This window comes from Triticum urartu, chromosome 4 (genome assembly GCF_003073215.2).
Source record: "Triticum urartu cultivar G1812 chromosome 4, Tu2.1, whole genome shotgun sequence".
Taxonomy (NCBI): Eukaryota; Viridiplantae; Streptophyta; class Magnoliopsida; order Poales; family Poaceae; genus Triticum; species Triticum urartu.
The window spans coordinates 53,796,535-53,850,495 of record NC_053025.1 but is presented as its reverse complement, the minus strand read 5'-3'; the positions used below and the strand labels follow the sequence as shown (position 1 = coordinate 53,850,495).

The window sequence follows — 53,961 nt, the reverse complement described above, 5'->3', positions numbered from 1 at the left end:
TATATGGGCCTTATTGGGCCTTAGTGGAAAGGAGGGGAAAGGAGCAAGGGAGGGGGCGCCCCCCCCCAAGCCCAATCCGAATTGGGAGGGGGGCGGCCCCCCCTTTCCTTCCTCCCTCCTTCCTCTTCCTTCCCTCTCCTACTCCTAATAGGAAAAAGGGGAGTCCTGCTCCCTGTGGGAGTTGGACTCCCCCCTAGGGTGCGCCACCCTCCTTGGCCATCCCCCTCCTCCACTCCTTTATAAATGGGGGTAGGGGGCACCCCATAGACACAACAATTGACCATTGATCATAAGTCATACTGCTTACCAGCATGTCATACTTTGGTTCGGCGGTATTGTTGGATGAAGCGGCCCGGATCGATATTACGCGTACGCTTACGCGAGACTAGTTCTACCGACGTGCTTTGCACACAGGTGGCTGGCGGGTGTCAGTTTCTCCAACTTTAGTTGAATCGAGTGTGGCTACGCCTGGTCCTTGAGAAGGTTAAAACAGCACCAACTTGACAAACTATCGTTGTGGTTTTGATGCGTAGGTAAGAACGGTTCTTGCTAAGACCATAGAAGCCACGTAAAACTTGCAACAACAAAGTAGAGGACGTCTAACTTGTTTTTGCAGGGCATGTTGTGATGTGATATGGTCAAGACATGATGCTAAATTTTATTGTATGAGATGATCATGTTTTGTAACCGAGTTATCGGCAACTGGCAGGAGCCATATGGTTGTCGCTTTATTGTATGCAATGCAATCGCGTTGTAATGCTTTACTTTATCACTAAGCGGTAGCGATAGTCGTGGAAGCATAAGATTGGCGAGACGACAACGATGCTACGATGGAGATCAAGGTGTCGCGCCGGTGACGATGGTGATCATGACGATGCTTCGGAGATGGAGATCACAAGCACAAGATGATGATGGCCATATCATATCACTTATATTGATTGCATGTGATGTTTATCTTTTATGCATCTTATCTTGCTTTGATTGATGGTAGCATTATAAGATGATCTCTCACTAAATTTCAAGATAAAAGTGTTCTCCCTGAGTATGCATCGTTCCCAAAGTTCATCGTGCCCAGACACCACGTGATGATCGGGTGTGATAAGCTCTACGTCCATCTATAATGGGTGCAAGCCAGTTTTGCACATGCAGAATACTCAGGTTAAACTTGACGAGCCTAGCATATGCAGATATGGCCTCGGAACACTGGAGACCGAAAGGTCGAGCGTGAATCATATAGTAGATATGATCAACATATTGATGTTCACCATTGAAAGCTACTCCATTTCACGTGATGATCGGTTATGGTTTAGTTGATTTGGATCATGTGATCCTTAGATGATTAGAGGGATGTCTATCTAAGTGGGAGTTCTTAAGTAATATGATTAATTGAACTTTAATTTATCATGAACTTAGTCCTGGTAGTATTAGCATATCTATGTTGTAGATCAATAGCTCGCGATGTTGCTCCCCGTTTAATTTTTATATGTTCCTAGAGAAAACTAAGTTGAAAAATGTTAGTAGCAATGATGCGGATTGGATCCGTGATCTGAGGTTTATCCTCATTGTTGCACAGAAGAATTATGTCCTTGATGCACCGCTAGGTGACTGACCTATTGCAGGAGCAGATGCAGATGTTGTGAACGTTTGGCTAGCTCAATATGATGACTACTTGATAGTTTAATGCACCATGCTTAAACGGCTTAGAATCGGGACTTCAAAGATGTTTTGAACATCATGGACCATATGAGATGTTCCAGGAGTTGAAGTTAATATTTCAAGTAAATACCCGAGTTGAGAGATATGAAGTCTCCAACAAATTCTATAGCTAAAAGATGGAGGAGAATAGCTCAAGCAGTGAGCATGTGCTCAGATTGTCTGGGTACTACAATCGCTTGAATCAAGTGGGAGTTAATCTTCCAGATAAAATAGTGATTGACAGAATTCTCTAGTCACCATCACCAAGTTAGTAGAACTTCATGATGAACTATACTATGCAAGGGATGACGAAAACGGTTCCCGAACTTTTCATGATGACGAAATCAATGAAGGTAGAAATCAAGAAAGAGTATCAAGTGTTGACGATTAACAAGACCACTAGTTTCAAGAAAAGGGCAAAGGGAAAGAAAGGGAACTTCAAGAAGAACGGCAAGCAAGTTGCTGCTCAAGTGAAGAAGCCCAAGTCTGGTCCTAAGCCTGAGACTAAGTGCTTCTACTACAAAGGAATTGGTCACTGGAAGCGGAACTGCCCCAAGTATTTGGCGGATAAGAAGGATGGCAAAGTGAACAAAGGTATATTTGATATACAGATTATTGATGTGTATTTTACTAGTTTTCATAGCAACCCCTCGGTATTTGATACTGGTTCAGTTGCTAAGAGTAGTAACTCGAAACGAGAGTTGCAAAATGAACATAGACTAGTTAAGGGTGAAGTGACGATGTGTGTTGGAAGTGGTTCCAAGATTGATATGATCATCATCGCACACTCCCTATACTTTTGGGATTAGTGTTGAACCTAAATAAGTGTTATTTGGTGTTTGCGTTGAGCATGAATATGATTTGATCATGTTTATTGCAATACAGTTATTCATTTAAGTAAGAGAATAAATTGTTGTTCTGTTTACATGAATAAAACCTTATATGGTTACACACCCAATGAAAATGGTTTGTTGGATCTCGATCGTAGTGATACACATATTCATAATATTGAAACCAAAAGATGCAAAGTTAATAATGATGGTGCAACTTATTTGTGGCACTGCCATTTAGGTCATATTGGTGTAAAGTGCATGAAGAAAATCCATGCTGATGGGCTTTTGGAATCACTTGATTATGAATCAGTTGATGCTTGCGAACCATGCCTCATGGGCAAGATGACTAAGACTCCGTTCTCCAGAACAATGGATTGAGCAACAGATTTGTTGGAAATCATACATACTGATGTATGTGGTCCGATGAATATTGAGGCTCGTGGCAGGTATCATTATTTTCTGATCTTCACAGATGACTTAAGCAGATATGGGTATATCTACTTAATGAAACATAAGTGTGAAACGTTTGAAAAGTTCAAAGAATTTCAGAGTGAAGTAGAAAATCATCGTAACAAGAAAATAAAATTCCTACGATCTGATCATGGAGGAGAATATTTGAGTTACGAGTTTGGTGTACATTTGAAAAATTGTGGAATAGTTTCGCAACTCACGCCACCCGGAACACCACAGCGTAATGGTGTGTCCGAATGTCGTAATCGTACTTTACTAGATATGGTGCGATCTAGGATGTCTCTTACTGATTTACCGCTATCAATTTGGGGATACGCTCTAGAGACGGCCGCATTCACGTTAAATAGGGCACCATCAAAATCCGTTGAGACGACGCCTTATGAACTGTGGTTTGGCAAGAAACCAAAGTTGTCGTTTCTGAAAGTTTGGGGCTGCGATGCTTATGTGAAAAAGCTTCGACCTGATAAGCTCGAACCCAAATCGGAGAAATGTGTCTTCATAGGATATCCAAAGGAAACTATTGGATACACCTTCTATCACAGATCCGAAGGCAAGACTTTTGTTGCTAAGTTCGGAAACTTTCTGGAGAAGGAGTTTCTCTCGAAAGAAGTGAGTGGGAGGAAAGTAGAACTTGACGAGGTAACTATACCTACTCCCTTATTGGAAAGTAGTGCATCACAGAAAACTGTTTCAGTGACACCTACACCAGTTAGTGAGGAAGCTAATGATGATGATCATGAAACTTCAGAACAAGATACTACTGAACCTCGTAGATCAACCAGAGTGAGATCCGGGCCAGAGTGGTATGGTAATCCTGTTCTGGAAGTCATGCTACTAGATCATGATGAACCTACGAACTATGAAGAAGCGATGGTGAGCCCAGATTCCGCAAAATGGCTTGAAGCCATGAAATCTGAGATGGGATCCATGTATGAGAACAAAGTATGGACTTTGGTTGACTTGCCCGATGATCGGCAAGCAATTGAGAATAAATGGATCTTCAATAAGAAGACTAACACTGACGGTAATATTACTGTCTACAAAGCTCGACTTGTCGCAAAAGGCTTTCGGCAAGTTCAAGGGATTGACTACGATGAGACCTTCTCACCCGTAGCGATGCTTAAGTCTGTCCGAATCATGTTAGCAATTGCTGCATTTTATGATTATGAAATTTGGTAGATGGATGTCAAAACTGCATTCCTGAATGGATTTCTGGAAGAAGAGTTGTATATGATGCAACCAGAAGGTTTTGTCGATCCAAAGGGAGCTGACAAAGTGTGCAAGCTCCAGCGATCCATTTATGGACTGGTGCAAGCCTCTCGGAGTTGGAATAAACGTTTTGATAGTGTGATCAAAGCATTTGGTTTTATACAGACTTTTGGATAAGCCTGTATTTACAAGAAAGTGAGTGGGAGCTTTGTAGCATTTCTGATATTATATGTGGATGACATATTACTAATCGGAAATGATATAGAATTTCTGAATAGCATAAAGGGATACTTGAATAAAAGTTTTTCAATGAAAGACCTCGGTGAAGCTGCTTACATATTAGGCATTAAGATCTATAGAGATAGATCAAGACGCTTAATTGGACTTTCACAAACCACATACCTTGACAAGGTTTTGAAGAAGTTCAAAATGGATCAAGCAAAGAAAGGATTCTTGCCTGTGTTACAAGGTGTGAAATTGAGTAAGACTCAATGCCCGACCACTGCAGAAGATAGAGAGAATATGAAAGATGTTCCCTATGCATCAGCGATAGGATCTATCATGTATGCAATGCTGTGTACCAGACCTGATGTGTGCCTTGCTATAAGTCTAGTAGGGAGGTACCAAAGTAATCCAGGAGTGGATCACTGGACAGCGGTCAAGAACATCCTGAAATACCTGAAAAGGACTAAGGATATGCTTCTCGTATATGGAGGTGACAAAGAGCTCGTCGTAAAAGGTTACGTTGATGCAAGCTTTGACACTGATCTGGATGATTCTAAATCGCAAACCGGATACGTGTTTACATTAAACGGTGGGGCTGTAAGTTGGTGCAGTTCTAAACAAAGCGTTGTAGCGGGATCTACATGTGAAGCGGAGTACATAGCTGCTTCGGAAGCAGCAAATGAAGGAGTCTGGATGAAGGAGTTCATATCCGATCTAGGTGTCATACCTAGTGCATCGGGTCCAATGAAAATCTTCTGTGACAATACTGGTGCAATTGCCTTGGCAAAGGAATCCAGATTTCACAAGAGAACCAAGCACATCAAGAGACGCTTCAATTCCATCCGGGATCTAGTCCAGGTGGGAGACATAGAGATTTGCAAGATACATACGGATCTGAATATTGCAGACCCGTTGACTAAGCCTCTTCCACGAGCAAAACATGATCAGCACCAAGGCTCCATGGGTGTTAGAATCATTACAGTGTAATCTAGATTATTGACTCTAGTGCAAGTGGGAGACTGAAGGAAATATGCCCTAGAGGCAATAATTAAGTTATTATTTATTTCCTTATAATCATGATAAATGTTTATTATTCATGCTAGCATTGTATTAACCGGAAACATAATACATGTGTGAATACATAGACAAACAAAGTGTCCCTAGTATGCCTCTACTTGACTAGCTCGTTAATCAAAGATGGTTATGTTTCCTAACCATAAACAATGAGTTGTTATTTGATTAACGGGATCACATCATTAAGTGAATGATCTGATTGACATGACCCATTCCATTAGCTTAGCACCCGGTCGTTTAGTGTGTTGCTATTGCTTTCTTCATGACTTATACATGTTCCTATAACTATGAGATTATGCAACTCCCGTTTACCGGAGGAACACTTTGGGTACTACCAAACGTCACAACGTAACTGGGTGATTATAAAGGAGTACTACAGGTGTCTCCAAAGGTACATGTTGGGTTGGCGTATTTCGAGATTAGGTTTTGTCACTCCGATTATCGGAGAGGTATCTCTGGGCCCTCTCGGTAATGCACATCACTTAAGCCTTGCAAGCATTGCAACTAAATGAGTTAGTTGCGGATGATGTATTACAGAACGAGTAAAGAGACTTGCCGGCAACGAGATTGATCTAGGTATGGGATACCGACGATCGAATCTCGGGCAAGTAACATACCGATGACAAAGGGCCAATATGGGCATCCAGGTCCCGCTATTGGTTATTGACCGGAGACATGTCTCGGTCATGTCTACATTGTTCTCGAACCCGTAGGGTCCGCACGCTTAAGGTTACGATGACAGTTATATTATGAGTTTATGCATTTTGATGTACCGAAGGTTGTTCGGAGTCCCGGATGTGATCACGGACATGACGAGGAGTCTCGAAATGGTCGAGAAGTAAAGATTGATATATTGGAAGCCTATATTTGGACATCGGAATCGTTCCGGGTGAAATCGGCATTTTTCCGGAGTACCGGGGGGTTACCGGAACCCCCCCGGGGGTTTATTGGGCCTACATGGGCCTTGAGGAAGAAGAGAGAAGGAGGCAAGAGGTGGCCGCGCGCCCCTCCCCTTCCTAGTCCGAATAGGACAAGGGAAGGGGGCGCCCCCCCCCCCTTTCCTTCCTCTCTTCCACCTCTTTCCCCTCTCTCCTTGTCCAACTAGGAGTCCTACTCCCGATGGGACTAGGACTCCCCCTTGGCGCGCCCACCTTGGCCGGCCGCCCCCTCTCCCTGGCTCCTTTATATACTGAGGCAAGGGGCACCCCAGATAGACACAAGTTGATCCACGTGATCTATTCCTTAGCCGTGTGCGGCGCCCCCAGCCACCATAGTCCTTGATAATATTGTAGTGGAGTTTAGGCGAAGCCCTGCTGCAGTAGTACATCAAGATCGTCACCACGCCGTCGTGCTGACGGAACTCTTCCCCGACACTTTGCTGGATCGGAGTCCGGGGATCGTCATCGAGCTGAACGTGTGCTCGAACTCGGAGGTGCCGTAGTTTCGGTGCTTGATCGGTCGGATCGTGAAGACGTACGACTACAACAACCAAACGCTTCCGTTGTCGATCTACTAGGTATGTAGATCACACTCCCCCCTCGTTGCTATGCATCACATGATCTTGCGTGTGTGTAGGAAATTTTTTGAAATTACTACGAAACCCAACAGCTCGACCTTTCGGTCTCCGTGTTCCGAGGCCATATCTGTATATGCTTGGCTCGTCAAGTATAACCTGAGTATTCCGCGTGTGCAACTATTTTGCACCCGTTGTATTTGAACATAGAGCCTATCACACCCGATCATCACGTGGTGTCTCAGCACGAAGAACTTTCACAACGGTGCATACTCAGGAAGAACACTTCTTGATAATTAGTGAGAGATCATCTTATAATGCTACCGTCAATCAAAGCAAGATAAGATGCATAAAAGATAAACATCACATGCAATCAATATAAGTGATATGATATGGCCATCATCATCTTGTGCTTGTGATCTCCATCTTCAAAGCACCGTCGTGATCATCATCGTCACCGGCGCGACACCTTGATCTCCATCGTAGCATCGTTGTCGTCTCGCCAATCTTATGCTTCCACGACTATCGCTACCGCTTAGTGATAAAGTAAAGCATTACAGCGCGATTGCATTGCTACAATAAAGCGACAACCATATGGCTCCTGCCAGTTGCCGATAACTCGGTTACAAAACATGATCATCTCATACAATAAAATTTAGCATCATGTCTTGACCATATCACATCACAACATGCCCTGCAAAAACAAGTTAGACGTCCTCTACTTTGTTGTTGCAAGTTTTACGTGGCTGCTACGGGCTTAAGCAAGAACCAATCTTACCTACGCATCAAAACCACAACGATAGTTTGTCAAGTTGGTGCTGTTTTAACCTTCGCAAGGACCGGGCGTAGCCACACTCGGTTCAACTAAAGTTGGAGAAACTGTCACCCGCAAGCCACCTATGTGCAAAGCACGTCGGGAGAACCGGTCTCGCGTAAGCGTACGCGTAATGTCGGTCTGGGCCGCTTCGTCCAACAATACCGCCGAACCAAAGTATGACATGCTGGTAAGCAGTATGACTTATATCGCCCACAACTCACTTGTGTTCTACTCGTGCAAATAACATCAACATATAAAACCTAGGCTCGGATGCCACTGTTGGGTTTCGTAGTAATTTCAAAAAATTTCCTACGCACACGCAAGATCATGGTGATGCATAGCAACGAGAGGGGGAGAGTGTGATCTACGTACACTTGTAGATCGACAACGGAAGCGTTAACTTGGTTGATGTAGTCGTACGTCTCCACGGCCCGACCGATCAAGCACCGAAACTACGGCACCTCCGAGTTCTAGCACACGTTCAGCTCGATGACGATCCCTGGACTCCGATCCAGCAAAGTGTCGGGGAAGAGTTCCGTCAGCACGACAGCGTGGTGACGATCTTGATGTACTACCGTCGGAGGGTTTCGCCTAAGCACCGCTACAATATTATCGAGGACTATGGTGGAAGGGGGCACCGCACACGGCCAAGAATATGATCACGTGGATCAACTTGTGTGTCAAGGGGTGCCCCCTGCCCCCGTATATAAAGGATCAAGGGGAGGAGGCCGGCCGGCCCTCTATGGCGCGCCAAGGAGGAGTCCTCCTCCTAGTAGGAGTAGGACTCCTACTAGGAGGGGGAAAGAAGTGGGGAGGGAGAGGGAAAGGGGGGCGCCGCCCCCCCTCTCCTAGTCCAATTCGGACCAGGGGGGGAGGAGGCGCGCGGCCCACCTCTGGCAGCCCCTCTCTCTCTCTCCACTAAGGCCCATATGGCCCATTACTTCTCCGGGGGGGTTCCGGTAACCCTCCGGCTCTCCGGTTTTCTCCGAAATCACCCGGAACACTTCCGGTGTCCGAATATAGCCGTCCAATATATCAATCTTTATGTCTCGACCATTTCGAGACTCCTCGTCATGTCCGTGATCACATCCGGGACTCCGAACTATCTTCGGTACATCAAAACTCATAAACTCATAATATAACTGTCATTGAAACCTTAAGCGTGCGGACCCTACGGATTCGAGAACAATGTAGACATGACCGAGATACGTCTCTGGTCAATAACCAATAGCGGAACCTGGATGCTCATATTGGCTCCCACATATTCTACGAAGATCTTTATCGGTCAGACCGCATAACAACATACGTTGTTCCCTTTGTCATCGGTATGTTACTTGCCCGAGATTTGATCGTCGGTATCTCAATACCTAGTTCAATCTCGTTACCGGCAAGTCTCTTTACTCATTACGTAATACATCATCTCGCAACCAACTCATTAGTTGCAATGCTTGCAAGGCTTATGTGATGTGCATTACCGAGAGGGCCCAGAGGTACCTCTCCGACAATCGGAGTGACAAATCCTAATTTCGAAATACGCCAACCCAACATGTACCTTTGGAGACACCTGTAGAGCACCTTTATAATCACCCATTTACGTTGTGGCGTTTGGTAGCACACAAAGTGTTCCTCCGGCAAACGGGAGTTGCATAATCTCATAGTCATAGGAACATGTATAAGTCATGAAGAAAGCAATAGCAACATACTAAACGATCGGGTGCTAAGCTAATGGAATGGGTCATGTCAATCAGATCATTCACCTAATGATGTGATCCCGTTAATCAAATAACAACTCCTTGTTCATGGTTAGGAAACATAACCATCTTTGATTAACGAGCTAGTCAAGTAGAGGTATACTAGTGACACTCTGTTTGTCTATGTATTCACACATGTATTATGTTTCTGGTTAATACAATTCTAGCATGAATAATAAACATTTATCATGATATAAGGAAATAAATAATAACTTTATTATTGCCTCTAGGGCATATTTCCTTCATTATCCCTTTCATACTTATAGTTGTGTTAGTGCGGGTACCCTTGGTAATGAGACTTGCTAAGTATCACCATACTCACCTTTGCCACAATAACAACAGGCATAGATGCATCTTACAGGTATGGTGATGGACGACGTTTGCTTGGTCGCCTTTCAAACAACGGTTTGGGCAGGGTTTTGGGCGCCATTTGCTTTACCTTGAGCCTTCTTAAGGAAATTTGCATTCTTACATGTATAAGGTTTATTCATTTCCATTGTATGAGTTAGATTTCGGTCATAAGGCCCTCGTTGTATGATATATTGTATATGACTTATTCTTGTTGTACGCGGAATACTTTTTAATTTGTGTTGTGATATCAACTCTTCCACATGGCGGGCACGTTTTGGCGTGTTCGTCATGTGAAGCTTTAGTGGTATTGGATTGATACTATGCGGAAGCTGGTGGAGCCGGCTAGATTTGCGTAGTGTCAGTCCTGGGCACTACATCCGTGAGTCGGTGTGGGTGAGAGGAAGCGAGGCTACGCCACAACTAGGGGAGGGCACGCGGCTACAAGCTGGCAGTAGTGTTGCGTGACGTTGCGCGAGGGTGAAAATGGGAGGTAGGAGGTGGCTATCGAACGACAGAAACAACCTATGGAACGGTTCCAGGAGTGAACATTCTGGTCCTAGGTCGGTTGCCCGACGACTATTATTGTCCTGATGAGAACGAACATAATGACGTTGGCAAGATTATTTGGGGAAGATGGGGCACCTGAAATGCAATGGGGGACATGGAAAGTGAGGAGGATTCATAGGTTTAATTAGTTCAAACTAGGTATGCTAACTTTATGGTGGAACCAACTCACGAGAGTTCCAAGTCGCATTGGTGCTTGTATTTTATTTCCAAGCTTTCCTGCAATTTTGGTTTAGTGGAAAGAGGTGTTTCCATCAATTACGATGTGCATGTGATCACTTTATCAATCTGAAGATATTGTGTCGGTTCAGTCTCTCTCGAAAGTGTTCATAGGGATTGGACTGTATGCGTGTATTAAAAAAAATGAGTGTATGCGAGCGTCTTCGATTGTAATGTGTTAAAAACATGATTCTACTACAAATGTACCTAAATTTTTTAGGCATGGCAGGTCAAACTCCCGAGATGGCAAATTATACTCCTTAGTAATTTTCTTAGCAAGCACATGGCAAATCCTTACCGTGTTCAGTTTTTTGCCAGGAATTGCCGTGATTGCTAAGAAAATTGTCATCCTCGCAACAACATATAATCTACTTAAAAATGTTCGATTTGCCGTGTCTAAAATCTGATGTCTGATTTTCAAGCACTCCAACTTGAATTTCAAAGAAAAATTAAGCAAAACTGAACCACGCAGAATGGCTGCTGCTACTATGTCGGTTCGAAGCACGAGGGAGGGCCCACGCGACGCCGATCAGCCGGATCTGCCGTCGACCAGCCAAGTCGGTTCCTCCCTCCTCTCCCGATCCATATAACCAACCAACGCCTCCCTCCTCCAGATCAAATCAATCCCATCAGATCTCAATTCTTCCTCCCCAGCCTAGCCCGCTCCCTCGATCCCCCCAAAACCCTAGCGCGCTGACCGCCATGGCGACGCAGACGGAGCCCGCTGCGCCGCCGCGCCGCCTCCTCGGCCCTCCCGTCATCCGCGCCGCCCGCCCCTCGCCCGGCCCCGCCGACGTCGCCGCGCCCGCGTCGCACCCCTTCCTCGACCTCCTCGACGCGGCCTTCAACGCGCCGTCCGCCGCGGAGGCCAAGGCCGCGCTCAAGCCGCGGAGGGCGCTCACGGAGAACTGCTCCGCCACGTACGCCAACTCGGGCAACCCCTGCCTCGACCTCTTCTTCCAGGTGGTGCCCGACACGCCGCCCGAGCGCGTGCGCGCGCTGCTCGCCGCGGCGTGGGCGCACGACGCGCTCACGGCGCTCAAGCTCGCCTGCAACCTCCGCGGCGTCCGCGGCACCGGCAAGTCGGACAAGGAGGGCTTCTACGCGGCCGCACTCTGGCTGCACGACAACCACCCGCGCACGCTCGCCTGCAACGTCGCCGCGCTCGCCGAGTTCGGCTACCTCAAGGACTTCCCCGAGCTGCTCTTCCGCCTCATCCACGGCCCCGACGTGCGCAAGGTCGCCAGGGAGGGCGCCGCCGCCGACAAGGTGAGGAGGAAGGAGAAGGACTTCGCCAAGCAGCGGGAGGCCTTGCGGGCTAGCCTGGCCAGCCGCAAGCGCGCCCGCGAGCTGGCCCCTGTGCCGCCCAAGGCCACCTTCGGCGACTTCCTCTCCGCCGCCCTCTCCAAGGCCGGCAGGAAGCCCATGGAGGTGGAGACCGTCCCTGTGTCTGTCACGGTCCAGGAGCCGGCCGAGCAGAAGCCCGAGGAGATGGAGGTGGACGTGGACCAGAAGAAGAAGCCCCGGCGGATGTCCAAGAAGGTCCGGAAGGTGGCCAAGCTCGCCGTGCAGTCGCTGGAGACGTACTACGGCGACAGCGCGTACAGCTTCCTGTTCGAGGCCGTCGCGGACTTCTTCGCCGCCCTCCTCGCTTCGGACCTCGAGCAGCTGGCCGCAGGTGGCAAGAAGAGGAAGATCGGCCTCGCCGCGAAGTGGTGCCCCACGCCGGGCTCGTCCTTCGACCGCACCACGCTGCTCTGCGAGGCCATCGCCCGTCGCCTCTTCCCGCGCGACTCGGACCCCGAGTACGCCCAGCTCACGGACGAGCACTACACGTACCGCGCCCTCCACCGCCTCCGCCGCGAGGTGCTCGTGCCGCTGCGCAAAGTGCTGGAACTCCCGGAGGTGTACATGAGCGCCCAGCGGTGGTCGGAGCTCCCCTACACCCGCGTGGCCTCGGTGGCCATGCGGCGGTACAAGTTCCTCTTCAAGAAGCACGACGAGGAGCGCTTCGACAAGTACCTGGAGGACGTGGAGGCCGGCAAGGCCAAGATCTCGGCGGGCGCGCTCCTGCCGCACGAGATCGCCGCGTCCGCCTTAAGTGGCGTGGAGGACGACGTGTCGGAGCTGCAGTGGCGCCGCATGGTAGACGACCTGCGCTCCAAGGGGGCGCTGAGCAACTGCATCTCCGTCTGCGACGTGTCCGGCAGCATGCACGGCACCCCGATGCATGTGTGCATCGCGCTGGGCGTGCTCACATCGGAGCTCAGCGAGGAGCCCTGGGCAGGCAAGGTGATCACCTTCAGCGAGAGGCCCGAGATCCACCTGATCAAGGGCAAGACCCTTCGGGAGAAGATGAGTTTCGTGGAGAGTATGCAGTGGGACATGAACACCAACTTCCAGGCGGTGTTCGACCAGATCCTCTCCACTGCGGTGGAGGCCCGGCTGGCGCCCGAGAAGATGATCAGGACCATTTTCGTGTACAGCGACATGGAGTTCGACCAGGCGTCGGCGACCGGCGGGTACTATGCTCGCAGCAGGTCGTGGGACACGGACTACGAGGTGATCTGCAAGAAGTTCAGGGCTGCCGGGTATGGCGACGTGGTGCCCCAGATCATCTTCTGGAACCTGCGTGACTCGAAGTCGACGCCGGTGACGTCGACCCAGCCTGGGGTGGCCATGGTGAGCGGCTTCTCCAAGAACTTGCTCAAGATCTTCCTGAAGAACGACGGCGTGGTGAACCCCGAGGCCATCATGATGGAGGCCATCGCCGGCGAGGAGTACCAGAAGCTGGAGGTGTTCGATTAGATCGATTGTCAGTTGTCATGAGCTTAGTCTGATCAGTTCTTTTCAGAATTGGCAGCTGGTGTTGATTCTCAGAATTCGAACCAAATCCATGCCTGCAAATGCAATAGGTTTCCGTCGTTGAACATTATGGTTGTGCTGGTAGGATGATTGGCATGGTTTAGCTTTATCCAGTTTTAGTGATGAATCGTCCTTGATTTGGAGTGCATGAATGAACTTCTGTATTCCGGACAGTGTACTGTTCGTGGTATGATGATTGGACTGGAAGAACGGATTTCTAGTGCTTAATACTGTACGTCCACTGACATATACTGTAGGTAGTTGTATTGCTGATCCAACATCATGCTTCTTTGCTCCTGCATGCCATGGCAGCTTGCTGCTGTTAATTTGCCAGTTCATTTGGATAGCGTATATATACTGCTGAAATACAATTGTTGTGGTGTTCCTGCCCTTTACCAGTTATCTCGGTTTAGTTTGTCGTGGTGTTTTGATTAGCTTCTGTTGAACATGTTGCTTTAGTTGGTACTAGGATAGGAATGTAGTGAGTCTCTTTGATTAGTGTCGTAGGTATGAACTGAATTCAGTTCAGGGCCAGTTTACCTTGAAATTCTCTGTTTCTGCAGGACAAGAGTGCAGGAAACAGAGAATGAATAAAATGGCTTTGAATGGGGAATTGCTCAATTCCTACTACTTCACAGAAAATACATTATTCATAGCCTTAAATCCTTGATTTTTTTTTCATGGGTGGTACTACATCATATAACTAAAAATTGAGTTAGAACATGAACTAACATAAGTTGTTTCTAATTTTTTTTGGAGTTACTGTGTTAGTTGATTTTAACTGTAGTCAGTTGCTTCACAATCAAATGGTGATTGCACCCAGTTGTGGTAGTGGCAATTTTACCTACCTAAGAGCATCTCTAGCCAATCCCCTAAAAAGTAGAGGAGTAAACCACCGAGTTAGCTTTAGCCTTTAGACCTCCTTTGGTTTGTAAGAATTTTGTGGGAATCTCGTAGGATAGGATTTCTATAGACAAAATTTCTTTAGAGCCCTTTCTATCCTCTATATTTCATAGGAAAATAAACGTTAGTCTAGACTCAATGGAAAAATCATATGATGTTAACCAAAGGGCATCTTCTTTCATATTTCTATTCATAGTATTTCAGATGCATGTCATCTTATTTCCTATGACTTTTCTATTGCTATGATTTTCCTATCATATGAACCAACAAAGGAGGCCTTAGTGGAGTAATTTACTCCACTAGTTTTGGCCGGACCTAACCGATTCCCTAAATACAGGGGAGTAAAACTTACAATTGGCTTATGCATTTTGTCAAACACTTGGTACACGTCTCCGCGACGAGCGGCAACAATGTTGACCACACATATTTAACTATTTCACTCATATTCTACAGGTAGATGAAATTTCTTTACACTTAAAAAATTACGTTAGTACTCATTCCGCTCCAAATTACTTATTTTAGATTTATCTAGAGACAGATGTATAATTTGGGACGGAGGTTGTACTAAGTATTGAAATTTCTTCTATATAATATCATAACACATCTCGTTTCATTGTTGGTTGGCGGAAATAAAGGACTTGCATTCTAGGATGCTAACAAATTAGTTGGCCTTGCTTGTGCTTCTTGTGTACCAACATATTGCCTCGTCTGTTTGCTATTCACGTCTTAAGTGTTCTGTGTAATATTCGTTTATTGCCTCCTGGATTATGCATTCAAACACTGCAAAACCAACAAACTAAATTTCAAAAGTAGATAATAATTCTGGAGCATGCTTTTACTGAAGTGTAATCAGTTGCCTGTAGATTGTACCATAAGCCGTAAGGGAATCATCGAGGAAAATTATCAGAAGTTTAAGAAACTCATCTCAGGTTCTTTACAAAACATGCAATTCATAAGCCTATGATTACCCAAAACTTCATTCTTACAGCCTCTGGACTTGGCATGGACCATGCAGTCATGTTCCAGAAAAGGTAACAAAAAAACGGCCAACATTGGCATGATTTGACATTTCTATTCACCTATGGTGTCGGGCCCACACGTGGACCGTGCCATCCTTATTTCCTGCAGATATCTCGGTTGTCTTCTCAACTTGGCGGTCAGCCCCGATAGGGCCTCTGCAACTGTTTGTGTTATTTGGGGTTCACCGGATTTGAGCAAGAAGATCAGTTTGGTCCTCATAGATTTCAGCAAGCTTTTTACCATTGCAAATGTTGGTTACATTGATTAGTCCATCTCCGAACTCTGCAATAACAATGCCATTATCAGAACAACCTGATATTGATCCTGAACTGATGTGGTAGTTGTAGGGATGCAGAATCAGTTTATCTGGACCTGAGCGGTAGTAATGGGGACGCAAAACATCATGGCACGGCGAACCATGGCTCTAATGTCGTCCCGACTATTGTTTCAACATGGACGGCTATTGGCAATGTCCTTGGGGTACATGGCCTGCAACTCCGCAGCTGCGGCACACATAGCCGGGTGGAGGTGCCTCACCTTCAATCTGAAAGAACATGTTAAATTATATTCTAAACAAATTCACAGAACAATGCAAAAATTATAGTGGAATAGTATAGTTCACATATTCACAAACACAAGGTAAATGATCTGTTACAATTTGTATTGAAATCTCCTAGGAGTTCAAAGGCTGGAAACAATCTTCTAGTTTGATTGTCAAAAAAGTTCAAGAATACCAAAAAGAAAAGAAACCTGGTCTTAGCAAAGCATGAACACCTACACGCTCTTTTTCATCATAACAATGGCTTTGATCTTTTAAGAGAACCTTTTCAGACTATCTGCTAGCATAATCATAACTCAAAAGGACTTGACACTGAAGACACAAAATTTCTGCATTACCATTATGGCGTCCTGATGTAAACCTTCCAGCAGCTTGTCCTCTCTTAGATGACTGCTCTTCCCTACATGCAATGCACCATTAAATATGATCATTAGAGAGGGTGCCAAAAAATCTAGCCGCTGATATATGCGAGAGAAGGAAATGTTGTATTCTAACCATTTGAGTTCAACTGCATCAATCACAGCTGCGATTGCAGCATCTTCATCCATGACTTTCCGTCTGCAAATAGTGGTACAATATTAGTATATGCAAAAGAAGAACATCTTCTTCGCCATCGGTTAATGCCCTACAAGGTTCAGCTTAAGCAATTGAGCTAAAGACCTCCCAAAGTTAGACCGACGTTAATATCTGTATGGAGAAAGAGTGACATATAGAACATCTACTGTAAAACAGTATGCATATCATTTTGGTTCATTTTTTGAAGGAAACATGCAGAAAAGGGAAGAGAGAGTGCCTTGTCAGTCTCTATTTTCAACAAACACAAATTGTTAAGAACGTAAGATCGTTGCTCAATTCCCACTGCTTCACAGAGAAACACGTTACTCATAGCCTTAAATCCTTGATTTTTCTCTGTGTGGTACATCATATAACTAAAATTTGAGTTAGAACATGAACTAACATAAGTTGTTTCTAATTATTTTTGGAGTTGCAGTGTGGGTTGATTTTAACCGTAGTCAGTCCCTTCCTTTTCTATGTGCTAAACTTTCACAATCAAATGGTGATTGCATCCAGTTGTGCCGGTGGCAATTTTACCTACCTAATACACTATCAGTAGCATTCGTATTTCGGTATGTCCAAGAGCACAAACAAATATATTTAATTGTTTAACTCATATTTTACAGGTAGATAAAATTTCATTACATTTTAAAAAATTACGTTATAGTACTAAGTATTGACATTTCTTCTATATAATATTGTAAAGAATCTCGTTTTATTGCTGGTTGGCCCCTACCATATAGCATTTCTGCAAAGATCAGAAATAAAGGACTTCCATCCTAGGATGCTAACAAATTAGTTGGCCTTGCTTGTGCTTCTTGTGTACCAACATATTGCCTCGTCTGTTTGCTATTTACGTCTTAAGTGTTCTGTGTGATATTCGTTTATTGCCTCCTGGACTATGCATTCAAACACTGCAAAACCAGCAAACTAATTTGCAAAAGTAGACAGTAATTCTGGAGCATGCATTTACTGAAGTGTGATCAGGTGCCTGTAGAAAGCCGTAAGGGAATCCTTGAGGAAAATTAACATAAGTTCACGGAACTCATCTCAAGTTCCTTAGAAAATATGCAATTGATAAGCCTATGATTTCCCAAATCTTGCATTCTTACAACATCTGGACTTGGCATTGACCATGCAGTCAGGTTCCAGAAAAGGTGAGAAAAAAGGCCAACTTTGGCATGATTTGAGATTTCTACTCACCTACGGTGTTGGGCCCACATGTGGACCATGCCATCCTTATTTCCAGCAAGTATCTCGGTCGTCTTCTCAACTTGGCGGTCACCCCCGATAGGGCCTCTGCAACTGTTTGTGTTATTTGGGGTTCACCGGGTTGAGCAAGAAGCTCAGTTTGGCCCTCATAAATTTCAGCAAGCTTTTTTCGTTGCAAATGTTGGTTATATTGATTAGTCCACCTCCGAACCCTGCAATAAAAAAAGTCATTATCAGAACTGAGCGGTAGTATTAGGGATGCAAAATCAGTTTATTTGGACTTGAGCGGTAGTAATGGGGACGCACATCATGGCACGGCGAACCATGGCTCGAATGTTGTCCCGACTATTGTTTCAACATGGATGGCTATTGGCAATGTCCTTGGGGTACATGACTCCCACCAACGGAATTAGCACCCAGTACATTATCTCTTGCCACTTCTTTTCGCAAGCATTCATTTTTGTTGGTGCATGATCTGAATTCATTACAAATATAGGTGGTTCCCCTCGCTGAAAATAGTGGCGCTCTGATAGGTTGAGGTCATCTCTTGCCTATTGCGTTGCAGAGGGAGGTGCGGAAACATGGCATGTTGGCTAGGCCTATCCTAGAGAAGCATGCTTGCTAACAAGTTGGTATTCTCCAATCTCTCACATATTAAACATTTTGAACATATAATACTAATGAAATATGGGGGAGAATAACTTGGTAAAGCACAAAGATTGGTTACTACCTAGATAGCTAGCTCATTGACGCACATTCAGCTAGCAAATGGAACCAGTGGAAGGTATATATAGAAGCTTTCATCTATGCAATAATGAACGATGCCCACATATGGGCTGATGTGTACATAGGAACTCGAAATGCATGATAATGTCTAAATTGCATGAACACATCACGCAACTGTTCTGCATAGAAGCCACAACTATTAGTTCTGAGAATTTAGTCATCACAATTCACAACTGCTCTGCATAAAGTCCGTTTGCTATCTAGAGCATGTATATTGTACATACGTACACGCTGCACGTTTGCGAGGCTTTGCTTCCATGTACAGCATATATGCTCAGTAGTTGAATGCATTTTGTTGGGGTTTCAAGAACATTTGAACACCAATTGAAAATATATTTGCAACGTACTCCTACACAATAGCACTGTACGCACACAAACCAACAAGCACAACCATCGATCAGGCATGGTACATGTCCAGGAACAGGTCGACCTCGTAGACGAGGGACTCCGGCGTGGGGCTGCCGGCGCGCGTCATGACGCAGTACCCGCGCGCCATCCTGAAGGTGCCGGTGCCGCCCACCACGGCGCGCTCGATGGCGCTCGTGAAGCTCAGCACGGGGCCCAGCATGGCCAGAGTGCTCCCGCGGCGCTCGCCGGCCGTGAAGACGAGGTTGATCGCCGATTGCGCGCCCGGCGGGCTCACGAGCCCCGCGCTGACGAAGAGGCCCTGGTACCGGCGGACGAGCGACGAGTTCCTCGCGTCCGGCCCGTAGCGCAGCTCGTCGTCGAGCACGCCGACCGCCCCGAACGTCGCGTCGGCGCCCAGAGGGGACGGCACCGCCGTGAGCGTCGTGGCGTTCGGGCCGGCGAAGGTCTCGTGCATGTACAGGTGGATGTGCGTGAGGCCGCCGGCGCGCGCTGGGAGGTAGGGCGCCGTCCACAAGGCCAGCAGGAGGACGAGCAACAGCGACGGCAAGGAGGGGGTCATGGTGATCAGAATTCAGAACGTGTAGGGCGTGTAGCAAGTAGCAACTGATATTTCAGTTTCAGCTGAGGGTGTGCAACGTTCCTGCCGATGGATTCAGCTTGCTCATAACGCTCCGTAGGCTTCATGCCTTCATCGGCTCGTTGAGGGACCGAGCCTGAGTATGACCTGCAGGCTAACAATAGACCTGCATCTGCATGCCCGTATATGTAGCTGTCACAACTAACAAATTAATTAAGACATTCATTTTATATAGTTTCAAAAAAAAAACAAGTATTTTTTAGCTAGCAGTGTTATCTACTTCTTTGACCATCTGGTTGACCACCTTTGCAACCATCATGAAGTTAGTGTTTTATTTAGATATCGGGATATATTTTTTGTAGATTTTATTTAGTGTGTTTACGGGACTGTCTATTTAACATTCGACTGATTTCCAATTGACTTTCATTCAAATTTTCTGACAAGTAAAGAGATGACATCTGTATGTCCAAAACACAGACGATACTTGTATGTTTGTATGTCCAACAAAACGGGCCGGACTAAAAGTTCTTACCCGGTTCTCACCGAACCAAAACATAACCCGATTCATTTCTGCTCAACTACGCAACCAACCAGGCCCTCCTGGACCACAAAACACGCCTAACAAAAAGAGAACAAAAGTAGGATTATCAGGTTTTACATAACACCAACACTCTCCTACTCTTTTTTGCTCACCCTTATAATATACAAACATCTTTTACGTGAACTTGTCTGCAGAAAACATCAAAGAATCTAATGAAAAAAAATGGAATCATTAGGTTCTAACTGTGATGCCCCCGATTCAATCGTACACTAATCATACACGCAAACGTGTACGATCAAGATCAGGGACTTACGGGAAGATATTACAACACAACTCTACAAATAAAATAAGTCATACAAGCATCATATTATAAGCCAAGGGCCTCGAGGGCTCGAATACAAGAGCTCGATCATAGACGAGTCAGCGGAAGCAACAATATCTGAGTACAGACATAAGTTAAACAAGTTTGCTTTAAGAAGGCTAGCATAAACTGGGATACAGATCGAAAGAGGCGCATGCCTCCTGCCTGGGATCCACCTAAACTACTTCTGGTCGCCGTCAGCGGGCTGCACGTAGTAGTAGGCATCTCCCGAGTAGTAGTAGTTGTTATCAACGGTGGCGTCTGGCTCCTGGACTTCAACGTCTGGTTGTAGCAATCGGATATAGGAAAGGGGAAAAGTGAAAGAAAAGCAACCGTGAGTACTCATCCAAAGTACTCGCAAGCAAGGAGCTACACCACATATGTATGCATTGGTATCAAATGGAATAAGGGTATCATATGTGGACTGAACTGCAGAATGCCGGAATAAGAGGGGGATAGCTAGTCCTTTCGAAGACTACGCTTCTGGTAACCTCCATCTTGCAGCAGGAGAAGAGAGTAGATGGTAAGTTCACCAAGTAGCATCGCATAGCATAATCCTAACCGATGATCCTTCCCTCGTCGCCCTGAGCGATCACCGGTTGTATCTGGCACTTGGAAGGGTGTGTTTTATTAAGTATCTAGTTCTAGTTGTCATAAGGTCAAGGTACAACTCCAAGTCGTCCTGTTACCGAAGATCACGGCTATTCGAATAGATTAACTTCCCTGCAGGGATGCACCACATAACCCAATACGCTCAATCCCATTTGGCCGGACACACTTTCCTGGGTCATGCCCGGCCTCGGAAGATCAACACGTCGCAGCCCTACCTAGGCACAACAGAGAGGTCAGCACGCCGGTCTAAATCCTATGGCGCAGGGGTCTGGGCCCATCGCCCATTGCACACCTGCACGTTGCGTACGCGGCCGGTGAGCAGACCTAACAACCTCCATTACAAAGGAAGTTGCGTTACGCGGTCCAACCCGGCGCGCGCCGCTCAGTCGCTGACGTCACGAAGGCTTCGGCTGATACCACGACGTCGAGTGCCCATAACTGTCCCCGCGTAGATGGTTAGTGAGTATAGGCCAGTAGCCAGAATCAGATCAAATACTCAGATCTCGTTAAGCGTGTTATTTGAAGTAACCGCGAACGCCGACCAGGGCCAGGCCCACCTCTCTCCTAGGTGGTCTCAACCTGCCCTGTCGCTCCACCTCAAAGTAACAGTCGGGGGCCACCGGGAACTCAGGCCCACCACTACCTGGATGGAGCCACCTGCCCCTTCAGCCCCCATCTCCAAACAGTATCACCGGTAATGTAACAGTGTAAAGTATAAAGTATATGCCCGTGATCACCTCCCGAAGTGATCACGGCCCAATAGTATAGCATGGCAGACGGACAAGAGTGTAGGGCCACTGATGATAAACTAGCATCCTATACTAAGCATTAGGATTGCAGGTAAAGGTAACAACAGTAGTAGCAAGGACAGGCTATGCATCAGGATAGGATAACGGAAAGTAGTAACATGCTACACTACTCTAATGCAAGCAGTATAGAGGAGAGTATGCAATATCTGATGATCAGGGGGGGGGGCTTGCCTGGTTGTTCTGGCAAGTAGGAGGGGTCGTCTTTGATGTAGTCGAACACACGAACATCGGCAGCGGTCTCAGAGTCTACCGGAAAGAAGGTACGGAGGGGGAATACAATAAATAACAGAGCAATCAAATGTAACACAAAGCAAGACGCAGCAATACGTTGTGCTAGGGGTGACCTAACGCAGGGATAGGTGATACCGGCGAAAAGGAAAACATCCAGGAAAGTATTCCCGGTGTTTGGCATATTCGGACAAACGAACCGAAGGGGGAAGATTGCAGGTTCGCTGTGATGGGGCATGTGGCATGTAGGTAGATGGCGTATTCGGATTCGTCTTATTTTTCTGAGCATTTTTCATTTATAGAATATTTTGATCCGAGTTACGGTTTAATATCTATGAATTTACAAAGTTTTAAAGGGTTTTCTAAATTGTCTTAATTCAAAATTAAGCGTCTAAATACTTTTGTCACATGGGGCTGTCCTAGCCAGGGTGTATGACAGTGGGGCTACAGGGTCTAGTCAGCAGTAGTTGACCATTCAATGTTGACTAGTCAACAGGGCCCAAGGGCCCACATGTAATTGACACATGTGCTAAAAGACTTAACTAAACTAGTAAAAAAAATAAACAAGGGGGGGCACTGGTCATTGGGCCATCTAACTAATCTACCAATTAACAGGGCTAATCCCACCTAACCAGGCCGGCCCCTACGTCTAGCACCCCAAGGCCAACGCTGGGCGCTCGTTCCAGCCAGCGAGGCCAGCGCCGGCGTGCGGAGGAAAGCAGGGCGCGGCCCTGGCAGGTGCGTACAACAGCGATGACAGGCTGAGCGTGCAGCAGAGGGAAGCTACAGCGCGCGGGGTGGCAAGCGGATGCGGGGCAGCAACAGCGATGGCGCTGCAGAAGCAACAGGGGGCGGCGACAGCAGCAGAAGTAGCAACGGGCAGCAGTGGCTGCGGGCGTCGCGAGTAAGTAGCAGCTGCAGGAGCAGCGGCAAGCGAGCGTCAGCTGCGGCAGCAGGAGCGGCTGTGCCTGCGTGCGGGAGCGCAGCCACGGGTGGCCAGAGGCACGCGTGAGCGCGACCACGCAGCGGTGAGCGCGAGCTCCGGCGCGACGGCGTACAGGTTCTACGGCGACGAATTCAACGGGGAAAAGAGTGGGAATCGGTGGAGGTACTCACCCCGGAGTTAATGGTGAGCTCGAGGAGGTTGGGGGCGAACCGGAGGGGCGGCACGACGGCGAGAGGCATGCGGTGGACGATGGGGAAGAAGGCTCGATCCCGACGATTGACGGCGCCCCGGCTCGAACTAGTGGTTGTAGTCGAAGTAGAGGAGCCCGGCGCGTCTCCTGGCAAGGTGTCAGCCCGCGGGGAACTCGGTGGCCATTGTAACGATGGGGCGGCGGCGATTGCGTCTTTGGGCGCGGACGAACTCGAGGGGGAGAGAGACGAGCGAGGGGAACGGGCGTGCTAGGGTTACAGGGGAAGAGTGAGGGGGTGCAGGGGCTTGCTCTTATCCCCTCCGTTGAACCGCAGGATCAACGACGCGTGTGCATCGGCGGCGTTGACGTGCGTGCTGCGTCCATGGCGCCTCTGGTGAACACAGGAAGGAGATGACCGCTGTGGTGGGTTGGGCCGGTACTGTAGCTAGTGGGCTCAAGTGCACAGTGCACTTTAGCTCTTGTTCTTTTCTTATTGTTCTATAACTTTTATTCTTTCTGTTTTGACTTTAATTTTAATAGTAAACTAGTTTTATAAAATGTGAAACTTGGTCCATAAATAGTGTTGCTAATTTAGAATCTGCCACAAAAAGGTTTCGGAGTTACATAAATGTTTTGGAATTTTACAATTTGGAAAGGCATTTTAAGTTACTGTTTTGACCCTGTTTTAATTATTTTTTGGGGGCATTTAAATACCTTATAAAATGTTGGTTATTATATGTTAATTACTTAGAGAATATTTGCAACCCAACGAACATTTTGTCTTTTAAATTTTGAAGAAAACAATTTGACATGCAATTTGAATTTGAATTTGAGTTTGATTTGGAACAAAGTGATGATTGGGAAACTAATTGTGATGACTTGGCAGTCATTAGCAGGGGATTACTGTAGCCTAATTATCCGGGCGTCACACTAACTGACTGAAAGCAACACTGAAATTTATTTAGATCAGGGTAAAAACAGTGAACCAAACAGGAAATACAGAGTTAAAAAAGCATTCTAAATACACATGAAAATATGTGATGCATTACAGTGTAATGTAGCTGCAATTTACATTGTCAGAAATCCAGGAAATTAGAGATAAAGCATGGACTATGATAAATGTGGGATATTGCATTAAGACAACTGAGGATATGCAGTGAAAAAAATCAGAGGAGCTCCACTGTAAATACCTACAGTATATACAATGTAAAAAGTGGGGTGTTTACAGAGTGTAATTCCCTAAAATAATCTTAGGTATTGCACTGTAATACCTACAACTTTTACAGTGACTATTCTGTAAATTACACATAAAAAATTACATTGAAATCAAACTGAAAAAGCACACTGCAGGAATGACAACAATGAAGTAGGCACAAAGACAACATTTTAGACACATCAGAGAAAATTCACTGAGTAAATAAGTAGAAATTGCAGTGCAAACACCAAGGAATGACAACAATGAAAAATCACAGGAAATTACAATGTGAACACCAAGGATTTACAGTGACTAAAGCTCTGGAATTACAGTATACATTCTAAGGAATTACTCTGAAAGTAAAGCACAGTGAAGGACCACATGAATTATAGTGCTTCACAAGGAAAATTTACAGTCTAAATACACATGAATTACTATAAAATAAGTACAGCAAAATACAATCTAAGAACGCAGAAATTAACCAGAAGCAAATCAGGGCATTCTGGCAAATTACAGTAAGCACCTTGTGGGAACATGTATTGACAATGTCACAAGAGTTTCTTGTTCATATTATTGCAAATATTGACATTTACTTTTTCAAAATTGCAGATGGGAAGCAAGCAAAGAACAATAACTGAACTTGATATACTCACAATGACACAAGAACTCGTTCTAAATGTGAGATAAAATAGCAAATAATGATCTCAGAAACTTGAAGAAAAATGCTATGTACATAATAATGAAAAGTTGGCAATCTATTGCAGGAAACATTTTCATTTACTGCTCCCCTACAATCTGACATTATATACAACGCAAAAGACCTAGTTATCTACATGATGGAACTAGCAAAAGCAAAGCGTGAAGAAATCAAAACTACAATACAGTACATACATTACAGCAAACCCAGCTCCATGACTTCATGAGCACATATATAATACAAAAAAACAGGGGAGGAAATACTCTGATAATTACATTTAATTTGCAGAGGAAAAGCACTGAAATTCCATGAGATGTGCAAACAAACAATAAGATACATAAGCAAAAAAGATTAATTATGGCCTAAATACAGAACTACGACACTGGGAAACTGCAGTGCAACAGTAAAGAGAGGAACAGACTAAAGCCATCAGAGAGTTTAGTATAACAATGGGGGCTGACAACATTCCTTCTTCAAGCACATGATAATTTCCTCTTCAATGATTCACTTTATGCAAAAACAAAAAAAGACAAGGGTCAATCCAAACAAAGATCATAAAAAACACAATCAACTACTTCAAGAAAAAGAACACACATGATTCATATATAACTTGAATAGAGCGTTGTCAAAGCCTCCATTATCACCAAGAAGTCCCTGAAAAAAGTCAACAGACCCAAATTAAAAATCTGAAATAGAGAAGAAAGAAGAAAATAAAAACTAAAGAAGAAGAAACAAATAAGTACCAATGACATAGCATTAGAACCATCGTGCGCGAAGTCATTAAGCACAAATGGAACATTCAAAGAATATGCACTCTCAATAGATGATACTAATGGAATGTCCTGGTGAGAGACTTTCCGTAGCCTACCCATTAGAATAAAAAGCAAAACAAATCATAAAAAAAATGAGAAACATATCCGAGAGCTAGCTCTAAACACATGAATATGGCATAGGAATGTAGCTCAAAAATTGCGGAGAATGAAATAAAATTACAGAGAAATGCAGCTGAAATTTACAATCAAATTACAGTGAAAAACTAGGGAATTACAGTGTAAATCTCAGTCAAATTACAGAGTAAATCTGACGCAAATTCCAATGTAAATCTTGATCAAATTACAGTGTAATATCTGGGACATATCACAATGCAAATCTGGGGAATTACAGTGTAAAACTCAGTCAAATTACATAGTAAATCTGAGGCAAATTCAGTGGAAATCTCAGTCAAACTACAGTGTAATATGTGCGACATATTACAGTGCAAATATGGGGAATTACAGTGAACGCAGTCAACTTACATAGTAAATCTAGGCAAATTCCAGTGTAAATCTCGGTCAAATTACAGTGTAATATCTGAGACATATTACAGTGCAAATCTAGGGGATTACATTGTAAATTTGGTCAAATTACAGAGTAAAAGTAGCTGAAATATACACAGAAAACGGAGGGCATATAACAGTGTAAAATCTAGGGGATTGCAGTGTAAATCTCGGTCAAATTACGGAGTAAAAGAAGCTGAAACATACATAGTAAATCTACGGCATATTGCAGTGTAAATCTAGGGGATTACAGTGCAAATCTCGGGCATATTATAGTGTAAAAGAAGCTCACATTTACAAAGAAACTCTGTGGCATACTACAGTGCATATCTGGGACATACTAGGCATATTACACTGCCTACCTAATATTTGGAGATTAAAAGGCTACACTGGATATACCACACTGCAAAATCTAACACTAAAAAACAGAACAAATTACAGTGCTACTACACATGGAATTACAAAGTAAATGCCGAGGAATTACAATGATAGTGCACAGAGAAATACATGGGATTACCCTTGAGACTACACTGCTCACTCTGCAAACATCTCACACGGGAATAAGCACTGGAAAAGCCTAACACAGGGAAACAATTAATACTACCAAAATACAAACAACTACAACCAAAATCAGGAGGGTTGGAGTAGAACTGCCATGAACCAACCAGACCAAGAAAATATAGAGCCTACCTATCCAGCAGAAATTACTGAACCCTAACCACAAGAACAACCCTCTGATGACACCTACCACCGCCTATAACCGATGGGATCAAAACATGGAGACCTAAAACCTAACAGCGGAACCACAACCCAGAACAACAGACTAATTCATACATCTACAAAAAAAGCAGAGGAGGAACCAACGGAATCTACACATACCCCGAAGCTGAACAAATAGCTGCGTCTACAAGAGCTTTCCACAACAATACCCTGGAACCTACACACACCAGGAAGCCAAGCAAAAACAGAGTTAGATCTAGAAGCTAAGGGGCAAAAACATGCGAAATCACACAGGGGGAGGGGGAGATGAGAACAACGAACCATGGCAACCGTGAATCAAAGAGAAAATTAAGCTCCAGCAGGGGGAAAGGGGACGGAATCGCCTCCTCTTCTCCACCGCTCTACGTCTAGCTCTCTCTCTATCAAATCGAAAACTATCGAACACTACCGCATGAAATGGGCAAGGGAAATGCGCAGAAAAAACCAGACAGAAAACCACACCTGGCGAGCGGCGGAAAAACGGGCTGGAGCCAAACGAAACGTGCGCCCGATAAGAAAAACAGACCCAAAACGACAACTCTCAGCGCGAATCTTAACACGAGATTGAACGGACACAGATTTGAATGAAAGCCAATTACAAAACACTCGACTGAAAAATAGCAAAACCGTTTATTTATTTATTCGAATGAAGATGCACAGAATATACTGTACAAGAAGGAAATTGTGTTGAGTCATAAGAGTGGCAAATATATCCGCTGAGAAGATACACGAGGAGGAGCGGCCCAATGATGTTTTTGGGAAAGTCTTTTCCCTGATAATAAAGCACGGTTGACTCCATGAGTTCACCGTCACAATACGCTTCTTTCCCTAATTTTATGCTTTCAGTTTGAATTTAAAATATATTTGAGGTGGTACTAAATTTTGAGCTTCGTGCATCGCCTGATCGAGCAAGCGATCGAGCATCCTCCCATCTCACACGTCCGGCCCACCTTGACCTGTCCATGAAATCAAGTAATTCAGGCCTCTTCTTTTCACGTCTCACACATATGGGCCAAGTTGGGCCGTCGCTCGAGGACTAAGTTGTTGCCAAAAAGAAAGATGCGGCAGCAAGAATCGAAATCGCAACCTGCGTTTGGATAAAATTACATGGTCCAACAGACCTATCTCATGGTTGTTGAAAACAACGTCTCAGTTCTTTATATATGCGGTGGGGGGCTCCAAAAATGGAGCTTTCAAATACCTAAAGGATTATTTGTGGAGTAAGGTCCAAGGGTGGATTGAACAAACCATATCAAGTGCTGGAAAAGAGGTTTTGATCAAGGCTGCAGCCCAAGCAGTTCCTGTATATTCAATGTCTTGTTTCAGGTTGCCACAGGGACTATGCGAGCACTTAGATATGTTGATCAGGAAATTCTGGTGGGGGAGCAAGGATGGAAAGAGAAAACCAAGTTGGGTCTCTTGGGAAACAATGACACAACCTAAGAGCATGGGTGGTCTAGGTTTTAAGGATTTTGAGCTTTTTAACCTTGCTCTGCTTGCGAAACAAGCATGGCGTATACTACAGACGCCGGAATCTTTGAGTGCAAGGATCTTGAAGAGCATTTATTTTCCCAATGGGTGTATCTTATCAGCAGAAGTTGGAAGTCACCCCAGCCAAATTTGGCGCTCTATTATTGAGGGACGGGACATACTCAAACTTGGGCTGATTAGACGCATAGGAAATGGTGAGACAACCAATATCTGGGTGGACAATTGGATCCCCAGGGATGTGATGATGAGGCCATATGGGAGGAGATCTACCAACCCCCCCCCCCCCCCGATCTTGTTTCTGCCTTGATCGACCGCACAACAGCTACATGGAATTAGGAGAGGTTGGAGGAAGTTTGCATACCAATAGATATCCAGGCTATTGTCCAAATTCCAATCTGCACTTTAAATATCCCGGATAGATGGGCTTGGAACTTTGAAAGAAATGGAAGTTTTACCGTTAGGTCGGCCTACAGGATGTTGGTGATCACAAAATACAGAAGATGCATGTGGATGGATGGGAGTGCGGGCTCATCAAGCACTGACAGAGATGAGCAATCTTGGAAACTCCTCTGGGGAACTCAAGTACCTGGGAAGATACGTATGTTTTTGTGGAGATTAGCACACCACTCCATCCCAATTGAAGATGTGAGGGCGAAGAGGAATATGGCAACAACGAGTGCTTGCAGCTTTTGCGGTGCGGAGGACTCATGGCGACACTCGTTACTCGAGTGCTCAATGGCAAGATGCGTATGGGCTTTGGTTGATGGGGAGCTGGCGGAACATCTATGCGAAACGACCAAGCCTAGCGCTAAGCATTGGTTATTCACAATGAAAGACACGCTATCGCATGCAACATTCGTGAAGCTATCGGTAACCCTGTGGGCAATTTGGTGGCGAGGAGGAAAGCAATACATGATGAAATTTTCCAGAGTCCTTCAGCTACTCACTTGTTTATATGCAATTTTATTAGAGAACTTGATATCCTTTCAGTTAAAAAGGTCATTCAGCAGGAAGTCAATGGGGCGGGTGCACAGCGACCCAAAGCACCCCCACCGCTTCATGAAAATTCATGTTGATGCTAGCATTGCAAGAAACCAGAGCAGAGGAGCTGCCTCGGCCGTGTGCAGAGATGCTAATGGGAATTATGTTGGAAGCTCCTCGCTGGTCATCGAGGGATTAAGCAATGCTACAACTATGGAAGCAATTGCTTGCAGGGAGGCTCTCTCCTTGGCAGATGATCTGATGCTACAGAACTTTGTTGTGGCGTCCGACTCGAAGCAGATTGTGGGTGAGATCAATAATGGCGCCAATGGTGTACACGGAGCCATTTTATCAGAGATAAAGAATAGGGCTCTTTTGTTTAACTGCACTTTTACTTTTGAAGGCCGAGCGGTTAATCGCGACGCCGATAGGTTAGCCAAGTTTTCAAACTCTTTAGATCAGGGAAGACATGTTTGGTTGTTGCAACCCCATGATCCAATTGTAATGCCACTCCATGTGGAGTTTGATCAATAAAACTTGGTGATACCCCTCAAAAAAAGTTCTTTATATATAGTACCACCTCGCGTCTTTACCTGCAATAACACCAGTTTATATACATCTGTGAATTCAAATCAATAAACAGCCTTGAGGATTAAAACGGAGAAGAGGGTAAACAATGGGACCGTTCTTCTCTGGAAAGAACCAAGAGACTTGGAAAGGAAGCGGTCAGCTGCGTGCTTTAATGGAAGAATTAAGAAGGCCCTGAAAAGGAAGGAAATCGATTAACCAGACCCGAAATTCTGGCATGCAAGTATTGTTTATGTATTTCCTTCCTGCTGCCCCCACACCCTAATCTCGCATGCATAGTAACGGGATGCCTACCTTGCACACTTCTAAGTGGACACACCACATGTCCTCCAAGTTTGGCAGAAGTTTTTTTCATATTTGAATAATCAAACTTTTTCTATATCTTCAGGTCATTGGAGTCGTAGATTTCAGATCATCTAGACATCACACAAGTTGCTAAAAGAAAGAAAATGTATTATTTTCCTCCATTTTTGAATCTAAATATTTGTATTTTTTAATGTTACTAGAGATGAGAGTAATCGTATTTGTCATGTTTGTTGGAGTTGGATATAAAAAATGGCACATAATGCCACATGGTGTAGATTTTTTTTTTGCCCGTTGCAAGCACGAGCATTTGGACTAGTAAATCCAATATTTCTTTTCTGACCAACAGGGTCTCCTCGGTCTTCATTCCATTGAAACGAAATCAAAAAGTAAATCCAGTATAAATCTCTATCTCTACCTACTAATAAAGCACGGAACGCTTCTGGTCGTACGTCGTCGGCATTTTTACAGAAAATCTCCTGCTGTTTTGGGTATTCAACCCGCAGTACTATTATAAGTCAACCCGAAGCGGTACTGACAAGAGAGAAAAAGAAATATGCCGTTGTGTGTCGCCGGCCCACCCCCACGCCGATACGCGCCGTCGGTGCATCAGTTGGACGAGGTGCCTGGCCTCCTTGCGAGCTGCGAGCCAAAAAGAAGTAGTGAGGTTCACTCAAAAGAAAAGCAGTGAGGATGAGCGGTGCAGGATCGGTCGGACCTGGGGGCATGCATCATGCATGGCGCATGTGGCGGAGGAAGGCTGTGGGCGTCTGAATCGAGTCGGAGGCGAGGCTGTTGGCTGGATCCGGAGCACGGTCCGGCTACTGGGCGGGTGGCCAGATCGGGCGACGGCAGAAGAGCTCCAGGGGGCCCATCCATGGCTGTCCTCACCGACGCGGGGGGCGGGGGGGGGGGGGGCGCGGGGGGAGCCACGCGATCTAGCAGCGACGGATCGAGACGGAGAGGCGGCGACTCCGTTGCCGGGCCCTGAAAGAAAACGTGTTGAGAGAGAATTAGAGAGAGAAGGGAGAGAGGGAGGGGCGGGCATCGGCTTGGCCTGCTTGGCGCGCGGTTTGGAGGAGGCAGGGCCCTTACCTCGGATCTGGCGCACGTCCCTAGGGCCGTGCGGAGGACAGGAGGAGGAAGAGAGATGGGGGGTGTGGTGTGACGCCCCGATTCAATCGTTACACTATCGTTCTGGCACTTGGAAGGGGTGTGTTTTATTAAGTATCCGGTTCTAGTTGTCATAAGGTCAAGGTACAACTCCAAGTCGTCCTGTTACCGAAGATCACGGCTATTCGAATAGATTAACTTCCCTGCAGGGGTGCACCACATAACCCAACACGCTCGATCCCATTTGGCCGGACACACTTTCCTGGGTCATGCCCGGCCTCGGAAGATCAACACGTCGCAGCCCTACCTAGGCACAACAGAGAGGTCAGCACGCCGGTCTAAATCCTATGGCGCAGGGGTCTGGGCCCATCGCCATTGCACACCTGCACGTTGCGTACGCGGCCGGAAGCAGAACTAGCCCTTAATACAAGAGCAGGCTTACGGTCCAATCCGGCGCGCGCCACTCAGTCGCTGACGTCACGAAGGCTTCGGCTGATACCACGACGTCGAGTGCCCATAACTGTCCCCGCGTAGATGGTTAGTGCGTATAGGCCAATAGCCAGACTCAGATCAAATACCAAGATCTCGTTAAACGTGTTAAGTATCCGCGAACACCGACCAGGGCCAGGCCCACCTCTCTCCTAGGTGGTCTCAACCTGCCCTGTCGCTCCGCCACAAAGTAACAGTCGGGGCCGTCGGGAACCCAGGCCCACCTCTACCGGGATGGAGCCACCTGCCCCTTCAGCCCCCAACTCCGAACAGTACCACAGGTAATGTAACTGTGTAAAGTATATAGTATATGCCCGTGATCACCTCCCGAAGTGATCACGGCCCAGTAGTATAGCATGGCAGACGGACAAGAGTGTAGGGCCACTGATGGAACACTAGCATCCTATACTAAGCAGTAGGATAGCAGGTAATGGTAACAACAGTAGTAGCAAGGACAGGCTATGCATCAGGATAGGAATAACGGAAAGCAGTAACATGCTACACTACTCTAATGCAAGCAGTATAGAGAAGAGTAGGCGATATCTGGTGATCAAAGGGGGGGGCTTGCCTGGTTGCTCTGGCAAGAGAGAGGGGTCGTCAACACCGTTAGTCGAACTGGGGGTTCGCCGGCAGCCTCAGGTCTACAGAAGAAGTAACGGAGGAGAACACAATAAATAACAGTGCAATCAAAGCTTCACAAGGCATAACATGACAATACGCGGTGCTAGGTGCCCTAACGCGGTATGAGTGTACGGCGAAGTGAAACCTCCGGGAAAATATCCCGGGGTTTTCGCATTTTTCGAACAGATGAACTGGGAGGGAGGAAAGTTGCGTGTTCGCTATGCTAAGTATGCGTGCGGAACGAACGGGCTGCCAAATCGGGTTCGGTTCTTCGTCGTCTGAGCAACTTTCATGTACAAGGTATTTTCATCCCGAGTTACGGTTATTTTATATTATTTTAGAGATTTAAATCAATTTTAGAATATTAGAATTAATTTAATTAGAAAATGCCATTTATGATCAGCATGACATTAGGGTGATGTCAAGCAGTCACAGTCAGTGACTTGGTCAACGACGTGGGGGTCCAGTTGTCATTGACTTTAGGTTAACTAAACATGATAGTTAATTTAATTAAGTGATTAGGTTAATTTGAACATGATCAATTAGTTAAAATTAGTTAATTAACTTCTTTAATAATAATTAATAATAATTATTTTCAATTCTTTTTTTTATGTTCGGGGCGTGGGGCCCCTTTGCCCAGTGGCACAGAGGCCACTGGAGGCGGGCGCGCGGTGTGGGGTACGGGGCGCTGGAACGGGCGCCGGGCACCCGCCCAGGTCGACGCGGAGGGAGCGCGTGGGCGTGCCGGCGACCAAGCTCGCCGGGGAAAGTAGGGCGCAGCCCCGGCAGGTGGTCGTCTGGGGGCGGACGTTAGGGCCGTGGTTCTGCGTGCCGGCGTTGCGTGCCTGGGAGCGGGCGAGCTGCAGTCGGGGCAGGAGCCGGCAGGGAGCAGGGCCGTGGGCGCGTGAGCGACTACAAGCGGTGGAGGCGGGGCGGCGCGAGGAGCATGAGGGGCCGGGGTGGGCGAGGCCAGCACGCGGTACGGTAGGCAGTAGGAGGCTGGCCACGGCGGGCGCACCAAGGGCCATGGCCGGCGCGCAGGAGCGCATCGACGAGGGTGTGCATGGATGCAGGGGGGTGTGGCCGGCGCAGGTCGCGCACAGGCAGCAGAGCAGGCAAACGAAACATGGCGAGGCCGGCGGTGTGTGGCGACACGAGCGAGGCGGGTCGGCGCGGTTGGGCGGTGCCGTGCATGTGTGCCGCGTGCGCGCGAGGCGGGAGGAGAGTAGGAGGCGAGGGCTCACCGTGGTGCGTGGGGACGGGGCAGTGGTGCGTGAGGGAGGGCGGCGGGGGACGACGTAGAAGGAAAAGCAGCAGGCCGGCGGGGGGGAGCGATCGGGCGTCGAAGGTCGATTTCGGCGGGCGGGGCAGCGTCTGGCGTAGGGGCAGCGACCTCTCTCCCGATCTCCGATTCAATCGGGGGGGGGAGGAGATATTTTTGTGGGGGGGGAGTGGGTGTCGGTGGTGTTGGACTGGGGGAGTGGGGGGTTAAGGCGGCGGGGTGGGCCGGCCCATTCAGGCGGCCGGGGTCCGTGTGGACGGCCAGCTGGGCCAAAAGGCCCAGCGTGGCGGGGGGAGGGTTTTCTCCTTTTTCCTTTTGTTTTTTTGTTTATTTCTGTTTATCTATTTTCTGTTTCTTTTAGTTTTACTTTATATGTAGTTTTATAATATATCAACTCAGTTCCTAAATTAGCATTATTAGTTAGGCTACTGCCATAATTAATTTGGCACTAAATAAATTAGTTTTATATTTGTTTATTATTTAAAAGTATTTAATAATTGTTTTAGCCCCTGTTTTTATTTAGTTTAGGCACTTAAACATTTTGAAAAAGGTTGGTTCCAACACCCAAAATAAGTTAGGGATTATTTGCCACATGATGATCATTTTAGTTTTCATGTTTGAGAAGTTTAGAATTTCACTTATTATTTGAATTTGAATTTGAACCGGATTTGGATCAACGTGAGATTAGTAACAGTAATAGTGGTGACATGACATCATTAGCAAAGAATCACTGTAGCTTAATTACCCGGGCGTCACAGTGTGGCACGGACGGAACTGGGGGCGGGGCGGAGAAGAGGAGAGAGCAGCGCTGATGGGGGCGTGGATTGATGACGAGCACGAGCAGTGCTGTGTGGATAAGGGAGCTCTCCGGTGGGGATTTTTGTCTATTTTTTTATTGATTGCACACCGATCAGAAGCTGCTGGATTGATTTATATTTCCAGTCGATGATTGTGGACCATGTTTTTTTTACCCCATGCCCTTTTGTTGTAGTATTATTTTTGGGTGATGCCACGTAAGTTATATTATTGCTGTATTTAAATGTTGATATTAGTATATGTAGCAACAGACTGTCGGGATGGTAGCTCTAGCCTCTGCCAACGTTCTAAAAATGTAGCATCCGTTATACTGATATTAAATATTTTTGGATGCTTCTTTTTCTTGAGACATACTCCCGTTCATGGTCTCCTTGATCTCAGGATCTGCTTATTCTTAATTATCGATTTGATTTGTAGGATTTACATCAGATTGGCGCGATTTGATGAATTTGAATTGTTTTATGTTGGCCATTATAATTTTTGTGTGCTACCAATTGCAAAGAAAATGTTCTATATGAGCACTGATTTATAATTACATGCCGTTGTTTGTTGTTACTGATGAGTTTAATGTTCGTGCCAAGCCATTCGGCGTGCGCCGGATAGAGAGGGGGCCGAGGGAGCAAGCGTCCGGTGGATGGAGAACATGAGGGGACGAATGGCGCGATGTATGTGTCCTTGTGGATAAGGGGCACGCAGCACAATGCGTAGTGGGCGGTGGGTAGTAAACAGTAGTGGGTGCTAGATGTTGTGCTGCACAGACCCGAAGTTGCTAGACGTGCGCCGATTACAACTTGCTGTTATTTGTTGATACAAATACATTATCTGATATAATAATTACTTCAATAAAAAATAAGATTCCTTTTAGAGATTATAATATGTACTACATACAGAGCAGGGAAGATATCTGGGGCTCACCGGTACATGTTGACCATCAAGATATTTCTCAACTCTGGATGTCACCTATGTCTTGGTGAGATAGGGAGGAGAGAGGGAGTGATGATAGCGAGAGTATGACAACGGACGGCGCATCTTGATTGTGTCCTGTTTCACCCTGCACGACAGCTGGGAGGGAAGCACTCCCCTCCGTTGTACCATCTATTGATCCCACGGCCTGCATATCCCAATCATGATCCCCAATGAGGCTAGGTGATAATGTCTTGGTAAATGGTCATGTTGACGTGAAGGGTGTGCTCCTACTACCGTCGGCAATGTGTCAACAAAAGAGCGCCAAGCATTGTAAACTCTTTATTTTCCAGCCATCAATTTTTTTCAAGTGGGAAAGTATAAATATGAATAAATGTTAATAGGGATTGAGAGATATAGGAATTAATATATGATCTATTTGAATCTGCTACACGTATACAAATGATGCACAATTATTTTCGCATCAAAGGAGTAGTCTTTTGATCTACTGAACCAATAAATGTTTAGATTTTTGTTACTATTTTTACACATGATTTTTGAATATTAACAGTTTATTACACATATTCCAATTTCTTTAGGGCAATTTGAAGGGGTAGATTTTATTAGCAGAGAAGAAGATTACGAGCTTTTGGGGTACAATGGGGTCTTCATAAATGGGACCCTTATAAGTCCTACAACCAATTTTAATTGGAAATTCACATTATTCACCATGGTAGGTAAACTATTGAATACCACACAAACTCTCATATTTATTTTATACCCGTTGCAACGCACGGGCTTTTTTGCTAGTATAAGTTAAAGAAGGGGTAAACGGCTCAAATCATGTTCAGTTGTTTTCCAGTGAGCCGAGCCGCACCGACACTTCTTGTTCGCCATAGCACACTGAAGCCCAGCCAAGTCAGGAGGTCAGCAGGCTTTAGGTCTTTCGGGAGAGGGGATGGGCGAGATTGGGCTTTATGCTGAGTTTGTTTGTGATTCTACTCGTGTCCAAACAACGCCCGATTAATTGAGAAGCGCTTTTGGGAAGGGTTTCTGTCAAGCCAACATGAACCACGAGGTATTCGCTTGGGCTACAGCCGGTGAGAAGTGGATGTCGCTGGTTGAGCTGTGAGAACGCACTGGGTGGATAGATATTTCACATTGCTCCATGACAGCAGTCTGCTTGCTATCATCTTGGTATCCTCCAATCCCTCACATAACCAAACATTATAGACATGCTAGTACTACTGAATAACAGCATGGCCGAGAATAAGTAACCAAGCACAAAGATTGGTTGCTAGCTATATTAGCTAGCTCATTGACACACACTCTCAGCTGGGAAGTGTAATCAGTGGAAGGTATATACTGTATATATAGAAGCTTTGGTTCCTGCATCAAGGAATGATACACACATATAAGCATGAGTACATGGGAACTCTGGTGCATATTTGCATGATAATTAAAGTCTAACGTGCGTGAGAACATCACACGATTGTTCCCCACAAAAGCCAACATGGCCATTTTGGAGAAATTAGTCATCACAATTTTGCAGCATGCGTGTCACCCTCTCTTATTTCCCATTTGCTTTTTCTAGTACTTCATGTTGCTTTCAATTGCAAGAGAGGAAATACGCCGGATAAGCATGGGTAATGTACAATGCATATGACGAAACAAAATAAATAACCTCATTCTCATTGTCCTAGACAATTGAAATATCTCACGTGAATATTGTATGATACATGTACAAGTTATACATATCAAGAGAAGTGTAACAATATTTTGAATGTGGCACTGGACTGCTGCAATATGCTCAAGTGCCAAATATCCCATCTGCCCATCATTTACCTGGGTCTACCACTAAATTCTAAGAAGGTGTCACGGACTGTGCCACCTGGGTGGGCCGTGGTGGATTGTGGGCTGGCTTTGGGCCAAAGATGGCCTGGATTGCTGCTACAAAAGACCAGGAGCTGGAACAGAGACGGGGGACGAAATCACGAACAACACGGCGGCATCCCTTCTCCTACCCTTCCCCTACCTTTCTCCTACCCCTGGCCCTCTCTCCCTCGATTCTCCTTCCTGCTGCTACTTGTACCATGGTGAATTAGCTGCCCAAATCTCTGTAATCCTGTACTCTTGAGTGATTAGTGAAGCTGGTACGTAACAGAAGGCCCGTAAAGTGGATTTTCAAAGGTTGTTGGATATAATCAAAACAAGGTTAGCGACATGGCGCGCTTCCGTGCCGACACAAAGTGGTCGCCTTATCCTTGTGCAATCGGTTCTCACCTCTATGGCAATTTTTCATATGCTCTCCCTTGACCCTCTACCTTGGGTGCTAAAAGAAGTTGACAAAATTAGACAAGCTTTTCTTTGGAGGAGATCAGAAGTTGTTGGGGGACTTTGGCTAGTTAAATGGAAGGTCGTTTGTCGCCCTAAAGATGAGGGAGGTCCCGGACTCTTGTCTTGACGCCATGTGTTCTACGATGAAGTTGAGAAGGGCATGACTTGCTCAAACTAATCTTGATGTCCCTTGGCGTCACCTAGGTGTGCTGCTTGGGGCTGAGGATCGTCCAATCTTCAACTCATTTGCCAAAGAGGAACCTGGAAATGGTGAGTCCATTCTTTTTTCGTTTGATGGTTGGCTCGACGACACTCCTCTGGATGCCATTGCCCCGGACATAGCCAATTCGGTACCAAACAATATTAAATCCGTCGGAACGGTTGCTTGTGCTAGGTCTAGTGGCTGCTGGATAAGGGACATTAAGGGGCCAATAAATATGGGAGCACCTACATGACAGGTGCCTAAAAATATTTCACGTTTCAGTCAAATTGTCCTCTGTCCATTGGATTTGCATCCAAAGGCTGAAAACCAAGATCATTGTGATTCTTTTCCTTCCCGTCAGTTTTATGTATGGCACAGCAGCCTATACAAGTAGTATTATACGTTATCCAATGAACTTGCTAAAATTTCTCCTTTATGCGTACAGACACACTATGCTTGTAAATCACTGTATAAACATCATGATGTACACAAATTTTCTTAACAAGTATATTTTCTTGCACACACATACACTGTACTTATGCAAAATAATGGGAGGTACCTCCATTGTCAAGCTGCAGCGGGCTTTTCTATGGGGAGGCACAGATAAGGTTTCTGAGGGAAAATGTAAGATAAAATGGTAGAAGGTTTGTACGCCCAAAGACATGGACGGCCTAGGCATCCTGGACATGAACAAATTTGCCCGTGCCCTGAGGCTCAGATGGCCTTGGTTGGTTTGGAAGGACCCGAACAGAGTTTGGGTTGATCTGGGGCACCCGTGCAATGAAAAGTACATGACATTGTTTTATGAGTACTTCCATCACTGTTGGCAACGGGCAGAGGGCCTCCTTCTGGCACTCCCCTTGCTTGGAGGTCACAAGCCGAAATAAATTGCTCCCTCCATTTTTGCAATTTTCAAACACAAGAATGACAACATCCATACGACTTTGGATCTCAACCGGTGGATTGCGAACATCAACACAAATTCTGGGTTCAAAATTCAACACATCCTTGAATACTATGAGCTTTCGGTTGGATTACGAGAGGTCTTCCTTGATGAAGGGGTGGACGATGAGATTGTTTGGAAGCTTTCACCTTCCGGTGAATAGACATCATCATCGGCTTACAGAGCTCAGCTTGACGACTCCACTGCATCGCAAATGAAGCCGGCTATGTGGAATAATTGGGCGCCGCCAAAGCATAAATTCTTTGCTTGGCTTATCATCCAGGATCATGTCTAGACGGCCGACAGGCTCCAATGGAGAGGATGGCCAAACTGTGGCCTATGCCAATTATGCAAGAGGGAGCCGAAGACAGCGGCGCACATCATCTTTCGCTATCGATTCACGACGCGCATTTGGGCAGAGATCAAGACTTGGATGGGGTTGAATAGTGTGAACATAACTGACTGGAGTAGCTTTGACAACATCTAGGATTGGTGGCACCACATGATGGGCGTCAACGCCAATGTGAGAAAGGGCCTCGCATCTCTAGTCATGTTGGTTTCATGGGAGATTTGGAATGAACGGAATGCAAGAGTGCTTATGACGTGTCCCTCCATGCCAAATGTAATCACGTGTAGAATTAAGACCGAGACTAGACTTTGGGGTTTGGCAGCGGCCAAGCGATTGAGTTCTCTTGTGCCGCGAGAGTAGGCTAATCGGGTTCGGGCCATCTATGGACGATGGGTCATGTAATTCAAAACTCTTTCTTAATTAATGAGATGAAGCAATCTTTGGCCCCCGTTTCAAAAAAAAGGGAGGTGAAAAGAGGAAATTAAAATATTGATTCTAGTTTTCTTTTTTAGCAACCATTATGCTATTTTTTTAATTAAAATCACACAATAAATTACATTGGTCATATGGGATTTCCACAGTATTCTGACACTACAGGCTTTAAGGTGTGGAATTAAGAACAACACGACGACCTTGCTAAACAGAATTCGTGACCTAGTTACAAAATTAGCTTCAGTATAAGAAAGACTTAAATTTAAACAAATAAGAACTAACAAAATAAAAACCGAAACAAGAATTTTCTAAGGTAGAATAAATTACAGGCATTGGTATTACCTTGAAGGAGAAAGAAAAAGAAAAAATGGCATCATGAATGTCGATATTCTTTTCTATAAGCTCGATATAATTTAATTATATTTACTTAAGACAAAAACAATATGGGTGGTAAAAAGAATAGGAAGTAGTTCTCTAAAGAAGTTCTTCTTCTGCTCCTTCTCCTGAGTTTTTTCAGTAGTTTCTTGTTCTTACATACGAATATATTTTCTAAAACAACTGAAAACATTTTGAAAATTAAATGACTATTTTAAAAATGATGCATTTAAGAAAAATGAATGGATACTTTTTAAAAATGAGTGATTTTTAAAAAAAAATATTGCATGAACACTTTAACCCTCCTACGGTGAGATTCTTTTGAAAATTGCTCCGGTCCACCTGGATGGGTTGGGGACTAAGGCATGGACACCTCCTATGGTGGTGGTGTTGACCCAGACCTGGTGGCTGATGTCGGGCTAGGAGTGGAAGAGGGTGTCTTCCACTCTTCCTAATGTGGTTGGTGCGTTGGGATGAGGATGGTTGGTGGTGTCTCAGGAGTCAGGACATGGACGCTAGGGTGGCGACCCAAGATGGTGGTCCGCATGAATGGCTCCTCGACGAGTGCCATGCGGCGGCGGTGGCTATGCTTCTTGGTCACTAGAACGGTAAGGGTGTAGCGGCGGGTAGCTTGGGCACACTATTTGTCTTTGGCAAAGGGTGTGCCCAGATGCTGATTTGGAGGCTGGTGCACAATGCGGGCGTCCTGGGAGCCTCATAGTGGCACTAGTGAGCTGCCAAGCGAATGCTCCACGCTTTTAGCGCCAACGGCGGCGACACCTGCACGTGCCGCTATCCTCTTGAGGACGTTGTTGTGGTTCTCCTCTCTAGGCCAAAGTTCCGGGTGAAAACCCTCGTTCGATTCGAGCTTGACGGCGGCGACGGTTGGCGGCGCTCCCCCTCCTAAGCGTGTTGTCGTGGAGTTTAGGTGTCCTAGGGCATGTCGTGGATTTGTATTTTGGTCGTTCTATGTTTTCTTTCGGCATCATAGTCGCGTGTGTTTGTTGTGTCTGATTATCCCAGATTTTGCTTTTGTAAGAGGGCTACCTCACTATCATATATCGTTCGGCCTTGTAACTTGGTTGTGATGCTTTATATATAAAATGGAGCAAAATCATGTTTCGACAATAGTCTAAAAAATAATACAATAGATAAGGAAATGGATTCAACCCAAAACGAACAGCCCAACATTTTTCCTAAAGTTAGTTAGCCACATGCTATGTATTTCTGTTGCAGCAACGGCGCAGCAGGTCTTGTTTAACCTATTCTCGGCTACTTGACCCTCAGCTACAGGACTTGGCACCAATACATTCTCTTTCTTCCCTCATTTTTCAAGCAAGTTCTCCTCACTGAAAACAACGATGCTCCTATAGCTTCATGTCGGCTCTCATCTATTGTGTCACCGAGGGAGGTGTAGCTTTTTATGCCTTTGTAAGAGAAGCCTGCTCGCTTGCATGTTGGTGTCCTCCAATCTCTCACATTTTAAACATAGATTCTAAAAAACATATTAAACATTGTAAATGCACTAATACTAATGAATAAATAACAGGGTGGAGAGTAAGTAAATAAGCACAAATGTTGGATGGTGGCTACACAACTACTGGCTCATTGACACACACTCAACTGAAAAATGAAACCAGTCGAAGGTATAAATAGAAGTGCCCGCCCTTGCAACAATGAATGGTACAGACATAAGCATGAGTACGTAGGAACTAGAAATGCATGATAATGTCTAAACTGTGTGAGCACATCACACAATTGTTTTCCACAAAAGCTAGCGTGATTAATTCTAAGAAATTAGTCATCACAGCTTTGCGGCATACATATTACCCTTTGTTATTTCTCTTGCTTCATCCAGTACTTCATGTTTTCTTCAGAGGCAAGAGAAAATAGACCAGATAAGCATGCCTCGAAATATAAATGCATGACGTCATGAAGAAACAAAACAATTGGTCTCGTTCCAATTGGCCTAAACAATTGAAATATCTTATGTGGGTATGGCATGATACATCATACATGTACAAGTTGCACAAATCAAAAGGAGATCGATGTGTCATGATTGAAAGTTCTTGCGAGTTCCATATATAGTAAGATATGCACATAGGTAATACTTGCGACCACTCTGTCCATTGATATGCATCATTGAGAGGTTAATTAATTACATGACAGGACATATAAAATGGTATTGACTGCCTTATGATTAGTTTTAGTACAGAATATGTATGTTGTACGTATTTATGTGTTGTACGTTTCCGAGGCTTCCTTTCATGATATGCTCAGCACTTGGTAAACAAAAATAAAAAGCATGTTCTCATGAATGTAATCATTTCAAGCCAGCAACTTTGTGCCATTGATAGTCGAGTTCTTTAATATGACTTCGTTTCAACAATATAGATTACCCTCTGTCAGTATGGACTTGGCTAGAATGAATAGAAGAAATTGTTGCATCTCATGTATTCTAGATGCATGATGTTGCGAGCGATACTACAATGCTGCATGTCTCCCGCCCTCGCATAAACCAAAAGCAAGAACATGATGGCTTGGTTGTTATCTTTTTTAGTTATATTATTGCTTTGTTAAAATGATATGGTAACTAATTTTGTGTACTACAAAAAAATCAGTCTAATTTTTTGACAAAATGGTGAATTTTATGGACTCGAAATGAAGTATAAAGAGTATACAAACACAATTAGCACACAACCGACTTTTGCATAACTATTATGCCCACAATCAACACCAATGCACACACACACACACACACACACACACACACACACACACACACACACAAATACGTCAGCAAATAGCAAAATCATATAAGACCGACCAAAACTGTGCCTAAGCGAGGAAAAAGAAAAAAACTGAAGCGATCAAATCCACAGTCAACAAATTACAACAAAGACCACACCACAAGGACAATGAGGTTCTTCAAAAATGCCTTGAGGAAGGGAGCAATGCTCAATCATCTTCATCACCAAATCCGACCACCAATGGCCAGAATCTAGAATTTCACCTACAAGAACCAGTCTGAGCATATCCGAGCAATGCTTTCAACAAGGTAATGCCACAAAAATATTATTATTGGCTCATTGCTACGTATTATCAACTTAGGCCAGCCCTAGGTTTTCATCCGGAGCTCAAGACTGGGTGCTCAAGAAGCACCACCATCGACGTCAAGCATGTGTGTCACCACCACTTTTCCACTATCCCATCATCTACATGCGATGTGCGATTGCCGTTGCTGCACAACCATCCATTTGTGTCAAGCCATCATCCTTAGATTGCATCTCATCGCTGGAGGCAACCACTGGATCTGGAGAGAGAAACCCTCATGCAAAACCTTTTGGTGGTCACCGTAATCCAGAGCGAGCCCGCCAATGCAAGCCAGAGTGGTCAACACATGGACCAACACCGATGACGGAGCACACCGCCGCCGACTGCCACCTCGCTGGAGAGTCCTACCTAGGCCCATTAGCTCAGGGGTGTCCGGAACTGAAGCACGAAAGAAAAATCCACCATGCCGCGAGGAAGGAGCCTCCGCAGGCACATGAGGAAGACATGCTACTAAGCCTAAACAGTCGGAGACGCCACATAGAGGGAGCCCACAGCTGCTCGTGCTGCCAATGCCGCCATGCGAGGAGAAGCCTCGCTGCAGTCTGACGGCTCGATGCCGCCCCGCAGCCGCAGGTCTGGTCGTGGAAGGTCCAATTGTGCGACTGGAGCCAATAGATGTTGGTTGTCGCACTGCTCAAGCAACCACCACAGGACGAATACCACAGTGAGGTCCCGGGCCCGCTGCCCTGACACCCTTACTCTGCCGCCAACATCGCCCTGTTCATGGCCGCCATGCGGCAACAACAGGAGCTCTCCTCGCCGTAAGAGATGATGCATGGGGGAGATGCCCCGCTGCCACCGTCGGCCGAGCAAGCTTCGCCAACCAGTGTCCTCCAGCGGCAATAGGAGGTATGAGGAGAGGCGGTGATGGCTGCGGCGATGGCTATGGTTTTCGCCCGAGCAGCCCCACGAGAGCGATGCGGTTGCCACGTACGTAATGTTTCAAGAAAAGATGTACCATGGACATAGCAATCACACCCTTAAGTCATTTTGTTATTACCAAAAAAAGTCAAAAGCTTAACACTGGCTAGTATGTACAATCAAATGTGACAAATATTTTGAGAGTGAAGTAGTATACATATGGAACTGCTCCTGCTGGCGTGCAGCATAGAGGCACGGGAGCCATGAAAAGACACGTGCCATGATAGTACCAGACGTACGGGTTTCTCCACGCAATGCCAAACAGCTAGCTCTAACACAAACCAATCACTTTGCTGAGTCGTGGTCATGTTCTGGCGTCTACATGTATCGTGAAGTTGACAATATATATACTGTAGGTACAATTTCAAAGGGTTAGCTCACCCACATCTTCTCCCATGGTTCCAACGTCAGTCAGGCGAACATCACCAGCGGCCCACGTTAAGTGGCACAGGAACATTCTGTCTTTCCGAGGCCCCAGCGGTATCCTCAAGAACTGGATCAAGAGATTGGGTGAGGATTGATAAACCCGGGAGGAGAGATCGGAGAAGAGAGATGAGAGGTACACATAGATTCAGTTACAAATGACATACATAATACCACAGCCATACACACCCGGCCCTCGATACATGCAGGGCGCGTGATATATGCATCCAACTTACCCAACCTGACACTGAGCCGAGCTCTTTATGGGGTCCTTGCATTGCTAGCTCATCACCAGAGGTCCTCTTCTTGCTTGGTCACCACCACTGACATGGTCAAGGCAGCAAGACGCAAAGCGATGGATCCAATGCCGTGATCAGGCTACACGATTGCCGCCTACGAGGATTGGCTCTAGCATATTCTTCCTTTCCCTTGCTTTCTCAAGGATGTATTTAGAGCATCGGATGTTGTGAACACATTAGGTGGTTCCCCTGGCTGAAGACAACGATGCTCATATAGGTTCAGGCCACCTCTCGCCTGCTGCATTACAGAGACATTCGCGGTGACACCACGTGTTGGATTTGTCTATGTGAGAGTGTTGAGATTTGGAGATATTAGGATTTGAGTTCTAGGGATTTGACAGGAAGAACATGGAGAAAAACTCCGGGGCTTTCTCCTCTGTTTGAGCAGCCCCTCTTCTCTTAATATTGTGATTCTTACACTCCAGTCCTCTATGAATTACATATTTACTTAGTTACATATAGCCCAACACTCCCTCTCAAGATGGGGCAAATGCATCATACAACCCCATCTTGCTACATAAGTGTGACGCCCCGAGACCGATGCGTCAGGTGTCTTCCAGTTATTCGTTGTCTTTGCCATGTCATTTGCTTGCGTGTTGCATCTTGCCATGTCATGTGCATTGCATCCTCATGTTTTCAAAACTTGCATGCATCCGGGTTTCCCCAGTTCCGTCCGTTGTCCGTTCTGAGCCCAAACACACTTGCACGCGCCCGCGGCACCTCCGAAATAATATTTTATAAGTAGCCGAAAATGTTCTCGGAATGGGTTTAAAGTTGATATGCGGTGTTGTTATGTTGTCAGTAGGCCGCCTGTCAAATTTCATCGCATTCGGAGCTCGTTTGATAGCCCAACCGTTATATATATATATATATATATATATATATATAGCGGCATAATAGCCGGTCATACGTCGGATGTTTTCGGTCTCCGAAAACTGTTGCCGGGCTTTCCCTCTATTTCCTCCCTAGACCGTCTATACAGTCCACTACTTACCACCAAGCCTAACCTAAGCTCTCTCGTCAGCCTGCGGACCGCCTCGCGCGCGCGTCCCAAAGCTGTCCCGGACCCGACCCGGGCAGTCGTCATCGTTGGATTCGGATCATCCCCAAACATCTATAAAACACCACCGTTTTCTTATTTGGACTCCCTAGCTTATCTTTCTCGACCGCCCGATTACGATCGGACGGACCGTATACCCCCCTAACCTATAATCCAATAATGTATATAAGAGAGCAACCCTAAATTTTAGGCGAGTTGTCCCATCATTCCCTCACCCACCGCCGCCACACTCCCGCATCCACCTCGGGATCCTCCCAGATCTGATCGAACCAACCCAGCGCCTCCACTGTTTCCCCCCGATCCAATCCCCTCCGCCTCCACTCTTTGCCCATCCAGCCGCCGCCTTGCCTCCACTCCGGCAGCACGCGCCACCGGAGCCCCGAGCCACCACCTCGTGGCCGCTCTTCAGCAACATCGCCACTTCTCCTCCGCAACCCCGAACACCCCTCACGAGCCCCTGCTTCCTCGCGCTCCGTCGCCGTCCCGCTCATCCCAGCAGAGCCCCGTCCTCCACGTGCCTGTTCCGTGCATCCGGCGCGATGCCGGCAAGCAGCAGCAGCAACCAGGCCACTGCACCTCGCCTTGGTCCCTTCCTCGTGATTTCTCCCATCTCTCTCTCACCCACTTCCTTCCTTTCGGTGTGCCTACAGGAGCTACGCCCGCGCTGCCGCCATGGACGGTCCTTCCCGGAGCTATGTATCCGCCTCACCTCCCGCCCTTGCTACCGACGAACGCAGCGACCGGCGCCCTCCTCGCGCGTGACACCTTGCCTCCGCCGCCTTCATCGAACCTCGCCACCTCGCGCCTTCTCCAACCTCCGCCACTTCGCTGGGAGGCGCCCCTGTGCCCCTGCTTCGAGCCGCCAGAGCAGCACGTCGCCGGTTCCCGTCCCTACCGCCTGGATCCGTGCGTTCGCCACCGTCGGCTACCTCGAGGAGCGTCGCCGCCTGCTGCCTCCTCTGCAACAAGCATTGACCCCGCAGCCGCCGCCATGATCTGCCATGGCCGCCTTCAAGAAAAGTGATGCCGCCGGAGAACCGAGCCGCCGTGCCCTGCATCCTGGGAGCCAGCCGCGCCTCAAGCCCCTGCGTCCCTGCCGTGCGCCAAGTACCCGATGTCGCCGGCACGCCCTGCTTCTGCCTCGCCTGCTCGTCTCTGTACGCGAGGGAAACGAGTGCCTCGCCCGCACCCGTTGACCGCATCGGCCTCCCCTGCCTCCGCTCGCTTGGTTTGCCCGCGCGTTGACCCGTGCTTGGGTCGCGTCCAGCATGCCAAGGCCCAGCGCGCCCCTCCTGCAGCCTCCTTTCCAATCGGGCCAAGGCCCATGGTGAGGCATGTTGGAAATATGCCCTAGAGGCAATAATAAATTAGTTATTATTATATTATATTTCATTGTTCATGATAATCGTTTATTATCCATGCTAGAATTGTATTGATAGGAAACTCAGATACATGTGTGGATACATAGACAACACCATGTCCCTAGTAAGCCTCTAGGTGACTAGCTCGTTGATCAATAGATGGTTACGGTTTCCTGACCATGGACATTGGATGTCATTGATAACGGGATCACATAATTAGGAGAATGATGTGATGGACAAGACCCAATCCTAAGCCTAGCACAAGATCATGTAGTTTGTATGCTAAAGCTTTTCTAATGTCAAGTATCATTTGTTGGAAATATGCCCTAGAGGCAATAATAAAATGGTTATTATTATATTTCTTTGTTTATGATAATTGTCTATTGTTCATGCTATAATTGTGTTATCCGGAAATCGTAATACATGTGTGAATACATAGACCACAACACGTCCCTAGTGAGCCTCTAGTTGACTAGCTCGTTGATCAAAAGATAGTCATGGTTTCCTGACTATGGACATTGGATGTCATTGATAACGGGATCACATCATTAGGAGAATGATGTGATGGACAAGACCCAATCCTAAGCATAGCTCAAAGATCGTGTAGTTCGTTTGCTATAGCTTTTCCGAATGTCAAGTATCATTTCCTCAGACCATGAGATTGTGCAACTCCCAGATACCGTAGGAGTGCTTTGGGTGTGCCAAATGTCACAACGTAACTGGGTGACTATAAAGGTACACTACAGGTAACTCCGAAAGTGTCTGTTGGGTTGGCACGAATCGAGACTAGGATTTGTCACTTCGTATGACCGAGAGGTATCTCTGGGCCCACTCGGTAATGCATCATCATAATGAGCTCAATGTGACCAAGTGGTTGATCACGGGATCATGCATTATGGTACGAGTAAAGTGACTTGCCAGTAACGAGATTGAACGAGGTATTGGGATACCAACGATCGAGTCTTGGGCAAGTAACGTACCGATTGACAAAGGGAATTGTATACGGATTGATTGAATCCTCGACATCGTGGTTCATCCGATTAGATCATCGAGGAGCATGTGGGAGCCAACATGGGTATCCAGATCCCGCTATTGGTTATTGACTGGAGAGTCGTCTCGGTCATGTCTGCGTGTCTCCCGAACCCGTAGGGTCTACACACTTAAGGTTCGGTGACGCTAGGGTTGTTGAGATATTAGTATACGGTAACCCGAAAGTTGTTCGGAGTCCCGGATGAGATCCCGGACGTCACGAGGAGTTCCGAAATGGTCCGAGGTGAAGATTTATATATAGGAAGTCAAGTTTCGGCCATCGGGAAAGTTTCGGGGGTAATCGGTATTGTACCGGGACCACCGAAAGGGTCCCGGGGGTCCACCGGGTGGGGCCACCTATCCCGAAGGGCCCCATGGGCTGAAGTGGGAGGGGAACCAGCCCCTAGTGGGCTGGTGCGCCCCCCTTGGGCCTCCCCCTGCGCCTAGGGTTGGAAACCCTAGGGGTGGGGGCGCCCTACTTGGCTTGGGGGGCAAGCCACCCCCTTGGCCGCCGCCCCCTTGGAGATTGGATCTCCTAGGGTCGGTGCCCCCCTAGGGACCCTATATATAGTGGGGGGGAGGGAGGGCAGCCGCACCCTAGCCCCTGGCGCCTCCCTTGACACTCCTCCCTCTCCCTGAGCTTGGCGAAGCCCTGCCGAGATCACCGTTGCTTCCACCACCACGCCGCCGTGCTGCTGGATCTTCATCAACCTCTCCTTCCCCCTTGCTGGATCAAGTTGGAGGAGACGTCTTCCCAACCGTACGTGTGTCGAATGTGGAGGTGTCGTCCGTTCGGCGCTAGGTCATCGGTGATTTGGATCACGACGAGTACGACTCCATCAACCCCGATCTCTTGAACGCTTCCGCGTGCGATCTACAAGGGTATGTAGATGCACTCCTCTCTCCCTCGTTGCTATATGACTCCATAGATTGATCTTGGTGATGCGTAGAAAATTTTAAAATTCTGCTACGTTCCCCAAAAGTGGTATCAGAGCTAGGTCTATGCATAGTTTCTATGCACGAGTAGAACACAAAGCAGTTGTGGGCGTGGATATTGTCAATTTGCTTGCCGTTACTAGTCTTATCTTGATTCGGCGGCACCGTGGGATGAAGCGGCCCGGACCGACCTTACACGTACGCTTACGTGAGACTGGTTCCACCGATTGACATGCACTAGTTGCATAAGGTGGCTGGCGGGCGTCTGTCTCTCCCACTTTAGTCGGATCGAATTCGATGAAAAGGGTCCTTATGAAGGGTAAATAGAAATTGGCATATCACATTGTGGTTTTGGCGTAGGTAAGAAACGTTCTTGCTAGAAACCTATAGCAGCCACGTAAAAACTTGCAACAACAATTAGAGGACGTCTAACTTGTTTTTGCAGCATGTGTCGTGTGATGTGATATGGCCAAAAGTATGTGATGAATTATATATGTGATGTATGAGATTGATCATGTTCTTGTAATAGGAATCACGACTTGCATGTCGATGAGTATGACAACCGGCAGGAGCCATAGAGTTGTCTTTATTTATTTATGACCTGCGTGTCAACATAAACGTCATGTAATTACTTTACTTTATTGCTAAAGCGTTAGCCATAGTAGTAGAAGTAATAGATGATGAGATAACTTCAAGAAGACACGATGATGGAGATCATGATGATGGAGATCATGGTGTCATGCCGGTGACAACGATGATCATGGAGCCCCGAAGATGGATATCAAAAGGAGCAAATGATATTGGCCATATCATGTCACTATTTGATTGCATGTGATGTTTATCATGTTTTACATCTTATTTGCTTAGAACGACGGTAGCTTAAATAAGATGATCCCTCGTAATAATTTCAAGAAAGTGTTCCCCCTAACTGTGCACCGTTGCGAAGGTTCGTTGTTTCGAAGCACCACGTGATGATCGGGTGTGATAGATTCTAACGTTCGAATACAACGGGTGTAAGCCAGATTTACACATGCAATACACTTAGGTTGAATTGACGAGCCTAGCATGTACAGACATGGCCTCGGAACACGGAAGACCGAAAGGTCGAGCATGAGTCGTATAGAAGATACGATCAACATGAAGATGTTCACCGATGTTGACCAGTCCGTCTCACGTGATGATCAGACACGGCCTAGTTGACTCGGATCATGTTTCACTTAGATGACTAGAGGGATGTCTATCTGAGTGGGAGTTCATTGAATAATTTGATTAGATGAACTTAATTATCATGAACTTAGTCTAAAATCTTTACACTATGTCTTGTAGATCAAATGGCCCACGCTAATGTTTCCCTCAACTTCAACGCGTTCCTAGAGAAAACCAAGCTGAAAGATGATGGCAACAACTATACAGACTGGGTCCGGAATCTGAGGATCATCCTCATAGCTGCCAAGAAAGATTATGTCCTAGAAGCACCGCTAGGTGACGCACCCATCCCAGAGAACCAAGACGTTATGAACGCTTGGCAGCCACGTGCTGATGATTACTCCCTCGTTCAGTGCGGCATGCTTTACAGCTTAGAACTGGGGCTCCAAAAGCGTTTTGAGCGACACGGAGCATATGAGATGTTCGAAGAGCTGAAGATGGTTTTCCAAGCTCATGCCTGGGTCGAGAGATATGAAGTCTCCGACAAGTTCTTCAGTTGTAAGATGGAGGAAAATAGTTCTGTCAGTGAGCACATACTCAAAATGTCTGGGTTGCATAACCGCTTGACTCAGCTGGGAGTTAATCTCCCGGATGACGCGGTCATTGATAGAATCCTTCAGTCGCTTCCACCAAGCTACAAGAGCTTTGTGATGAACTTCAATATGCAGGGGATGGAAAAGACCATTCCTGAGGTATATTCGATGCTGAAATCAGCGGGGGTGGAAATCAAAAAGGAACATCAAGTGTTGATGGTGAATAAAACCACTAAGTTCAAGAAAGGCAAGGGTAAAAAGAACTTCAAGAAGGACGGCAAGGGAGTTGCCGCGCCCGGTAAGCAAGCTACCGGGAAGAAGCCAAAGAATGGACCCAAGCCCGAGACTGAGTGTTTTTATTGCAAGGGAAGTGGTCACTGGAAGCGGAACTGCCCCAAATACTTAGCAGACAAGAAGGCCGACAACACTAAAGGTATATGTGATATACATGTAATTGATGTGTACCTTACCAGTACTCGTAGTAGCTCCTGGGTATTTGATACCGGTGCGGTTGCTCACATTTGTAACTCAAATCAGGAGCTGCGGAATAAGCGGAGACTGACGAAGGACAAGGTGACGATGCGCGTCGGGAATGGTTCCAAGGTCGATGTGATCGCCGTCGGCACGCTACCTCTACATTTACCTACGAGATTAGTTTTAAACCTCAATAATTGTTATTTAGTGCCAGCTTTGAGCATGAAAATTGTATCAGGATCTCGTTTAATTCGAGATGGCTACTCATTTAAATCCGAGAATAATGGTTGTTCTATTTATATGAGAGATATGTTTTATGGTCATGCTCCGCTGGTGAATGGTTTATTCTTAATGAATCTCGAGCGTAATGTTACACATATTCATAGTGTGAATACCAAAAGATGTAAGGTTGATAATGATAGTCCCACATACTTGTGGCACTGCCGTCTTGGTCACATAGGTGTCAAACGCATGAAGAAGCTCCATGCAGATGGACTTTTGGAGTCTCTTGATTACGAATCATTTGACACGTGCGAACCATGCCTCATGGGTAAAATGACAAAGACTCCATTCTCAGGAACAATGGAGCGAGCAACCAACTTATTGGAAATCATACATACTGATGTGTGCGGTCCAATGAGTGTTGAGGCTCGTGGTGGCTATCGTTATGTTCTCACCCTCACTGATGACTTGAGTAGATATGGATATGTCTACTTAATGAAACAAAAGTCTGAGACCTTTGAAAAGTTCAAGGAATTTCAGAGTGAGGTCGAGAATCAACGTGACAGGAACATCAAGTTCTTGCAATCAGATCGTGGGGGAGAATACTTGAGTCACGAATTTGGCACACACTTAAGGAAATGTGGAATAGTTTCACAACTCACGCCGCCTGGAACACCTCAGCGTAATGGTGTGTCCGAACGTCGTAATCGCACTCTATTGGATATGGTGCGATCTATGATGTCTCTTACCGATCTACCACTGTCATTTTGGGGCTATGCTTTAGAGACTGCCGCATTCACTTTAAATAGGGCTCCGTCGAAATCCGTTGAGACAACACCGAGTGAATTATGGTTTGGGAAGAAACCTAAGCTGTCGTTTCTAAAAGTTTGGGGATGCGATGCTTATGTCAAGAAACTTCAACCTGAAAAGCTCGAACCCAAGTTGGAAAAATGCGTCTTCATAGGATACCCTAAAGAAACTATTGGGTATACCTTCTACCTCAGATCCGAAGGCAATATCTTTGTTGCCAAGAATGGATCCTTTCTAGAGAAAGAGTTTCTCTCGAAAGAAATAAGTGGGAGGAAAGTAGAACTTGATGAAGTATTACCTCTTGAACCGGTAAGTGGCGCAGCTCAAGAAAATGTTCCTGAGGTGCCTGCACCGACTAGAGAGGAAGTTAATGATGATGATCATGAAACTTCAGATCAAGTTGCTACTGAACTTCGTAGGTCCACGAGGACACGTTCGGCACCAGAGTGGTACGGCAACCCTGTCTTGGAAATCATGTTGTTAGACAACGGTGAACCTTCGAACTATGAAGAAGCGATGGCGGGCCCGGATTCCGAGAAATGGCTGGAAGCCATGAAATCCGAGATAGGATCCATGTATGAAAATGAAGTATGGACTTTGACTGACTTGCCCGATGTTCGGCGAGCCATAGAAAATAAATGGATCTTTAAGAAGAAGACAGACGCGGATGGTAATGTAACCATCTATAAAGCTCGGCTTGTCGCTAAGGGTTATCGACAAGTTCAAGGGGTTGACTACGATGAGACTTTCTCACCCGTAGCGAAGCTGAAGTCCGTTCGAATCATGTTAGCAATTGCCGCATTCTATGATTATGAGATATGGCAAATGGACGTCAAAAGGGCATTCCTTAATGGTTTCCTTAAGGAAGAATTGTATATGATGCAGCCGGAAGGTTTTGTCGATCCTAAGAATGCTGACAAGGTGTGCAAGCTCCAACGCTCAATTTATGGGCTGGTGCAAGCATCTCGGAGTTGGAACATTCGTTTTGATGAGATGATCAAAGTGTTTGGGTTTACGCAGACTTATGGAGAAGCCTGCATTTACAAGAAAGTGAGTGGGAGCTCTGTAGCATTTCTCATATTGTATGTGGATGACATACTGTTGATGGGAAATGATATAGAATTCG

General features: G+C 46.1%; 1 protein-coding gene and 2 long non-coding RNA genes across 4 annotated transcripts; 1 reads left to right on the top strand and 2 right to left on the bottom strand.

Annotated features, from left to right (window-relative positions):
- Positions 1 to 11,315: 11,315 nt before the first annotated feature.
- On the top strand, positions 11,316 to 13,846 carry LOC125553519. Its single transcript, XM_048717288.1, has one exon. It carries the CDS (start codon positions 11,425 to 11,427, stop codon positions 13,528 to 13,530), a length of 2,106 nt encoding a protein of 701 aa, XP_048573245.1. The 5' UTR covers positions 11,316 to 11,424; the 3' UTR covers positions 13,531 to 13,846.
- Positions 13,847 to 20,695: 6,849 nt separating this feature from the next.
- On the bottom strand, positions 20,696 to 27,715 carry LOC125550609. Of its 2 annotated transcripts, none has more exons than XR_007301713.1 (5): positions 27,505 to 27,715; positions 27,343 to 27,400; positions 25,742 to 25,801; positions 23,236 to 25,654; positions 20,696 to 20,752 (listed from the first exon to the last, which is right to left on the bottom strand). It is a non-coding gene; the product is annotated as an uncharacterized LOC125550609 (long non-coding RNA). The 2 variants fall into 2 exon arrangements; XR_007301712.1 differs by lacking the exon at positions 20,696 to 20,752 and adding an exon at positions 22,062 to 22,137.
- A 3,204-nt stretch (positions 27,716 to 30,919) lies between these two features.
- LOC125553518 lies at positions 30,920 to 31,510 on the bottom strand. Its single transcript, XR_007304095.1, has 2 exons — positions 31,304 to 31,510; positions 30,920 to 31,227 (listed from the first exon to the last, which is right to left on the bottom strand). It is a non-coding gene; the product is annotated as an uncharacterized LOC125553518 (long non-coding RNA).
- Positions 31,511 to 53,961: the final 22,451 nt, after the last annotated feature.

What these genes read in the sequence shown, in the direction of transcription:
- LOC125553519 (XM_048717288.1), top strand. Translation starts at nt 11,425, where the DNA reads ATGGCGACGCAGACGGAGCCCGCTGCGCCGCCGCGCCGCCTCCTCGGC.